Here is a 72,089-nt window from a genome sequence, read left to right as displayed (position 1 = left end):
ATTGAATTTTAACTAAGTTGTTTTCATTCTATTAAACACGTTTGAAATAAATTAGGGTTAATTTATTTAGCTATGACATACAGAAGCCTGATATATATATATATATATATATATATATATATATATATATATATATATATATATATATATATATATATATATATATATATATTACAAAATCTGTTTTCATTAAGAGAAAACAAAAATGTTTCATAAATACTAAAACTAGCTATTAAATTAATTTTTATGTATTTATGTATATTTAAATATTCCACACATTTTTTTCAAGAAAAAAAATCAATTAAAAAATAATAAATCATTTTAAAGTACAAGAATTAAATTCTTTTCAGTCAAACAATCAAATTTTTGCGAATACAAAAAAATTAGTAACCTTATATTTTAATATGTTTATTTATATTTTGATAATAAATATAAATATAATTATTTTATATTTATATATGTATTTATATAAAAAATTAATGATACAAGACTCGTATATAATTATTTTTATTTGAAGTTAATAACTAATAAATTATTAAATAATTTAATATATTTAACTAAATTACTATCTAATAATTATCGTCTTTAATTTTACACAAAAATACATATGTAAGAAATTTTATTTGACTAATTGGTGTGAATGAAATTATAAAAAATATTTAAAAAAATAAAAATCAGTCTAAATTAACTCAAAAATTTTGTTATGTATTCCATAATTATTATTAAAATAAATAAATAATTTAAATATAATAAATACATAATTATATGTAGGGATGTTCATGGTCCGGTTCGGTCCGGCCCGCCTTCGAACTTTTGAGACTAATTTGGTGTAATTTTACCGAGTCTAGGGTCGAGAAAGGGTCTCAAAAATAGACCGATCATTATTACGGGTCAGGTCCGGGCCATAGGTCGGGTCATCCGAACTCGGTCCGGTGATCCAGTCATCATACACAATTAATATTTTGTATTATTAGTGATAAATGATGCATATTTTTATGTGAAATTTAAGTATTGTAAACTTTAATATTTTGTGTTATTAGTCATTATAAGACTATAAGTTAATGTTTTATGCTTAAAATGCATAAGACTTTAGACTAATGCATAATATTGTGTTATTTGTATTGATTTAAATATTTAGTGTTATTAGACAATATTAGTATTAATTGTGGCTATGCTTTAATTTTAGGGAAGAGTTAGTTCTTGTTATATTTTTTCAAGTGAATTTTATCATGTCCAATAATGGTTGGAGTCTTAGAAATTTGGATATTTTCACATGCTAACTTACAAGAAAGTAATGTTAACGGCCCAGTTTTCACCCGATTTTTACCCGGTATAATCATGGTCCGAAAGTGTGTAGATTTTATCGGGTTTAGGGTCGGATTCGGATTTAACAAATAGACTCAATATATATTTCGAATCAGGTCTAAGTTACATCAAACCCAATTTCATCTGACCTATGAACACTCCTATGAACACTCCTAATTATATGTATAATTATTAATTCTAAGTTAAATAAAATAATTTTATATTATTCCTCGCATAGTTACTCGAAATTATCATGGTAAATTACGCAAAAAAAAACTAAATGAGGATGAATATTATACCAATATCTTAAAATAGAATAGGCTAATTCTACGGTGCTTATGAGTTTTTACTTAAATTTTGTCTAACTTATTTTTTGTAGTAAGTTTTGATTTTTTAAAATTATTTATTTTTATATCTTTTAAATTAAATAATAACTTTTAACCCTTTTTAGTAAATAAGCACCACCTTTTAGGCACTATAGCATTTACCGAATAGGCCAATTTACGTGCATCTCCTAAAATAATTCTATGTAAATCGAATCAACTAAGTTCAATTTGCGTTTTTTCAATGTAAATCGAATTAATTGGATTTGATTTACTATCTATGCTATATCAACTAGATTCGATTTACTACTGATATAAATTATTAACATTTACTTCTTTTAAATTAATAATATTAATTTTAAAACATAAATGTCAATAAAAAATACATTCATTTGAATTAAAATAAAATATAAAAAAAATAAATAAAAATAAAAAATCAACTTTTGTATTTTAGTCCAAACCCTAGAAAATATACACTTTTATAAATTTATAAATATAAAATGGAACATTAAATAATTTCTAAAAGATTATTAAAAATTATCATTTGACTAATTAACCTCTAAAAAAAGTGTAGAATATGGTATAAGAGTTAAAAGTTAAATTATTCAGAGCCAGAGATAACAGATATTTATACAATATATAATGACCAACTATATTTATACAGTATGTATTTTGAAAAATAATTAAAATACTTTATTAAATCAAGTATAAATTTATGCCTTTAATGACGTTACTTCTAACTTAAACTTAGATTTTTCAAAGCATACAATTATCAAAGCATAAATTTTATACTTAATTTTACAAATTAAATGATAATTTAATTGATATATTATTTTAATTATTTCTAATATTACATATTGTATAAATATAGTTAGTCATTATATATTGTATAACTATCTGTTACTTTTGACTTTGAAAAATTCAAGTTTTAATTCTTATATCACTTTGGGAGACTATATTTTATATTAATTTTTATAATATTATAAGTTTCAGTAATAATTTTTTAGATGCTAATGAATCAAATGATAATTTTTAAATAATTTTTTTAGAAATTGTTTAATATTTTCTTTTACATTTATAATTTATAAAAACGTAGATTTTCTTGAATTTGAACTAAAAAACAAATTTGAATTCAGAAAAGCTCTGCATACAAGTCCTAATGGCTTGTATGCTTTACAAGTTCATTAACCAATAAACCATCAAAACGCGCTGCAACCCTACATCCAATACACGCGCTATATAACTACCAAATTTAAAAGATTTGTTTCCTTTCTTCATTCTTCTTCTCGTTCTTCTTCTTCTGGTTCTTCTTCTTCTCGTTCTTCTCTCCTTATTTCTAGATTTGTTTCGTTCTTCGTTCTTCTCCTCGTTCTTCTTCTTCTTCTCGTTCTTTTTCTTCTCGTTCTTCTTCTTCTTCTTCTCGTTTTTGTTTACTGAAATCAAAGTTTGGATTCGTTTTGAAGATAATGGTTGATTCAACGTCAGATTCTCAGCTGAATTAGGGTGAAGTGGATTATGAATTTGAATCTAACGAAGTTCCTGAGGTTTGATTTACATACGTTTACTCTGAATTTTATTGTAGTAATTTGTATAGCATTGTGTAGCTGAATAATTCGTGAACATTGACTGTGAGACTAACGCATAAACATAAATCTGTGGATTGAATGTAATGTATTAGTTTTGATTGATTATCTGGAATTTATAGCAGACGTTCGGGTGTAGATCAGAACTTTTTTGGGTGTATTTGTTTCGGTAGTGTGAGTGTATTTACATTTATGGCTTTTTCTGTTGTTTTAGCTGAGTTGTTGTCGTTCGGGTGTATTATATCAGACATGATTGGGTGTGTTTTTTGTTTTTTGTTTACAACTTATGGCTTTTATTTTCATTTTAGTTGAGTTGGTGTCGTTCGGGTGTATTATATTTGCAATAGTTGGGTGTATTTATAGTTTTTGACATGGTGTATTCTGCAGCCTCTCTCTGTTGTTGATGACCAGTTTATTCCGAAGGTTGGAATGACCTTTACCACCCTTGAAGATGCTGGAAAATTTTACAGGAACTACGCCAAGGTTGCAGGTTTTTCTACAAGAGTTCGGAGCACAAATAGGAAGGGAAACGAGATTAAGAATCAATTGATTACATGTAGCAGAGAGGGAAAATGGAAATCTAAAATATCTCTGACCGAGAAGACGAATCCGACAGCCGGTTTAAACTGTCCTGCAAGAATTTATATACACACATTGAAGGATGTCGGTGCTTGAATCATTTCAAAGGTTGTGCTGGATCATTCACACCCCTGCTGTCCAAGTAAAGCAGAGATGCTCAAACAGCACAGGGAACTAAGCATGTCCATTCGTCGTACAATAGAGAATAACGAGGAGGCTGGTATCAGACCAAGCAAAACCTACCAATCATTTGTTGCGGCTGCCGGGGGTCACCGTGAGTTAAATTTTATCAAAAAGAACGTGAGGAATTACATTACCAGGGAAGTGCGGAATGTTTCCGAACAAGAAGATGCAAAGGAATTCGGGAAATATTTGTTAAGAATGAAAGAGAAGAATCAGAATTTCTTTTTTGAGCTTGAACTCGAGGAGGATCATTCGATTAAGCTGGCTTTTTGGGCCGATGCAAGAAGTAGAGCTGCCTTTGAGTATTTCGGAGACGTCATTTCATTTGACACCACCTGCAATACAAACAGGTAACAAACTGCCCTGTTTATGATGCTAAATTAATGTATTTTTATGAATCCGCAGCAGAGTTGTATATTGGCTGTTTTTTGGGTGTATAGGAAGCATGTGTTGGGGTGTACCTAATGATTTTGCATTCTGCACTATGGTAATTTATTTCAGGTATAATTTGGTCTGTGGTTCTTTTGTCGGGGTGAATCACCACGGTCAGTCAACACTTCTCAGATGCTCTTTGATGAAAAACGAAGAAATTGAATCATTCAAATGGTTATTTCAATGTTGGCTTCGTTGCATGGGAGGAAACGCTCCGAAAGGGTTTCTCACCGATCAATGCGCATCAATGAAAATGGCTTTAAAGGCCTGTATGCCAACAACAATTCACCGTTGGTGTATTTGGCACATCATGAAGAAGATTCCAAGCAAATTAAACGGGTACAAGGGACATGCAGATATTGAACAAGAAATGAGCCAACTTGTTTGGAACTCTCATAGCAAAGACTCATTCGATAGGAATTGGAATGATTTTCTGTTGAATTTTGGTCTTGTGGACAACAAGTGGCTTTCAGGTAATGTTTGTTTAAAATCTGTAGCAGAGGTGTAACTTGCATGTTTTTTCGGGTGTATTTATAATCTGTGTTTGGGTGTATTCTGCAGATCTGTATGAAGACCATCATATATGGGTTCCTATCTATCTGGATCACCACTTCTGGGCAGGGATGAGAAGCACACAAAGGAGCGAGAGCATGCATTCATTTTTTAACAAGTTTATCACCCGGAACAGCTTGCTTATTCAGTTCGTCAAACAATACGATAATTGTCTCAAAAGCAGGGAGCAAGCAGAGAGAGAATCAGATGCTGCAGATTTTCATACGGTCATACCGTGTGCAACCAAATCCTCCATTAAAGCTCAGTTTCAAGATGTGTACACTCATCAAAAGTTTAGGGAAGTCCAAGCGCAATTCAGAGGAAAGGCAAATTGCATCACCAGATTAACGAATTCCGCTCTAGACTATTCAGTATACGAAGTTTGAGAACAAGTTTCCAGCTCAATATTCAGCAAGTTTGTGGTTACATACGACTCAGTTGCAGCCGAGATAAAATGCCAATGCTTATTATTCGAGTCGAGAGGGATAACTCTTTGGATATTCCAGCCAATATCAAGGACATGTTATGAATTATCAGTTTACGGTACCAGCAGCAGGGGATAACTCTTTGGGTGTATATTTTTACAGAATATGGGTGTAAAAGCACTGTTTCTCTTGGGTGTATTTTTGTGAATTCACATTTTACATTTTAAGTGTTTAGGGTTTAGGGTTTTAGTCTCAAAGCATCATGGGGGGATAGATTTCAGGGTGTATATTCAACTTTATTTGGGTTTAAAAAATCGCAGGTTATGGATGTATATTTTATTTGATGTTTTTCTTCATATTTTAGTACCTGTAATTCATACATTTTGAATACAGCACAGACAGTTTGGATGTATATTTTATGCAATCTTTGGTGTATATTAAACTCCCGTTGGGTATAAAATTTATAATCTGTGTTTAGATCTGCCTTGATGTTTTTCTTCATATTTAACCACCTGTAATACAGCTTTTGAATACAGCACAGACAGTTTAACAGAACATATAGTTTAACTATGGAAAAAAATTTCATTGAATAGAAGTTGTTTATAAATGGCAATTTTTTTACAGCATTTGTTCAATTTACAAACTAGCTAGCATTTGGATTACACATTTTCTATATCAATAGAATTTATCTGACAAAACGGACTCAATAGTATGGAGGATGGCTTCGACAGTCTTATTGCATTACTCGCTCTAATTGTTTCATCTCTCTCTTTATTCATTTCATTGAATAGTATCCGCGAAGCATACTCCACTCTATAGTGGTCCACCTCGTCCTACAATTAAAAAGTATATTCTGTTTAAACAGCAATATTAATTCAGTAAAGTAATACAGAGTTATATAGTTTTAAAGACAGTTACCTATTTCCAATTATCCCATTCATACTTCCCCTTTTTAATGTTTTCTGGCTCAATTAACTTAAGCCACTTCATAACGTAGATAGCGCAGTCATATCTGAAAATGAAGAAAATAAATTACAAATCTCATTTAGGAAAGTTTAATGTTCAGAGTCAGAAATTTATACGTTGATTTTTGGCATGATATCTTAACATATGATGCTTTAATTTCCTTCTCCTTCTCGCCTTTCTTCAGAGGTTCCCCGCCAACATATGCTCTCATTCTTGAAATTACATATCCCTTAAATACCAAAACAAATCAGTAATACACCCGAATGAAATACACCCAAATGAATGCAAACAATGATTATTTAGAACATACTAAAGATATAAAATACACCCAAATGAATGCACAAGATACAACCAACTGAATAAACAACATACACCCAACTTGATTAACAAAATACACCCAAATGGTACCACAAAATACACCCAAAGGAGAACATAGAGCCAACTTACAGTGAATTTATTAAGCTGCTTTCTCTAATCGCTTGGAGCTTTCTTGTGTAGCGGGTCAAGTATATGAAATCTCCGCTTTCTTGTATCAATCACCCATAACAACCAATGGTCCGCGTGGCAAACAGGTGCAAAAATCTGAAGGATTGCCATATTTCAACAGTGTGTTATTTTATTTGGCATATAAGTAAAGAACGGTACTAACAAATTTTACAAATAAAAACTTACATATGAATGCGAAGTTAATTTTTTTGCATCTATGAAGGGAATAAAACTTGGGTAGTCTTCCATCCTGAATTCTTTATTGGTTTTAGGTGATATGAATTTCCCGTTTGGATGCTTCGAAATGGCCATGTTCTGCAACAATCGTGAAACAACAAATGAAATACTGAAAATACACCCAAGTGAATACTATAAATACACCCAAATGACTACACAACTTACACCCAACTGAACTTAAAAAATACACCCAAATGAATACAAAAAATACACCCAAAATTTGTAGAAGTAACACTTACCACAATATCGGGGGGGAGACAGTATACTTGTTTTTGAAACCTTTTATCATTTGTCTGGTTGAGGATGAGGCACATGGCAGATACAATCTAGAAATATATGCCGAAATCAATTTATATTAATAAACATTGCAGTAAACTTTGGTGTAAAAATATTAATGTTATTCTAATATTACCTCAGCTTCTATAAAAGTTGCTGCCTGGAGTGATGCAATGTGCATTTTTGTCAAAATGTATTTATATTGGGCCATCAGAGTGCACATGTTTTCATACTCGTTAGTTCTACCATCTGCGTATGTCTTCACTCGCGTCCCCCAGATGTAGCACTTCTGTTTCATATCATCCGTATTCAGATTTATTTCTGCAGGAGTTTCAAACCTCCCAGAACTTTCTCCCACAGTCTCCCTTTGAATTTGTGGACTTTTACTTTCTTCTTTCGCTGCATTTCTTGCTATTTTTTGTACCAAATTATCTAATTGTTCTAGCAAATTTGCAGCTTTTGGAGATTTTGCCCTTTCTGCCTCCTACGTTGACGCTCCCTCCTGCATTGATGCTTCTTCTTGGCTTGAATCAGTGAGGCCAAGGCTGAATGATGGCATCTGATCTGTTCTAGGAGCATACGATGTTGTCTGTGCCATCATCAATAGGGCAGCAGCGTCTTCTGCAGCTGGATAACTGCGTCATCATGTATAACGTATTACAAGAATAAGAATATACAGATGATAAGCAAAGATTGATTTTAGTCTGATGAACTTACATTTTAGTTGGAGCTGGGGGAAGCGTGGGTGTGCTTTCTTGAAGTTGTTGGGGGGTTCAGGAGTGCTGCACAGTTACACACAAATTAATCATGGCGTAAAAAAAACTATTCAGGAACAATATACACCCAAACTGTTAGCATATATACACCCGAACTGTAACCCAATATACACCCAAACTCTAAACAAATAATACTATTTCTTACATTTTTGTAGTTTTCCTTCAATTTGTAGCAGAGGGGTTGGTTCAAAATCTATCTCAGGTGTTTCTTCAAATTCCGGCACAGTGGCTGTTTGGGACACTGGCACAAAAACTTGAATCGGAACTCTAAACAAGAAGAAAAATGAAAGGTTAACAATGCCTTTGAAAATAATAAGGTTATAAGGTTGAAATATTCTTGAAAAACTCACATTGCAAGTGCTTCCGACAGTGTCCGTTCCTTCATAACTATCATATTCAAATCAGCCGGCTCACTGGCTGACTGTTGAACCGGACTCAACCTAAAATACACCAAAAAAAAGTCAATAAATACACCCGAACAATTCAAAAAGAAGACAGGCTTTGTTTTTTGAAAACTTACATACTTGCAGTTTTTGCTTTTTTTTCCTCCCTTTTTTTTCTCGAATAAAATAATAAAGGACTTTTTTTCTAAAAAAATATATACAGAATTAGAAGTAGAAGGTAATAGAAGAACAAAAGTAACAATTATTTGAAAGAGAAATTACATACTCTCTGCCGGGTTGTTTACACTACTTTGTTCTGTGCATCCTTGAGAGGAAGGATCATCACTTCCCAAGTTCACATCCGGTATTCTAAACAGATTTCATGCTACTCAGACAAAATATGATACAGGTATAAAATAGACCCAAATGAATGCACAAGCTACAACCAACAGAATGGACAATATACACCTAACACAACAAACGAAATACACCCAACACCCAACTTAATAAACAACATACACCCAACTTGATCAACAAAATACACCCAAATCATGATAACAAGATTTTATTAAATAAAGCTTCTTACGTTTCAGAGGAGACTTAGCGACCTTCTGTCGATCGCAGGTCAGCTTCGTTCTGCCTGCGAAACAAGAAACAATTATTAGCAAAGAAAACACACTAAAATCTGAAATATACACCCCAACAAGACATACCCCTCTGCTGCAGATTTTTCATCGATTCCCCTTAATAATTCATCTAGATCTTCACTTCCTATTTCATATCTCTCACTACATTCATAAAAGAAGATGTTAACAAAAATAATTATGATGATAGACGGTAATATAGCTTACGAGGTACTGTGCTTACGAGGTACTGTACCCATCATTGTATTGATCTTCTTCAGGAGATGAATGCTCAACAACAACCTTTTTCTTTTTGGATTGTGTTTTGGGTGGAAAAAATAAGTATGAATCAGAAATAAAAAATTAATTTTATCACAGAATATTATCCAAAGAAGTGCTTACTTTTTTGGTGTTCTTTGTGTCTTTTTCTTTTTCTTTTGCTTCTCCACCGGTGATGATTCTTCGCTTCTATAAGTTAATAAGAGACACTTCAGTTAATACACGAAATCTTTATAATGAGCCCAAAAGAAAGGAGTAATAATTTCAGAACATTACTCATCACTTGATTCAGATTCTGAATCAGAATCAGAATCCTCTTGACTCTTCTTTCTTTCTCTGGAGTCCATTCTGGAAGGCAAACAATTATTATTTAGAACATACTAAAGATATAAAATACACCCAAATGAATGCACAAGATACAACCAACTGGATCGAAAATATACACCCAACATAATAAACAATATACACCCAACTTGATAAACAAAATACACCCAAATGGTTCCACAAAATACACCCAAGTCGACGAAGAAATTACACCCAATTATGGTACTTACTTTTTTTCTTTTTTGCTGGGTTGTTTTCTTGGTGAATCCTCTGAGTCTTCTTGAGTCTCAGACTCAGAGGTAGAACTATCACTGTCAGTTGTTTCTGTCTCCGAAGACGATGTTGAACCCGCCTTTCTTTTTTTGTTTTTTTATTTCTTTTTTTCTTTTTTCTCTATTTTTTTCATTTTCTCTCTTGTTTCTGCCATCTTTACAATCCCCTGAAACATTAGATATTTTAGTTAGCAGCATTTAGGTAAATAAAATACACCCAACATATTACGTTCACTTACCAAAATTTTCTCTGTTTCTGCACTCATTATTTCGACCAACTGCTCCTTACTCCAGTTGGCAATCCAGGCTTTTGGCGGTCTTTCAGCCCTCTTCTTGCCCTTGTTTTTAGAAAGATGAAAGTAAATTATCATCAGGGCAAAGAGGCAGCCATCAATTGCCTTCTTCTTTTTCTCCTTGTAGTCGGTTATGCCCTTGACCATAAAGGTTAAAACATGCCCCCCCCCAATTTTGCTCCGTTATGCTGTCCATCTCAAAAATTGGGGCCAGGTGCATAGGCGAGATTTTGTTTATTGTCGTTGGTAAAAGGAACGCCATATGTATATAGAGGATGAAAATCCTCTTGAACATTAGGCGTTCCTCTTCATTACCAACGCCAATATCCATCATCTCACATGTAAGACTTTTGAGGGTCTTACCCTGAAATCTTCTAAAAATTACTTTGTCATCCTCAGAAAGTTTCTTATAATTGACTTTCTGAGGAAATAGATCTCCTACAAAAAGGAAAATAACAAAGTATCAAAGTCGGTTCAAATACACCCAAGCATCAACTTAAATATACCCAAGCATCAGTTAATATACACCTATAGTTTTTAGCGAGTTACCTGTTGCATTGATGTCAAGCGCATCACCTATTTTTCTTGGTGTTATTTTAAAAGAACCGTATCCCGTTTTCAGCCTGTTCTCCCCTAGATTGAAGTTGTTAGCCAGCTCCCTTAACACTTGGTGATGCACCCTTAGTGGTGGGATGTGCATCAAGCCACCGAATCCCAAATTCCTCACAATTGTTTTTTTTTCCTCACTCATGTTTCTGAATTTATCACTTAAGAGATGTGTTGCACACTTAAGGTCTTTTGTTTGCTGTAAATAAAAATAAAATTATAGTCAGATATAATTCTATTATATAAAACTGATTTCATGTAAAACATATATTTGTTCTTACATTTCTTCCAGGTTGGTTTCTCGCTGCCATTTTCTCTGAAATGAAAAATACACCAAAAAATATCAGTAAGATACACCCATATATATGAGTCAGATACACCCATTGATAACAGTAAGATACACCCATAGATATGAATCAGATACACCCAACAATTTATGTCATATGCACCTAACAAGTTACTCCATATACACCCACTAAATTATGCAATATACACCCAAGAACAACCAATATTACAAGGACAAGAAATATCAGAATAGTTGCAACAGTTGATTATATTACACTATATCAGTTCAGAAATTTACATCCAACAAATTATGCCATATACACCCAACAAATTACGCAATATACTCCTAAAAATCAGTTACGAGAAGAACTAGAACAAGAAGATCAGTAAAGCGTAGAATAACTAAGAAGAACAGTAAAACCTAGAACCAAGAAGAACATTAAAACGTAGAACAAGAACAATATTAAAAACAGTAAAATGAGAGATAGAATAAGAATAACAATAAAACCTAGAAGAACGTAGAAGAACAGTAAAACCTAGTTCTTCGATTTCAAAATGTGAAAAATCTACAATATGAGTAAAATAGTATCGTACCTTGAGTAATATTTCTTCGTTTTCTCTTGAAATTGTTGATCGAGAGTTCTATCTTTTGTTGATGGTTTCTACTAATCTCTGTGACAAGTTCTATCTTTTCGGTTTGGAATGTTGCTCGAAGTTTGAAGGTTTGTGTTTTGTTCGAAGGAGAAGTGGAAGAGTGCGCCATAACGAGCGCCTTTTGCGAAGCGTAATGGTTGAGTTACGCGCGTGTGCGCATGTCTTTATCTTGGGCTGGGCCAATTTGTAACACTTGTAGGCCTTTTTTGCTTGTATGTGTAGCAGTCCCCATTTGAATTTCTATTCTTATTTATTGTAAATTTTTATATTTTATTTAAATTCAAATGGAGAGTATTTTTTTATTGATATTTATGTTTTAAAATTAATAAAAAATTAACTTAAAAAAAGTAAATATCAATAATTTATATTCGTAGTGAATCAAATAAACTAGATTTAATTTATATGTATATATTACAAATATAATAAATCGTAATTCAATTTACTATTGATAGGATATATACAGTAAATCAAATTTAATTGATTTAATTTATATTTAAAAAACATATACTAAATTTAGTTAATTCGATTTACACAAAAATATTTTAAAACATATATATAATCTATTTTATTTTAAAATATGAGTATAATATTGATCTTCATTTCGTTTGTTTGTGTGATTTACCCAAATTATCATGGTTGTGGAGATAAATTCAAAGTGAAACAATAGGATTTCATGGATTAGTTAAAAATGGTGGTCCCTACATAACCGAGCACACGACGCAACTATGGTGTCTTGTGCTGCAAAAGACACATACTCATAGAGGACATCGCCAGATTCAACTTAGTTTGTCACGCGCCTGGCTGGTATGCCATCTCCGCCCCCTTCAACCCTTCTCTTTTTCTTCTTATACTTCACTCTCTTCTCTCTTCAATCCACTCTCTGTGTGTCACTCGTTTCTTTTTCTCTTCTTCTTTCTGTCTTTGTTGCTCTTCTTCATGGCTCCAGCAGCTTTGGAGGCTCAATCTCAACAAAAGGAAGAGACTGTGGCTCATAACAGCGTCTTGAGCAGTAGCAGTGTCAATGACACTACACACAGATCGAAGGTTTCTGTTATTGGTAGTGGCAACTGGGGCAGTGTTGCTTCTAAGCTCATTGCCTCCAACACCTTCAGGCTGAACTCATTCCATGGTCATTTTTCTATCCTTTCTTCTTTTTTATTCCCATTTGTTTTTGAGTGTTTTTAAAAAATGCTATATTTGTCCAAAAAATCAGTCATCAAATCATGTAATATTGTATAAATATATACCTTATTTAATTTATTTTCAATATATATTTTATATTTTAATATATACTTTAGTTTTGGACATGCAAGCATCTATCTAGAAAAAAGTTGACTAGGTTCGTTGTTCATCAATTGTTCTTGTGCAAGTGAGTTTTATAAATGATAGGTACAATGATGTTGGATTGATGAAAAAATTGTGGCCAAAGAAGGCTAGGAATGTATAATACAAAGACAATCTATAAGTAGTGATTTTTCTTTTTCCTTTTTTTTAAAAAAAAATATTTGCTGAAACTTAAGTCATCATATATATATTGGTAACAAACTGAATTTCCTTTAGAATAATGAGTTTATTCATTTGATGGATCATCTGATAAACTCAGATGAAGTAAGGATGTGGGTGTATGAGGAGACATTACAAAGTGGTGAGAAACTCACTGATGCCATCAACCGAACCAATGTAAGGACTAGATAGCCATGCTTTATTGCTTTCCATTTTCATTGCCATTATGTGTCCAAATATTTTTCAATATATTTTTCATTTGGCAGGAAAATGTCAAATATCTCCCTGGAATCAAGCTTGGCAATAATGTTGTTGCAGATCCAGATCTTGAAAATACTGGTACCAATTGTTTCTTTTCTTTTAGTATCAATTTCAGTAATTTATATCAAATTTAGAACATATAAAATAAGAATCTTAGTCCAGAAGAATCTACTCTTTCTTTGTGAGTAGAAAACTAAATACTAGATTCTATAAGCAATTAACCATTTAAAATTGTCAGTGAAGTACTAAAATTACCCACAAAAGATCATGTTATAGACAATTATTAGCCAGTCACTTTGCTATTCTGGGCAAATTTTTTGTTCACTGGCTGCTAAGCACAGGACACAGAGACAACGACACAAAGATAAATGTTTGACAAGTGAGACATAGACACGAATATTGTCCCGAGACACTGAATTAGTGTATTATGTGTCTTTCTTGTCAAGAAGAACACAGAGACACTAGTAAGAAAAATAACTTACTTTTTTCTTTTAATCTTTTCATTATTCCTATCAATTTTTCATAATTATATTTTTTACCATTTTATTTTTCTTCCGAGATTTTGTGTGATGAAGAGAATGAAAGTAAATTACACTTTTCATAATTTGTTCTATATTATATTTAGTTTATCACTAAATAAAATACAAAAACACTAATTTTTGTGTCTTTGTCTTTTGTGTTTTGTTCTATTTTCAAAACAAATCACAGCCTGATGGATAAGGACATAATGTTTTGTTAGTAATTTCAATACTACACTCTAATCTTGTGCACTGAGTGGGTAAATCATGCAGTGAGGGATGCGAACATGTTAGTCTTCGTGACTCCACATCAATTTATGGAAGGAATATGCAAAAGGCTTGTTGGCAAAATAAGAGCAGATGCTGAGGCTATTTCTCTTGTCAAAGGGATGGAGGTGAAGATGGAAGGCCCATGTATGATCTCTAGTCTCATATCTCAGATACTCGGAATCAGTTGTTCTGTTTTAATGGGGGCCAACATAGCAAATGAGGTAGTTAGAAATTTTCTGATTTTTAATTTTTATTATTTTTACAGTAACAAAAGATTCTTCATGGCATCTTTCACTGCCTTAATTAAAACTGTCTCGAAATTATTACTGTTGTACAGATAGCTGTAGAGAAGTTTAGTGAAGCAACTGTTGGATACCGGCAGAACAGAGACGTTGCCGAGAGATGGGTTCAGTTGTTTTATACTCCATATTTCATTGTCACAGCTGTAAGTACAGCATTATCTCATAATTGATGATGAACAATTTGGTGAAAATTTTATCACAAGTAATTCTAGATGAAATTGAGGAATTTGCCTAGTGTAATAAATAATACAAAGATATATTGTCATGACAATTTTATATGATCCTTAGTACTTTATTGTAGCTCGCAAAACATTCAGATATTCGGTGTTTATGATTTTTTTATGTATATAAAAATTAGGTCCAGGATGTTGAAGGAGTTGAACTGTGTGGAACACTGAAAAATGTTGTGGCCTTAGCAGCAGGTTTGTTTGTACAGTACCTGAAGTTTTATCCCTTCCTTTCTCATGAAGTGATTGATTTAAGAATTATACGCATATGAACAGGTTTTGTTGATGGCCTGGAGATGGGAAACAATACGAAAGTAGGTTTACAGGATTTTATGTTGAGGCTTCTTTTACATATAAAGAATATTCATCCTGTGTTTTTATTTTTGGTTTATCTACATTGTGTCTAGGCTGCAATCATGCGACTTGGTCTTAGAGAGATGAAGGCATTTTCGAAGTTGTTGTTTCCATCTGTTAAGGACAGCACATTTTTCGAGAGCTGTGGTGTGGCGGACCTTATCACAACTTGCTGTAAGGAAGTTAATTAACTTTAATTAATCTAGCTTTCATTTGCTTGCTTTTATTAAAACCATGTTGGTTATGGCAGTGGGTGGTCGAAACAGGAAAGTTGCTGAGGCTTATGCAAAGAATGGGGGAAGGAGGTTAGTTTCCTATTTCTTTTTCTTGGTCCTTGATTCTATTAAAAGAAACGGAAAATGGATTGATCTAGTGTTTCTTGTTTCCGTTCTATTCTCTGCAGGTCTTTCGATGAGCTCGAAGCAGAGATGCTGCAAGGCCAGAAATTGCAGGTACAAACATGAAATGCACTTTAGCCTATAGTATAATCATAGACTAAGCATCTTTGGATGAATAATACATACAATGGCCAGTGCTAATTTATTGAATTCCAGAATCAAATATTGAAAATGTTAATATCGATATTTCTTAAGCTGATAGGAAAAGGAAATAGTTATATTTTAATGCGTTCCCTCACGCGGGAGCCTCTTTTAAGTCTGATGTCATGTCATGAAATTACTTCTCCGAAAAGAAAAAGCTTAAGCTCATAAAAGAAGCAAATGAATGGTTATATCTCTAATAATAGGAAAAGTTAGTCTCTTATCATTTTTGACTAACATTTGGCCAATTCTAAACACTAAAGACTAAGACTAAATTCTAAACCCCTAAACTTTTAAACTTTAAATTATAATAGTACAAAAATAAAGTGTTGAGTAATATTGATAAAAAGTCTTGATCCGCTAGCATTTCTCGTATAAAAACACTCCAAGAACTAGCAGAGGCTTTTTGTGTTCTTTATATCTGTCCTTATTTATCTTACTTTCTTGTATTTAGGGTGTTTCAACTGCAAGAGAGGTTTATGAGGTTCTCAGCCACCGCGGATGGCTAGAATTGTTTCCTCTCTTCGCAACCGTTCATGAGATAAGCAGTGGCTTACTTCCACCATCAGCCATAGTTGAGTACAGTGAGAAGCAAGTCAGGTCCTTTTGATTCAAGGTGCTCCAACAGAGTGTTTGTTACATTGTCTAAGTAATATAGATTACCGTTACAGCAGGTTACAGTTACAGTCCCAAGAATATACAAACGCCATGCTTTCATCGTACATGAACCGTGGAAAGCATTGGAGAGTTCGTTGCTTCATCATCGTTCTCGCGCCAACAACGAGGTTGTCCATGGCTGGAGGTCAGGACATTTATGGAATATTGAAAGCCATGGAAGTTAACATCTAGAAAAAATTCTTTTTAAGCTATGTTCTTCCACTGCAAGTAATTCATTCACAAAAGAGACTAGATTAAAATAAAAAAGTAAATTGAAAATTTATCTGTTGACTGGGTTTTCCCAATTTTCGAGAGCTATTAGCTGATTTATTTGTTTAAAATCAAGATTGATGATTACTGCAAATCTTATATCTGTTGTTCTACATTACTTGTTGGAGCACTAACTCAAAAGAAAAGCTGTTACACTATTATTGTTATACAAAATTACAAAAATGCTATTTGTATAGCAATTAAAATCAGTTATTATATATTCTTGTATAAATATATGCATTTTTATGTATTTTATATTTTAATATATATTTTATACTAGTAATTGATTTTAGTAGTTGATTTTAGGGACAAGTTATTTAATTAAATTATTTGGAATCCAAAGTTACCATAATGCAACTTTTTAGTATTGGAGACGTATTTGCAATATTGACATATTTATAGAAATTGCTACAGGATATAGTGATTTTAAAATTGAACGTATGTAGCGATTCATGTAGGATTGCGTGATGACAAGAAATCACTATAGCATGTAGCTGTTTCTAAAGAAAATGGATTATGAAGAAAATGCGAGAGACTATAGCGGTTTCTGAGCTGAGATGGTGGTTTCTAAAGAAAATGGATTACGAAGGAAATGCGAGAGACTATAGCGGCGGTTTCTGAGTTGAGATGGTGGTTTCTACTGTCTCTCATGGTTTTTTCATAATTCGGTAGCGGTTTCTGGTCATCATGCAATCCTACGTAAATTGTCTCCAGTATTAAAAAATTGTACTCTGGTAATTTTAGATTTTAAATGATTTAATTAATTTGTTATTAAACTACTCTTCCACCTCAATTCATGATAACAATAAAAAAATTCTTGTGGTCCACAAATTCAATCCAACGAAATACATAAATTCAATTATAATTTTAGTCTTTGTTATTTTATTTTATCTTATCTTTAGTTGTTCTTATCTTATCTTTATTTGTTTTTATCTTTTTTAAGTCAATGCTTTATGTATATTTAGTTTTACCTTCATAATTCAATTCAATTCAATCAATCAACAATTAATAAAAATTTCTTCATCTTTTCTTATTCTTATTCCTTCATAATTTTATCACTTGTCTTAGTATACATTTAATATAGTTTAATATTATGGATGAGACGAGGTTAGTATCTTCCAGACTTCCACTATTCACTTGGATAGAAATATTTTGTCCATATTCATTGTATAAACAGATAAACTACATATTTTCTCTTAGTTTTCAATAAATGTTGCTGCCTAGTTGTTGATGATTATTGGAACTATCATTTGTTGGTTGGCATGATGCATGATTTTGACAAAATTTTTAAAGACGGCCACTATTTGATATGGCCTTTTTATATTTTCTTTCACATTACAAGAATTGGCCTAAGGGTCATGGCATCGATAATCAATCTTATAAATGGTTCGACTATTCGTTAAAAGTCCATTGTTCTCTCCTCCATTCATAAATTTCGACCACTTTTAATTTTGACTAAAAATCGTCACTAAAATGTAAAAATAAAAACATCTATAACAATTATACCAACGATTATATCATGAGTAATATTGATTAATAATATTTAAATATTATAGTTGTGATGTTTGTTATTAATAATTAATAATATTTAATTATTTAATTTTATCTAAGCCTCCCACAGAGATTTGGTAGCATATTTTTCGTCGACTTTTGTCATGTTTTCCTCAAATTGGTTCTAGTATACATGGAAAAATACAAAAGTCTTAAAGAAACAATGATACATAAATAATGTCTAATTTGAAAACCATGAAAACTAAATTTACATGGATACCCTCAAAGCGTCGATTAACCCATTTGCTACGAGTCCTTTCTCATGTGAACCCGCTCAGAGCTCGCTTTTTCAGACATGACAACATAGTGATTGGCACGTATTTTATATTTAAAAATTATAGATGCAAGAATAATATCAGAAAAGAAGATATTTAACTATTGGTGATGTATTATGTAGCATTTTCTTTGACGTGCCATCATATGCTCTGGAGACCTTAGAGTGCAATGACTCTCTCATGCCCTTGGCCCTTGACCTTTGTCTCTCGGTAATCTTTTGGGCTGCGTGAAGATGTCATCACGAATTCAATCAGTTCAAGCTCTCTTGCATTGTTGTAGATATATGCAAAAGAATCAAGATTTTTAAGGTGAAGAAGTTCATAAAATAGTAAAGTAAGGAGTTTAATTATTTTTAAATTAAGATAGTAAAATATATATTGTATAAAAATTATAAAATTAATTCTGATTAATCTTTTACTTTACCAACTATTTTATTTTTAGAAGATTCAAATTAACAGAGGTTGAATCTTGGCCTCTTTTTACTTTGCTTGAGTAATCTTAAAACTGAATGGAATTTTTGGATTCTGTATTGGTTCTATAGAAAAGTATATTATTTTTGTTTTGTCTTTTGTCGAAATAAGAGCCAAAACAGAGATATGTGTAAGGCAAAAAGTTGTGAAGCCTATTTGAATAGAATAAGAGATTATTTTATTTTGTCTTCTAACGTAAAAAACTAAAAACAGAGAATAAAAAGAAAAGTGACACAGCTATATATCTTAATTCAACTACTCAGTGCAATGTAGTATACATTTAGTCTCCATCACAATCATGACAGAATTTTACAATTTTTTAACAATATTACATTCACCAATTTTTCTAAAATTCTAACCAATCATATATGAGATCAATCCAGTTTCTAATCCAAACCATATTTGACTAGAAACTCATCCTAACCTTCAACAATAAAGTGTTCACCTAACATGCAAGGAAATCTCTTCAGGATCATGACAACAATACAGAAAAATTTACAAAGAATTTTTGAGATAAATATAGGCTTCTCTCAAAGTCTAACTCTCTTGCCTTTTTTCACTAAATGACTTTTTCTTACATACCTCACTGTAATGCCTTTTTATATTTTACCATTGAAAACAAAAAAAAAAGACTAAACTGAGAAAATAGAATATTCAATAAGAACCATGAAAGAGAAGAATAGTAATAGCTCTGTAAGTTATGGCCAAACGTTGTGCTCTCACTCCTTACTCTAATCATTGGCCGTTTACCTCTTTAATAGAGGAGTGAAACTTCCAAAGTTTGAAACTTTGTTTCAATACGTTAGACTTCTTTTCCTAAAAAATCAGTAGCAGCAGTAGCATTGCAGAAGAGAGATAGAGTAGAGGTAGTGACTGAATCATACATGCATTCATACCTTCTATCTTCTTTTTCATCCTTTTTCAAATTGCTTCTTGAATCTGAATCCCTCATTTTTTCTGACTTCAAGTTTGATTGTTGAACGTTGATTAAAAACAGAATTTTATCATTTTTAACTTCTTCAACTTTACACTTCTGTGCATGCAAGGAGAAAATTTTTTCACCAAGATTCAATAAAGCATAAATGTGAAAATACGTCTCTGATGATGCTTCGAAGTTGATGTTTGTTTTTAGTCTTAACTTCTTTGGCTTCCTTCTTTTTTGATTGAATTAGTAACCTACTTTTGATTTTTTTTTTTGTCCTAACTCAGTTTTTTTTTCTCTTTTTTTTTTTCTAAAAAATCACATGGTGATAGAAAAGAAAAAAGAGAGATAAGAGAGTTTTAGTTCAGTGGTGTGATATTTTGGTATAGGTGCAACTAGAATTCCATTCTTTGCAACCAATTTGAAAGAATGGACTTGAATCAATTGTTGGACCTTGTACTTATATTTGGAATAGACTTAACTTTTTTTTCCTTGTTTTAGTTAGATTGTTTGCTTTTATTTTTAATGAGCATTAATCACTCATTCTTTGAATTAAACATAATGATACAGTGCTCTGTTTATACTGAATTAATGTTGAACTTTATTAGTTTGTTGGGTCTGTTTTCTTGTTTTTTGAGTAGTGTGATTAAATTAATTTTTTACACATTAAATAAACTAATCATACACATAATTAAAATTTTAATCTAATACTAATATTTAACCATCATCTATAATATATTGTTAGTTCTTTAAACTCAATCAACTGAAAACATCTTGGGGAATTTGCAACATATATAACAACAACAAAAAACACGATAATAACATTATAAAAAATTTAAATTATTAAATATTGAGAAATTACACATAAATATCATTTTTTTAAATAGCCCACCAAAAGTCTCATACATGACTCAAAGCCAGGCTAAATCTCAAGATGAACCGTCGATAGTAGTTTTTACTATCTGTGAGCAACGTAATCCTCTTCTTAGCTTTGCATGGAAAATACCAACTATTTCTTAAACACATTGTATATAACACTACAGGTTGTAACATGCAAATTAAATTGAAGAGGAACAAAATGAAACTTATCAGTATTAATCGGTTAAAGGTCAACTCTTTTAGACAATTGGTGGTGGATACTATAGACTCTTTAGATGTTGTTGGGCCTACCTAATTACCTATGTAGTTGTCCAAGGTTGACATTGTGACTAAGATTAAGGCTAAGGCTGTGATGTAAAAGGATCAGCGGATCCATGTAGTCCATCTATGATTGTCTACCATGTACTGTGTGCAAGCAGGAGCCATGTGTTGGTATCATGGTGATTAGGAGCGTACATTAAAAAAATTAAAATGTAGTTAACCAATTAAAAAATCATAATCATATTTTAGTTAATTAATTTAATAAAATAATTATAAAATTATATTTATATTTTTTAAAATTAATTTGCCAAAACTAAATTTTAAAAAAATAATTTTTAATCGGTTAACTAAAATTAAAACTAAATTTTAAAAAAAATTCAATTTTAATTTTTTAGATTAAAAATTTAATTTTAAAAATAGTTCTTTTAGAAAAGAAATTTTTTTATCCAAAAACTGATTTTATTTTTTCATAATCAATTTTTCTATTCAAAAAATAATTATTTTTAAAAATTGATTTTTATTTTTATAACCGATTAAAAATTAATTTTTAAGTTTTATAATTGATTAATAACTAATTTTATCATATAAAACTAATTTAGTTAATTAATTAAGATTGGCATGGGAAGGAATTGCAACTGCAATCGATGGAAGAAAGAGAAAGTGCAAAAAAGGAGTAGTAGCAGTTGCTATTAGCTTCATATCTCATAATCTCATATGATTAAGAAGTCACAAATATAATCTCAAAATTTCAATAATTCACTATTAACGGTTTTTCGTTATAAGAAAAAAGGCTTGTCGATACATTTTTTATCACGTTTTTAAAGTGTGCCAAAAAATGATCAAAGACTATGCTTTTACGAAGGTAGCCACTGATTTGTGATTTGATCACGTTTTTTTTTGTCACACTTAAAAACTGTGGCCATAAAAAAAATTGGCACGCCTTTTCGTAGGTGACCACTTATTTAAAATTTGGCCACGCTTTTTTTGCTACGCTTAAAAAGCGTGGCTAATTTATCTTTTAATAGTCACCTTTTTAAAGCGTGCACCATATAAAAACGTGTCGATAAAGTTTTCTCCCCCAAAATTTAATTTTCGTATTTATTTAGGCACCTTGTAAAAACGTACCAATAGAGGTTCCCCAAAAATTTCCTTTTTTTAACCTAGCAGAAGTGATAACCACGCTCATTCATACACTTCACTTTTATTCCCAAATTCACTTTAACCCTAGTTAGAAACCATCGCACTACCCAGCTTGCCTTCATCTGACCCTCACACCCAGCCCTCTCTCCGTCGCACCCTAGTTGTTTCTCAACGGTCTCTCGCACCATCAACGCTGCTCCGTCCACGTACCCAGGAATCGGCCCTGCTTTGTCCACGCACCCTCGTTGGATTCAGAATCCTCCATCGGCGTTGCTCCGTCCACGCACCCAAGAATCGGCGAGGAGAAGAGGAAGAGGAAAACTGGAGAAGCCCTCCACTGATTCCGCAATCGAAACTTCGGAGAAGAAGATGAAGTACCACGAGTCAATTGAAAAGGCCAAAGGCTCTGACTTGGCAATTGAAAAGAACGATGAGAAGAAGAAGAAGAAAAAGAAGAAGAGAGAGGAAGAAGAAGAGAGGGGAGCTTGATAAGGAATGGGAGGAGAGGAAGTACAGTGTGATGGTGGATGAAGAAAAAGAAGCGTCTTTGTTGGAGAACGGAAAAGTTCGGAACAAGAGGAAGTTACTGCATAACCCTGCTGATATAATGGTATCGAAGGAAGGGTTTGATGATGAGGAGAAGCTCTTGAGAACGGTATTCGTTGGGAATTTGCCTCTCAAGGTGAAGAAGAAGACCCTGTTCAAAGAGTTCAAGAAGTTCAGTGAGGTTGAATCCGTGAGGATTCGTTCTGTTCCGATACAAGATGTAGGTTTTTTTATTTTTTGGGTGCTCTTTCAAGATTTAAATGATTTTTTTTAATCCTTTTTCAATTTAGAATCTGAGTTAACGTTGTACTATTTTATATTGAACAGACTCAAAAGCCTAAAAAGGGTGCTATCCTTGCGAAGAAAATCAATGATGCTGCTGATAGGTATTCGAGCTGAACTAAACTGAATAATTTACCAAGCTGCAACTTCAATTGCAATATTGTATTGGTACTCTCTAGTCCTTTCCTTTAAGTTGATATGTCAAAATGCAGTTAACTATTCCAATGCTTATGTGTTGCAAAAAGCAATATAGCATATAAAATCAATCATATAAGTGTAGTTATGGTAAGTTTTTTTTTCTTTTTTAAATTATTCTCATGATAAAATTATTGATACATTATTCAACATAGCATAACTGAATTGTTTGCTTTTATAATGCTCTTGGATATGATCTAACTGTTCTTTTATTCAACTAGTGTAACTTAGGCTTCTAAGTCTAACCACAAGCTAGATCTAAATCTGAAATTTCCATTTGTGACAAAGTCGATGAAAGAAGAGGTATGGTCTACTCTTGCTTGCCGTAAATGTCCCATATCTTTACTTACATACATGGAATACCGCCTCATTGAGCTTTTCCAAATCCTAAAGGAACAAAGAGACAATTTTTGCATTCAAGTTATTGCTTTTGCTACACGTGGGAATGCAGAGTCTTTGAACTGCAATATGCAGCCTCTTTGGCATTGAACAAGTAGGTACTTAAATGAGTTGACTCTTGTGGAATAATGTCTATAGCATATTGGTGTGCATCAAAATTATTCTCTTCCTATTGGTATATGCACTTTCTTCTTTCTTATTTTATATTTTGTCTTAATAATAAAAATACAAATATAAATGCTCACACACACTATGATTTAAAATTATATATGAATTTTGCAAGGTTTTATTAGGAAAATTAGAAAAGAACAATAGGTTATTGAATAAACTTATAGCCACGCTTAAAAAGGGAGGCCATATTGTATAGTTGAGTCAACAACCACGCTTGAAAAACGTGGCAATAACCGAAAAAAGCCCCTATTGGCACGCTTATTAAACGTAACAATAACTTTTTCTATCAACACGCTTCAAAAGCGTAGCCATATCTTCACATATCGACACCTTTTTGAAGGGTAGACAAAGCTAAACTAATGGGCACGCTTTAAAAGCGTGGCAATATATCCACTTTTTGGCACGCTTTTAAAGCGTAGTTATAGGTTAACACCTATGTCCACGCTCTTAAGCGTAGCAAGAGATATAAGCGTGGCAAAAAAGAAAGCGTGCCAATAGATCCACAAAAGCATGGTGATAGAGCAACCGGCACGCTGGCGGATGTGACCCTTTCAAAAGAGTACCGATAGCTCAAAAAGCGTGGCGCTTTTTAGCACTTTTCGGCACGCTTTAAAAGTGTGGGAGAAAGCTTATTTTCTTGTAGTGTTCTCAGATTCTAAAGTGTCAGAATAACTATTCAAGTAATTTATTGCAAACTAGATGTATATAAGAACCCAAAAAAATATATTAATGCTAAAATACCTCATAACGTAAATCTGAGTTAAGCACCCCTTCAAGAATAAAGTAAGTTTGAATCCTAACACCAGGTCTGGAACAGTTGCCCCCAAAACGTGTGGGTAAGTTTGTTTAGTCTTCATGCTGATTAAATTCGATTCTTCGTGATTTGGGAGATCGTGAATCTCGCGTAGAAAAACAAAACGTTATTTTGTTTTAAAGACTTTTCAACTTCTTGGTGAGCCATTTTGATGTTTTAATTTTATTAACTTTGGATATCTATTTTGTTGATCTCGGGACTGATCAGTCTCCCAAATAACCATTTTGTCGAGTTCCGTTTAACGTTTTGGATTTACTCGCAAAAACAAAGTATAACTTTACTCAAATGGAGAATGCTTACAAGGTGAGGACCATGTTAAAACCTCTTGCTGCTTTCGTTGTGATATGCTTCTGGAAGTCCTCATTCATCAGGTCGTTAGTTAAGCACAGGCTAGCCACCGAGTCAGTCAATCCGTCTATGATTAGGTATTCGTCGTTGAATCTATCGATATATTTTCTAATAGACTCATCTAGGTGTTGAGTAATGCCTAGAGGCGGATCAGGTGCTTTGCTTTGGCTATACAGGTGGTGAATTATGCTAGGAATTTTCGGGAAATGTCGCCGAAGCATGAGATCAAGCCATTCAGGAGCGTGTTGAACCACTTGATAGCTAGGCTAACTAGGGTTATCAGAAAGGCCCGTCATCGAACAGCATTCACCACTCCTTCTAGGTTCATCCTATCCTCAAAGGCCGTTATGTGTTCTTGGAGATCTTTGGTGCCGTCGTATTTCATGTCGGTTGGCTTATCGAACCCTTTTGGTAACCTTATTTTCAGGACTTTCCTGGTAAATAGGGTTGCTCTCATTACCATGCATTCATGTCGCCTTTTCTTGGAATCTCTTTGGTGTCTTTTTTCATGATCCTCTCAATCGGAATCTCAGGATCAACTATGATACCTACGCCTTTGGTGACATCAATCCGAGGTTCTTGTCCTGTGTTCCCTTCTGGAGGCAGTTCGAGAGATCGATTCACTCGTGTCCTCTGGTTGGTAGCATTCGTTTGTGGAGATCTTACCTTTTAAGATTTAAACTCAGTGGCAAAGTTCCTAGATTATGCGCCATGCGATTTGTATCTTCTCCTAGGCTGTCGAATGACCTGCTTCTGTTAGACTCGTGATCTTCTTTTTGAGACCGATGTCTCGGTTGAGTACACATCGCATGAATATGGACCACACTGGCCACCATTCCGGTCTTGGGGGATTGATGAACGAATTTTTGACGGTTTAGAATTTCACTAATAGAATCTCGTTGTAAAGTATAGTTTCTAAACCAAACAATAATCCTTTTATACAAAAAATTGTTTGTCACTAGTACAAACCCCTAAATTTATAAACCGAAGTATTCAAACCTCGGGTCGTTCTCCCTAGGAATTGTAATGAAGTGTCTTGTTATTGGTTTGAGTTGTTTTGGGGTTTTGGATAAGAGACATGAAAGTAAATGACAATGAAAATAAACTAACAACTATGAAAGGCTTTTGGCAAGGTATGAGAACTAGAAGTTCTATCCTAGTTATCCTTCTCAATTGTGATGAGAATTGTTCATTGCTACCACTTAGTTAACCCTTACTAAATAAAGGAAAGTCAAGTGGATGAATTGACTTGAGCCACAAGTCCTAGCCAACTCCCAAGGAAAGACTAGCTTTAGTGCACTCCAAACCAATTAGCAATCTCTCCAATTATCAATCAACAAAGGAATTAGATAACTCAAGTGTCACTAATTACTCTACCTAGGCCAAGAGGAACAAAATCTACACTATATCTAGAAGAGGCATTTCAACAAACACATAAAAGGCAATAAAAGTAAACAACATAAATTGCAAGAATTAAAGAGAGATCTAACTACAAAGGCAAGAGATCAACAATAGAAAAGCAAAGAAGAACAATTATTATGAATTACCTCTTATTGAATTGAAAGAAAATGGAAGGAACAATACTAGATCTACAACAAAATGTAAGAACATCATAAAGAAAATTACAACAAAAGAATAGAGAAAGATGAATGTAGCAACAAAGAATTGAAAGGTAGAAGTAGAAGAAAGCAAAGATTAAAACCTATATCTAAGAACTAATCCTAATCCTAATCCTAATTCTAGAGAGAAATGAGAGCTTCTCTCTCTAGAAACTACTCTAAACTAATCCTAATGAGTGTGTAATGAATGGAATCCCTTTTCTCTTCAATCCTTGGCTTTAAATAGCATCTTTGGCGTCAAAGTTGGTTGGGATTGGGCCCAACAACCCTTTAGAATTCGCTGGTCACGTTTTCATTAAAAAATCATAAACCAGCACCGACGTGTATGCGCACAGCACGCGTACGCGTCCATGGGGTGATTCGCAGGTGCGCGCAAGCGCCAGGTGCGCGCGCGTCCATGGGCGAGTTCAACTTCTTTGACTTTTCATGATTTCTCCATTTTGCATGCTTTCCTCTTCACTCCTTTGATCCATTCCTAGCCTTTTCAATCTGAAATCACTAACAAACATATCAAGGCATCTAGTGGAATCAAAGGGAGATTAAAACCATCAAATTAAGGGTTTAAAAGCATGTTTTCACATCTAAGCACAAATAAGGAGACAATCACAAAACCATGCTATTTCAATGGATAAATGAGGGTAAAAGGTATTAAAATCTCTTAAAATCAATGCAAGATAAACCGTCAAAATGGGGTTTATCAGGGATCACTGTGGTTCTGAGGCTCAGGCTGATTAGGCTATCAATGAGGGTTAGTTTTGGGTTTTGGTTGGGTTACTTTTCATGGACGTCTGACATGCTATTAGGATCTTGATGGTCTCAACAGACAGCACCAATATTCAATCGGTACCTGAAGACCTGAAAGTTCAAAGAGTTCTTGTTTAGGTGAAGAGGGATTGTGCGTCTGTCGGTCTGGCAGGAATGTTCAAGGTAAAATCTTCAGAGTGGGGGTGGTATCTGCAAAGACATTTCGACGCCCCAAGTCAGAGAGGTAGGGATTAGGTGTTAGGATAGATTGATCATACATGGGGGAGTGATAAGACTCAGTTTTATATAGGCTTTACCGGGTTATCTTATCTTTGTGGGAAGGGGTCCCAATTCATATAATTTTGGAAGGTGGTTAGGAGGTCAAGATGGTCCGAGACCATTAGGATGGCGGGGATGCTTTTCGGCTGGTTGTGTTGGTCCCGTTAAGAATCCGGACGCCAAGTCCAAAACATATTCATACACAACTATTATCTTAGTAATATGACTTATTAGTGATCAAGCATAACTTGAGATGTTTTAGACAAGAATATTTAAGATTCTCAAATTACTTTGATTGATCTGGGTTATTTTGATATCTGAAAAAATGTCAAGAATATCTAAGTTTGTTAGGTCACTTTATTTAAACTAAGTCATGCTTAACCTAACAAGTGGCACAGATAAATCATGTTTTGATACGTGGAACTACCGTCTCTATCAACATGGAGCATGCCATTGTCTGACACGTCATTACTCTCACACATGTCGTTAAATCATATTGTTACACGTCGCATAAATTTTTTTTTAATAAAGAGTGAAATTGGAAGAAAAGTAAATATTACAACTAATTTTTTTTAAGAGAGTGTGTATGACCGCTTTTTAATTTCAATATGGAGGTAAAGTTTGGGTTGGACGCGGTTATGGAGAAGGGGGTGCTTGACCTGTGTGTGATGTCAGCAAACCACAAATCGAACCATGCGTTTTCTATCTACCTTCTCAGACGGTTTGAGTTGTAGTTGAGAAAACAGACTGTGCGTGTTGTGACTCCCCAGTCACGTGTCACGCGCAGATGACTCCCCCCAATGGTGCCCTTTTACCCAACATTACCCCATGTTGAACCCATACCCACCATCCGTTTTCACTTTCATCTTTTCTTCAAAGAACAACCACTACTTCTTCTTCTTCTTCCTTTCTCCACTGGTTCTTGGTTTGCATGGTGGAAGTATGCTTAAAATGCCAAAGAATAAAAAATTTAGAGATGTTGATCGTCCTGAACTTCATATCATACATTATCTCAGTCATCTAAAATATGTAAGTTTTTTTTTAAATTTTTTTAATATTTTATAATTAAAATCATTATTGTTAGGAAGTTAATTATTATTATTGTTGTTAGAACTTGAGTAAGAATTTTTATTATTGGTTTTACGTGATTATAGTATTTTTTTGGAATTTTTTAATATTTTATAATTATAATTGTTATTGTTAGGAAGTTAATTATTATTATTGTTGTTAGAATTGAATTTAGGAATGTAAATGATTATTATTATTTTTACCTGATTATGTTATTTTTTTTGAAAATTTTTTTAGTTTTTTATAATTATAATTATTATTGTTGGAAAGTTAATTATTATTATTATTATTGTTGTTAGAAATTGAATTTAGGAATGTAAATGATTATTATTATTTTTACCTGATTATGTTATTTTTTTATTGGAATTTTTTTAGTTTTTTATAATTATAATTATTATTGTTAGGAAGTTAATTATTATTATTGTTGTTAGATGGAATATAAACAGAACAATTATTATTTTTTAAAAAAATTAGGAATATATGTAAAAGTAATAGTTAGAATATTTCTTTAAATGTAGTTAGAATATTTTTTGTAATAATTTTTAAAGTTATAATTTTTAAAGTTATAATTAGTTAAATAAATTTTATAATTAATTTTAGAGATTATGGTTTTAGATATTATAACATTTTTTTGTGTTACCGTGAATAAATAAACAACTAATCTAGAATTGTTAAGTAAATAGGAGCATTATTAGTTTAATAAGAATTGGAATTATGTATTAGTTGTTATTGTTAATAGTTAGTTATGAATAATTTTTAGGATTATTAAGTTAATTTATAAGTTAAAATTATTTGTTTTAATTGGATTTAGTAAGATAATTTATGATAGTCATGTGGTTTCAATTAATATGTTGTTGAGTTAGTTGTGCAGATTTTTTACTAATGGGAGTTAATAAATTGGCGGGTTAGTACATGGTAACTACTAAATGTTGTAATTAGAAAAAAGCTTAGTACGAGTTTGATATTTTAGTTGCTCTAGTAGTAAATTAGTAAATGTTAACGAGTTGACTAATAATAATTTGTTTATGTTTTTGTAGAGTTTAATGATGTTGACATGTGATCACCCAATCCCTCCGAATCGGTACAATAAAAGGGTGGAGGAGCACTTACAATTAACTGGTTTTTTCATGCATCTCAGATTGGGGTAGTCCAATGTCAGAAAATACTGGTGAATGCTCTAATCGAAAGGTGGCACCCAGACATACATACCTTTCGCCTTCCAATTGGTGAATGTGCTGTGACGCTTGAAGATATGGCAATAATTCTTGGTCTTCCGACGGACGGTCTTTCAGTCACAAAGATGACAATGAGTAGTTTTGAAGCCCTGGAGGCGGAGTGTTTACACCAATTTGGAGTTGCAGCAAGTAAGTCGGCATGTAGAGGAAGCTGCATAAAACTGACCTGGCTGCGGGATCTGAAAGAAAACTTACAATTGACTGATGAAAATAGTATACAGAGGTACGTGAAGTGCCACATTATGTTTTTGATCGGAACGATCTTGTTTGGGGACAAGTCTGGCGCAGGTGTGCATTAAAAGTATCTACCACTGTTTCATGATTTTGGGAGTATTGGACAGTACAATTTAGGATCGGGATGCCTAGCACATCTATACAGGGCATTATATAGGGCATCTCGTATGACTGTAAGGAGATCGATGGTCCGCTAACGCTTCTTCTTGGTTGGGCTTGGATCCGCCTGTCATATCTAGTGCCGCTTCCTAGGAAACCCCACAGTTTTTTGCTTACAAACATGTAGTATCTTACAATCACCCCGTATCTTATTATTTAAAATCCAATTGTGTTAATGAAATAAGTCATATTAGGTGGCATAATTGGGAGCGTGGAGATCGTCGCTATAGATATCTTACGCTTGCTCACTTTAGGAAGGCCTTCGATGATCTTCAGGAAGGCCAGGTGTGTTTTCATTAAAGAAGAATTTGTTTCGGGTTTAGTGTTAGTGTTAATCTTATTGTTATTGTTGTTGTTCTTGTCATTGTGATTGTGAAGTAGATTGTAATCATGAGTTTACTTTATCTTTCCCAGTTTGTGTGTGTTGCTTATGCTGTCGATCGCGTGGATCCGGACATAATTCCTCCAGACATCTACATGCACTCGGTCTGTTGGAGCGCTACGGTGTCGTTGGTCAGTTTTGAATGCATTGAGTGGCATGCAACTGATAGGTATAGGCGACAGTTCGGTTTTGTTCAGGGAGTTCCTTATTAGGAACTGAATCTAGACAAGGCACACGGAGAAGTCCTGACTGGTCCTAAGAATCTTAACTGGGCCACGGCCATGACTCATTCATTTTGGGTGATGTAGTGGACAAATAGGTATAATCACGTTTTTACTGAGCTTTTCATGCCTTCACAGCATCCCTTGGATACTTACAAGTACTGGTACCGGGCAAAATTTGGGGACCGTTTGAACTTGTCAAATCTTGTGGTTCAAGAGAATGATGAGGATAATCAGGATATGGATGTTGACAATCAAGAGCAGGAGCCACAGTCACCTCCACCACCCCCTCCACCTCCAAATCTACTTCCATAAGAACAACCTATGTCCCATCGTACCCAATACATCAGCAGTATTGGGATATGCCACAGTTTGACACAGGAGAAGGAGTTTCTTTTAGCCAGTTGCTTGGTTTTATGGCTGCAGATGCAGGACAATCACAATATGCCCAGCAGCCTTATTCCTTTATTGCGGGTAGGTATTCCTTGGATGCGATGTATTCGTGCTGCACTTCATTCGGTGCTTCTGAAAGGTTTGTGTCTGTTGACTCTAGTAGGACTGATGGTGGTCGTGGGATTCTTAATAGTCAAAACCCTAATCATGTTTTAATGGGTATAATTGAAGAAAATGCTAACACACCTGAACAAGAGCCTGATGGGTATCTAGTAGATGAACCAGACGACGAGGATGAGGACGAGGAGGATGAAATAAAGGAGTCCGACGAGTATGAAGAATCCCGTAATGATGGTATTATATTTTATATATTGCTTTACTTGTTTAATGGGTTGGTTATATTGTGATTCAGTTGACTATATGGTATACTTGGTTGGTTTGTAGAACTTATTATTATACTACTATGGTATCTTTGCTAGTTTGATTACTTTATGTACTTGTTTAATTAAATTGTATACAGGTGAGGCACGTACTTCAGATGAGGTAGGGAAATGTTACAATCTCAGGGTTGATCTGCCACGTCGTAGCGCTAGTCGGTACACTCCTTCCATGTTCAAAAATGCCGCTAAGAAATGCAAGAACTTGTGAAGGATGTAAAGTGGACAATGAGAAAGTAGTTGTTGTGTAGTTAACATTTTGTATTTATCAGTAAATTTCTTTATGTATTAATTAACTGTTTCAAGTTTTTTATGTATTAATTAGCTATTTTATGTATAATTACTATCTATCTCATGGACTAGTTGCTATAGTTATAATGTTTCAGATATCATAACATAATGTTTCAATATCATATTATGGAGGAATGTTTCAATAATACATAAATTCGCATTTGTCACAGGGTAGATTGTCATAGGTTACAAAGTTTCAAATATCACAAGTATGAATCTACTGAGCATCTCCGTCGGTATTTGCACCAGCTGTCTGACGGCATCTACTACGACTGTGTCCCTCAATCCCACATTGCGTACATCGCTTGGGACAACGTAACATTCGCGTATCCATCTCATTCAAGAAGTGCATCATCCTGGGGCGACATTTGGTAACGCATTTGAGGAACGAATTTGGTATGAATCGAGGCCCATTGTAAGCGGGCCATGTAGTAGGATTCTCCAGTGGCCTAAACCTAGCTCGGTACACCCGCTAAAATTGGTCCATCTTATACACATCATAAACATAGGCTTGCCAATCCAGTCGTTGATTTGCACAATATACAAACACATATTGACAAGGAATCCGGTCCACCTGGAACTCTCCACAGTCACATCTTTGTCGACGGAGGTCGACGGCATATTCCAGTCCATTTGGCATCTCACGCACCTCAAAGACCTCATTCTGCTGGTCGAAACAACTGACCTGGATGTTTCTTGTTGCTAGCTGGTTTGCATGCAACTTTGAGGTCACGAGCTCAGAAAAAACATGCCCAGCATTAATCCGTGCTTCTGCCTCAGCTCTTTTTCGGGTGAACAACTCGTTAAGCCTGTAGAATGTTGCCTTGACAAGAGCAGTGATGGGAAGATTGCGTGCACCCTTCAACATTGAGTTGATGCGCTCCACTAGGTTCATCGTCATGTGACCCCATCGGTAGCCATCATCAAATGCCAACGCATACTTTTTGTGGAAAATTCGGTTTAACCAGTTAGTGTAAGTCTCGTCCCGTTCTCGTAAAACGCTGGTAACGCACTTCGTACTCGCGTACTGTCTGCGAATAACCTTTACGATAATAAAAAACAATCGCAAAAAAATGGATTACAAGCACTTGTTCAAGGTAACTCTGTTAGCAACGAACTTAGAATTACTCAACGTTACCTATTTTGACAACCAGTTTTTGTAGGTACGGTGCCTTGAACTTTCTCAGAAAATTCGACTCTATATACCTTATACAAAACATGTGGAAAGCTCTGGGAGGTGACTAAAGTCCGTTACTGCGTGCAACAGTTGCATTGATAGATTCGTATCGGTTGGATATCAGCCCCACACCATCCCGAGTGACAACATGTTACCGCAGGTTACTGAGGAAAAAGTGCCACGCATCAGAAGTCTCTCCCTCCACAATAGCAAATGCAATTGGGATGATATTGTTGCTACCATTCTGTGAAACTGCCACTAACAGACAACCCTTATACTTTCCATACAAGTGAGTCCCATCCACTTGGACCATTGGCTTAAAATGTCTGAATGCTCTAATACAGAGATAATAACTCCAAAATACTCGATGCACCCGAATAACAGTCACCAAGTCATCGCCTTGATATGCAGGCATAGTCTCAAAATTAACGACAACTGATGGCTCCTTATGACACATGGCCTCAAACCATATAGAAAATGCTTCGTACGATGCTTTCCAACCTCCGTATATTTTTTCCATTGCCTTTTGCTTAGACAACCATGCTTTTCGATAATTGACAGTGTAGTTGAACTTCGATTGCACTTCTGCAATAACTGATTTTACCTTTAACGAGGGGTTAGCCTCGACCAATGGCTTGATGGCTTCTGCAATTGTGATCGAATCTAACTTAGAATGATCCTGAGAAATGGTGGCTCTGGTACAGGTGTGACTGCCATTATACCTCCTTATAACCCAACAGTACTTCCTGCTGATCATGCTAACCCTGACAGGCCAATCACACCCTGACCCATACTATATACACTTGGCATAAAATGTCAACGGCTCTGACTCATACACCTGGTAGTCTACACTTCTTCGGATGGTATACTCTTTCATTGCCTTAATAACAGCTTCCCTGAAACTGAATTCCATCCCAACGGCAAATTCACCATCTGCGATAATAGGAATTTCTGCGGCGAAGGCAGCCGAACAGAAGATACTTAATAAACGAATATTTAATAATCGAAACTAGAAGTAAATCAACGCTCACAGCATCAATTATGATATAAATAAATTGTACATCTGGTCATTATCTCATTCTAAACAAAATAACAACATAAACTCATAATTAAATATTCATTAATAAATACTACTTTTTTTAAAACTAAATCAATAACTAACTAACAACATTATTACCTTAAACTTAACTAAATAAACCGATAAACAAATGCTAGTTGAGTATATTTTCACACTTCACTTAACTATTTGGTCCATCGATCAATCTAAATTATTACAAGCTTCTAATCCTATTTATAAATATACGCAACCACGTACCTGCACTCATATTCTGAAAACTCCAGAACATGGATGGCATCCAAATCCAAAACTCGCATGAAAGATAGCTCCTCAAACGGTACTTCGTTTGCGAGTGCATTTTTCACGTCCGTCACATTTGGAGCCATGATGCCGTCACCTTGATCTTAATCGTCGTCTGGACCAACAACTTCGTAATTGCTTTTGAACTCTTCTTCACTGTCACTATTGTAATCTTTGCGTACAATATTCCGGTCGACCTCAAATTGTTCGAACTCAATGTACAACTCGATGAATGAGATTTGAGCACGACTTTCAATATACATTGAAAACATCTCTTGCAAACTAGCTTCGTCCGTTACATATTTGACTTGAAATTGGATGAATCTACTAAATACCGGTATGAGATATCTGTATAAAATACAAGATACTTTTCTTGACATCTCAGAATATATCTTCTCACAGATCACACCTTTGAGCTCTTCAAATGAGATTATGAAGGGAATAACAACATCTAACGAATTTTCACAAATGAATTTTACTCCTTCAGATGTTTCTAAAAAAATCTGATCAAAATAATATATTTTTAAAAGAACTCTATCATCCATTTCTCTCACTCCACTAAATAACAACAGAAACTACACTACCAGATTTTTGGGCTACATACCAAGACGGAGAAAAACAAAAATAGAGGAAACCAGAGGAAGAAGCCGAGCAAGATGAAGAAAAAGACGAGATTTGAGACTCTTCTACGAGTTGAACACTTTTATATATACAATACCCTTAAACCGGACCCAACGATTAGGAGAGCTGATTCAAATTAAATTTAAAAAATAAAACTCGGACCGTGCGACTTCATTTTAGTATTTATACAAAAATTCATATATATATACTAAACGCACGGTCCGATTTGCATGCTGTGAAATTCAAATTTCATCAATTGTCAAATCGGATCCTACGAGTTGTTGGCCAATTTTTTCAAAACAAAGAACTCGGACCATGCGAGTTCTATCCCTCTGCCAATCACATAAAGTTGTCCCATCATTTGGTCTAGCACGCCCTATTTTCATATCTAAACACATTACACTCATGAGTTCCATAACAAAAAAATTGAGCCATGTATAACATGATATACTATAAAAATTGCAATCTTCACTTTTTATTGAAAAATAGCATTTTTCATCATTACATGACTATGCTCTCTTTCCATTTTTAGTAAAATTTGTGGAATGAGTAAATATCTTTTAAAGAATAAAATGACAAATAAATCTCTAAAAATTTATATTTTAAATAAATTAGTCTTTAAAAAAATACCAATAAAATGTTTTAAAATAACAAATGTGAACAAGTAGTTTAAATTCAGATTTTTTACTCTAATTATAGAGACTAATTTAAAAATAGTGTATCCACATTTATTATTTTAAAAAATTTTATTGATACTCTTTTTTAGAGGCTAATCTATTTAAAATATAAATTTTTTAAAATTTAATTATCATTTTATTTTTTAAGAGTTGAATGAAACAAAAAAACCTTAGAACACATGTTTGAAATTTGAACTACTAATTTGACTTTATTGAACCTAAAATTTTAGGTGGCTTGCTACTAAGATGGGACTTATGAGTTGACCTATAAAATGAGTACGATGTAATGCTTATTTGTTTTATAGATAATTGAGTATTTGGTGTAATGATATTAAATTGTTGATTTCACTACCCGACTTAGGATTAAAAAGTCATATGAAATAGTTATATTGTGATTAAATTCTTATTTTAATCTATAAGATTCATGTCATTATTCGTGTTGGTTCCTAAAATTTAAAATTATTTATATTAGTCTTTTAGATTTAAATTTGGACACTAATGTGATTCCTCAACTTTTTTCGACGATGACTAAACAAACAGAATATTGAGATGGTACCTTTTTCTATTACGCTAGAAGATGAGTAAATGACGTTGTTTATCCTTGACACTCAAACAAGTTAAAAATGTCGTCCAAGTAGACACTACTGATAGTGGAGCCTCAAAAGTCTGACTTGTTTAAGAGAGTTGTTTACTTGGATGACGTTTCTGACTTATTTAGGTCCTAAGGATAAACGACATCATTTACTCATCATCCAGTGTGGTAGGAAAAGTGCCATCTCAACACTTCATTTGTCTAGTTATCATCGGAAAGAGTCGAGAGATTATTTAAGTGTGAGTTGGGTTTCCACCATTGGTAATTATTTAAAATACGGATTTTAGTCCATCCCCTTTGATGTTTTAAACACCAAATCCCTTGTCAATCCTTTCATCAAAGGATCTGCAAGATTTTGTTCTAACCTTATAAAATTTATAGATATAACTCCATTACCAATAAGGTTTTTAACTTAGCTATGTCTTATTCCAATGTACCTAGATATTTCATTATAGACTTGGCTATAAGCCTTTGATAATGTTTTTTGGCTATCACAATGTATAGAGATTGGTGCCATTAGTTTTGGCCAAACTGAAATTTCATGTAATAAATCTCTAAGCCATTCAACTTCCTTATTTGTTGCTGCCAAAGCAACAAATTCTGCAGCCATGGGAGAGTTCGTTATGCAAGTTTGTTTCTTGGATCTCCAAGAAACAGCACCCCCACCAAGGATAAAGATCCAACCACTTGTTGATGCATAATCCTCTGTATAGCTTATCCAACTGGCATCTGTATATCCTTCTAAGACAGAAGATTCACCACTATACAACAAAGTATAGTTTATTGTTCCTTTTAAATATTTTAATATTTTTCAGACAGCATGCCAATGGTCTTTACTTGGATTGCTTGTATACCTACTTAAACGACCTACAACATATGCTATATCTGGTCTAGTACAGGTCATAGCATACATTAAGCATCCAATTATTTTTGCATACTCAATTTGTGAAACAGATGAACCTGTATTAGGTACTAATTTAATACTTGGATCAAAAAGAGTACTTACCGAATATCTTTCAAACTCATCAAACTTTTTTAATATTTTTTATATATAATGAGATTGAGATAATCCTAAATTGTGACTATCTCTAACAATTTTAATTCCTAAATTATATCTGCAGTTTCCATATCTTTCATATCAAAATTACTAGACAAAAATATTTAATTTTTTCTACCTCTTCTAAATCAGTACAAAAATATCATCAACATATAAACAAATCATAACACCTTTACCATTTTTAACTTTACTATACACACATTTATCAGATTCTTTTATTTTATATCCATTAGCACGAAGCTTGTTTCAGTCCATATAAAGACTTAACTAATTTACACACTTTATTTTCTTGACCAGCAACTATAAATCCTTCAGGTTGCTTTATATACACCTCTTCGTCTAGTTCACCATTTAAGAAAGCTGTTTTAACATCCAATTGGTGAATGACAAAATTAAAGATTGAAGCAAGTGCTATAAGCACTCTAATTGTAGCAATTCTTGCTACTGATGCATATGTATCAAAGTAATCAAATTTTTCTTTTTGTGCAAAACTCCTTAAAAACTAACCGTGCTTTGAACTTATCAACAGTTCCATCTACTTTTATTTTCTTTTTGAAAGTCCATTTAGAACCAATTGCTTTTGACCCACGAGGAAGATCCACTAATTTCTAAGTGTTATTTCTCATTATTGAGTCCATCTCATCCTGTATTGCTTCTTTCTAAAAATCTGAATTTTGAGACCTTATAGCCTCTTCATAGGTTTCAGGATCACCTTCCATATGAAGGCATATCGGTGTAATGCTATCTATTGATTCTCCTGTCCCTTCCACAAGGAACATAAAGAAATCTGGTCCATAAGTCTTTGCTTTTCTTATTCTTTTGCTTTCTCTAGGTTCAATATTTTCAGTGGGCTTATTTTTTACATTTTCTTCTATTTCTAAGTGAATTTTACTTTCAGGTCTTGGAGTTAAATTAAATCTATCCTCTAAGAAAATTGCATCTCTTGATTCAATAACTGTATTAGCAGAGTATGATTCATTAGATTCAATAACTACAAATCTATAAACTTTACTGTTCTCAGCATATCCTAAAAAAATACATTCTATACCTCTTTCTCCTGATTTCTTTCTTTTAGATTTAAAAACTTTTACTATTGCTCTACAGCCCTAAACTTTAAGATATTTAAGATTAGACTTTTTATTCTTCCAAAGTTCATATGGAGTTACTTTATTTCTTTTATTAGGAATTCTATTTAAAATATAACAGGCAGTTAACATAGCCTCACCCCAATAACCTTTTGTTAGATTAGAATAAGATAGCATAGCATTAACCATTTCTTCCAGCACTCTATTTTTTCTTTCAACAATACCATTCTATTAGGGGATAGTGAATCAAATAGCGCAATTCTTTAAGGCGTGTGTTACACACACTTTCCTTTAGGCTTAATTTGCCCCCACCAATGTACAATGGTGTGAAAAATGGGTTACTGACAAATTTTCTGTAGGATACAATGAAGAGCACTTGACTTGTTTATGCACTCACACGGTCAAACCTTACACTAAATGATAATTTACGGAATAATATTCTCTATTCTTCTTTTTGCGCATAAAGAAAGTGTTGAGATGGATTAAATTGCAATAATGAAAATGAGGGATATTTATAGATACGGAGTACATGCAACATGCAGCTACGTACGTACTCAACAGACACAACTTTTCAAATAGTTACAACCTTTCAATAGATATAACTATTCAAATAGTTGCAACCTTTTAACAGGCATAACTTTTGAATAAGTCACAATTCTACGAAGAAATGTAACTCTTTACACATATTTTAAAAATATATCTCACAATTCTTAACATATATTTCTGAATTAGGTTTAGAAATAGTATATATTATTCATTATTAAAACAAAAAATATTTTAAATACTTTAAATAATTAAAAAAAGACATTACAAATAATTAAAAACTTAATTTATATTTTAATATCAATAAAATACTAAATTATCATTTTAATTTATCTAAAAAATACTTTATATTTTATATATATGTCCTATTTTCGTGTCTTATAAAAATTTTAAATTCGTATGGCCGTATATCAAGTGTCGTATCATGTTTCGTATTCGTATCAGTAGTTGTGCATTATAGCTTTCAAAAACATAAGTTTAGAAGAAAAAATAGTATTAAAAAATATTAAAAATAAATAATGTGATTATCAAAATATAATAATCTAAGTTACTATTTCTATAAAAAAATATAAATTAATTTAAAAAATATAAAAATTGAATATATGATATTAAATTATCTAAATAAAAATATTAGTGAGAAAATTTAAATCCATTACATTACTAAAAATAATTACATATAAAGTCACAAGTATGCACACACATATACATAAAACTAAATTAGATTAAATTTTTTATGCTATTAAAATTAGAATACATTAAGTAAATTATTTATTAATAGGAATATATTTTATATATTATATTCACTAATTTATTTTAAATACATATTTTAAAAGTATTGGAGAAACAAATTTATATTATTTATGTTATATCTTTTATAATAAGAATAAAATTTAGAATTTTATGCCAAACAAACTGATATATAAATAATTTTTTTTAAATTAATTTTAGTTAAAAATAATGTTAAAACACATATTTTTTATTAAAACTTTTAATTTTAATATAACACTTTTAATATTTTATTTTTTGCCCTTCTTTTAAAGATGTTTGAATCCAGTTTGACCGTGACATCACAATAAGAACAACAACTTGAAAATAACTATTATGAGTAGGAATTATTACATGATTCTCTCGAATATTTATTCTTTGTGATTTTTCACTCCCACCAAAATGACAATTTTTAAAAAATCTAACATTTTCAGATTCAATTATTCTTGTACTATTAATTAGAATAATAAAATATGTACCTTTTTTGTTTATCCGAATAGCCGATGAAATAATCACTATCTAATTGTTTTTCTATTTCATTAATGAATATTTTAAGAACATTCACAGATTGAGACTTTTCATGCAAAAGATATAAATAACAATATCGATAGAAATCGTTAATAAAAGTGATAAAATATTTTTCACCACAAATATCAGTGTGTATTAAATCAAGTAGTTAACTGCTTCTTGTGTCTAGATTCTTTGAAATAGTTTTGATTTGCTTTTCTTTAATACAATCTACATACACATCCTAATAAAAAAAAAGTCTAATTTAAGTAAAATTTCATTTTTATTAACCTTAAAATCTTTTATTTGGATATATGACCCAACTTTTTATGCCACCACAAGAAAGTAGAATTTTAATAAGTGTATCACTTTTACTATTAGTACTGTGTTCAATATTAAATAGGTATTCAGCAAAGCTAATATTAAAATTGAAATGAAATTATATAAACTGATGAGCGGATAATTTATACGCTTTTTAGCATTGTTTTTACATAATTTTTAGTGCGTTTTAGTTACTTTTTATTACATTTTTATTAGTTTTATGCAAAATTCACATTTCTGGACTTTACTATGAGTTTGTGTGTTTTTTTGTAATTTCATGTATTTTATGGCTGAAATTGAGGGACTTAAGTAAAAGTCTTATTCAGAGGCTGAGAAAGACTGCAGATGCTGTTGGATTCTGACCCTCCTGCACTCGAAGTGTATTTTCTGGAGCTACAGAAGTCCAATTGGCGCGCTCTTAATTGTGTTAGAAAGTAGACATCTTGGCCTTTCCAGCAATGTATAATAGTCCATATTTTTCTCGACATTTGATGGCCCAAACTGATGTTCAAACGCCCACCAAAGATCCTTTTATGGCGTAAAATGTCGGAACTCGCACCAGAGCTGGAGTTAAACACCCAAACTGGCATCCAAGCTGGCGTTTAACTCCAGAAAAGGCCTATGCACGTGAAAGCTTCAAAGCTCAGCCCAAACACACACTAAGTGGGCCCCGGAAGTGTATTTCTGCACTATCTGCACTTAGTCACTTATTTTCTGTAAACCCTAGTAACTAGTTTAGTATAAATAGCACTTTTTACTATTGTATTAGGGGGCTTATGCCATTTTTCACATTTGGGGAGGCTGGCCATTCGGCCATGCCTAGACCTTTTTCTCTTATGTATTTTCTAACTGTGGAGTTTCAACACCTCATAGATTAAGGTGCAGAGCTATGCTGTTCTTCATGAATTAATGCAAGTATTATTGTTTTTCTTTCAATTCATGCTTACTTCTTCTCCAAGATATACTCTCGTACTTAATTCAGTTGAGTCAGAATGAAGGGGTGACCCGTGACAATCACCCACTATCTTCGTTACTCGCTTAGCCAAGATCCGCGTGCCTGACAACCACAAGTGGTTTACATGATGTTCAACGTAGTCATTGGACGATAGCCGGAGTATAGTCTCTTGGGTCTCTGATCCACGGACCGAGTCCGCGAGGTTAGAACTTCCATGGTATAGGCTAGAATCAATTGGCAGCATTCCTGAGATCCGGAAAGTCTAAACTTTGTCGGTGGTATTCCGAGTAGGATCTGGGAAGGGATAACTGTGACGAGTTTCAAACTTGCGAATGTTGGGTGCAGTGACAGTGTGCAAAAGGATAGAGGGATCCTATTCCGATACAAGTGAGAACCGACAGATGATTAGCCATGCGGTAGCTGTGCCAGGTATTTTTCATCCGAGACGAGAAATCCGACAGTTGATTAGCCGTACAAAAACCGTACTTGGACCATTTTCACTGAGAGGATGGATCGTAGCCATTGACAACGGTGATCCACCAACATACAGCTTGCCATGGAAGGGAGCATGCATGATCGGATGAAGACAATAGTTAAGCAGAGGTTCAGAAGCAACAAAGCATCTCTAAACGCTTATTTGAAATTCCCACCAATGAATTACATAAGTACCTTTATTTTAATTTACATCTTATTTATCTTTCAATTATCAAAACTCATAACCAATTGAATCCGCCTGACTAAGATTTACAGGATGACCATAGCTTGTTTCAAGCCGGCAATCTCTGTAGGATCGACCCTTACTCGCGTAAGGTTTTTTTACTTGGACAACTCAGTGCACTTGCTGGTTAGTTATACCGGAGCTGTGAAAAGTGTGATCACAATTTTGTTCACCAAGTTTTTGGCACCGTTGCCGAAGATTGTTCAAGTTTAGACAACTGACGGTTCATCTTGTTGCTTAGATTGGGTAATTTTATTTTATGTTTAATCTTTTTATTTTTATTTTCAAAAAATACAAAAAAAGTAATAAAATCAAAAAACCAAAAAAATTTTGTGTTTCTTGTTTGAGTCTAGTGTCAAATTTTAAGTTTGGTGTCTTGCATGTCTTTTTTTTTCTTAAAAATTTTCAAAAATATGTTCTTGATGTTCATCATGATCTTCAAAGTGTTCTTGGTGTTCATCTTGACATTCAAAGTGTTCTTTTATGCATTATTAGTTTTGATCTTAAATTTTTATGTTTTGAATCATTTTGTTGTTTTTCTCTCTCCTCATTAAAATTAAAAAAAATATATATCTTTTCAAGTAAATAATACAGAGAAATGAAGGTTCATAATATAAGGCAGAGAAATCACAGAGAAAAAGAGCTTACTGGCGTTAAAACGCCAGTAAAGAGGCACTTTGGGCGTTAAACGCCAGAATGGCTATCATTTTGGGCGTTTAACGCCAGTCATTCTGGGCGTTAAACGCTAGAATGGGCAGCTAACGCCAGAAATGGCAGCATTCTGGGTGTTCAAAAAAAGCCCAATAAAGAATGATTCCTGGCGTTTAACGCCAGTCAGGGTACCTGGCTAGGCGTTAAACGCCTAAAGAGGCAGCCAAGTGGGCGTTAAACGCCAGAGTGGATAGCATTCTGGGCGTTTAACGCCAGAATAACATAAGGGAGGTAATTTTGTTTCCAATTCGATTTTTTTTCAAATTTTCATGTTTTAATTCATAACTTTTTGCATCAAACATATTTTAAACATTCATCTTTCAATTTTTTTTAATGTTTTTCGAAAATTTTTAAAATTAATTTTTCAAAATCTTTTTTATTTCTTAATTTTATTTCATAATTTTTGAAATCATTGCTAACAATTAATATTTTGATTCAAAAATTTCAAGTTTGTTAATTTCTTGTTAAGAAAGGTTCAATCTTTAAATTCTAGAATCATATCTTTTAGTTTCTTATTAGTCAAGTCCTCAACTTTAATTTTAAAAATCAAATCTTTTTAATTTCTTTTTTCAATTCTATTTCAAAATAAATTTCAATCATAGCATTTTAAAATTTTAATTTCAAAATCTTTTTCTAACATCTTATCTTTTCAAAATTATTTTCAAATCTTTTTCAACTAACTACTTGACTTGTTTGTTTTAATTTTAAAGGAGCTACTATTTCTTGTCTTTTTCAAAACCACCTAACTACTTTTCCACTTCCAATTTTCAAAAATCACTAAACACTTTTTCAAAAATCTTTTTAATTAACTAATTATTTTAGTTTTTAATTTTCTTCTATTTCTTTTTCAAATTTTCGAAACTAACTAAATTAATTAAATAAAAATAAAAATATTTTTCTTTTCCCTCTTTTAAAATTCGAATACTCTCTCTCTCATCTCTTTCTATTTATTTGCTAACACTTCTCTTCTACTCATAATTCGAACCCTTCTCTCTTCTCTCTATTCGAATTACTCATCTCATCTCTCTTCTCACTCTTCTATTCTACTTTTTCTCTGACACCTTAAGAAATCTCTATACTGTGACATAGAGGATTCAACTGCTCCCTTTGTTCTCTTCTTTTTCATATAAGCAGAAACATGGATAAAAACATTCTTGTTGAAGCTGATTCTGAACCTGAAAGGACTCTGAAGAGGAAGCTAAGAGAAGCTAAAGCACAACACTCCAGAGAGGACCTTACAGAAAATCTCAAAAAAGAAGCAAACATGGCTGCCGAACCCAACAACAATGCTAGAGATGCTTGGTGACTATACTGCACCAACTTCCAACTTCTATGGAAAAAGCATCTCAATTCCTGCCATTGGAGCAAACAACTTTGAGCTTAAGCCTCAATTAGTTTCTCTAATGCAGTAGAATTGCAAGTTTCATGGACTTCCATCGGAAGATCCTCATCAGTTCTTAGCTGAATTCTTGCTGATCTGTGATACTGTTAAGACCAATGGGGTTGATGCCGAGGTCTACAGACTTATGCTTTTCTCCTTTGCTGTAAGAGACAGAGCTAGGATATGACTAGACTCACAACCTAGAGAAAGCCTAAACTCTTGGGACAAGTTGGTCAGTGCTTTCTTGACCAAATTCTTTCCACCTCAAAAGACGAGCAAGCTTAGAGTGGAAGTCCAAACCTTCAGACAGAAGGAAGGTGAACCTCTCTATGAAGCTTAGGAAAGATACAAGCAATTAACCAAAAGGTGTCCTTCTGACATGCTTCCAGAATGGAGCATCATATGTATATTCTATGATGGTCTGTCTGAATTGTCCAAGATGTCATTGGACCATTCTGCTGGTGGATCTCTTCATCTGAAAACAACTACAGAAGCCCGGAAACTCATTGAGATGGTTGCAAATAACCAGTTCATGTACACTTCTGAAAGAAATCCTGTGAATAATGGGATGACTCAAAAGAAAGGAGTTCTTGAAATTGATACTCTAAATGCTATATTGGCTCAGAACAAGATATTGACTCAGCAAGTCAATATGATTTCTCAGAATCTGACTGGATTGCAAGCTGCATCCGACAGTACTAAAGAAGCCTCCTCTGAAGGAGAAGCTTATGACCCTGAGAATCCTGCAATGGAAGATGTGAATTACATAAGAGAACCCTACGGAAACACCTATATTCCTTCATGAAGGAATCATCCATATTTCTCATGGAATGATCAACAGAAGCCTCAACAAGGCTTCAATAACAATAATGGTGGGAGAAATAGGTTTGGCATTAGCAAGCCTTTTCCATCATCTTCTCAGCAACAGACAGAGAATTCTGAGCAGAGCCCCTCTGGCTTAGCAAACATAGTGTCTGCTCTATCTAAGGCCACTCTCAGTTTTATGACTGAAACAAGGTCCTCCATCAAAAATTTAGAGGCATTAGTGGGTCAGCTAAGTAAAAGAGTTACTGAAACTCCTCCTAGTACTCTTTCAAGCAATACAAAAGAGAATCCAAAGAGAGAGTGCAAGGCCATCAATATAACCAAAATGGCCGAACCTACAGAGGAGGAAGAGGCAGTGATCTCCAGTGAGGAAGACCTCATTGGACGTCCACTGACCACTAAGAAGTTCCCTAATGGGAACCAAAGGAATCTGAGGCTCATACCAAGACCATAGAGATTCCACTGAACTTACTATTGCCATTCATGAGCTCTGATGAGTATTCTTCCTCTGAAGAAGATGAAGATATTGTTGAAGAGAAAGTTGCTTGGTATCTAGGAGCAATCATGAAGCTGAATGCCAAGTTATTTGGTAATGAGACTTGGGAGGATGAACCTCCATTGCTCATCAATGAACTGAATGCCTTGGTTCAGCTGAAAATACCTCAGAAGAAACCAGATCCCGGAAGGTTCTTAATACATTGTACTATAGGCACCATGACCTTTGAGAAGGCTCTGTGTGACCTGAGGTTAGGTATAAACCTCATGCCACTCTCTGTAATGGAGAAACTAAGAATCTTTGAGGTATAAGCTGCAAGAATATCACTAGAGATGGCAGATAAATCAATGAAACAGGCTTATGGACTTGTAGAGGATGTCTTAGTGAAGGTTGAAGACCTCTACATCCCTACTGACTTTATAATCCTAGACACCAGGAAGGATGAGGATGAATCAATCATTCTTGGAAGACCTTTCTTAGCCACAACAAGAGTTGTGATTGATGTGGACAGAAGAGAGTTAGTCCTGCAATTGAATGAGGACTACCTTGTGTTTAAGGCTCAAAGATCTTCCTCTGTAACCATGGAGAGGAAGCATGAAAAGCTTCTCTCAATACAGAGTCAAGCAGATCCCCCATACTCAAACTCTAAATTTGGTGTTGGGAGGCCACAATCATGCTCTGAGCATCTATGAAGCTCTGTAAGAGCTTCCTGTCAAGCTATTGACATTAAAGAAGCGCTTATTGAGAGGCAACCCAATCTTATTTATCTATGTTAATTACTTTTTTATTTTATTTTCCAGTGTTAGTCTATGTTTTCTTTAGGTTGATGATTATGTAGAGTTACAAAAATAGCTGTAGAATTAAAGTGAAATAAAAAACAGCATAAAAATAGCACACCCTAGAGGGCAGGCTTACTAGCATTTAAACGCCAGTAAGGATAGTAAAATGGGCATTTAACGCCTAGTCTGGCAGCATTCTGGGTGTTAAACGCCAGAAATGGCACACAGACAGGCGTTTAACGCCAGAAAAAGGTGTCTGGTGTCTGGCTTGTGTTAAACACCAAAAGGGGCATCAGCCTGGGGTTTAATGCCAGAAAAGGCAGCAGAGCTGGCGTTAAATGCTAGAAATGGCACAGAGAGGGCGTTTAAAAGCCAGAAAGGTACAGGGATGTGAAATCTTTGACACCTCAGGATCTGTGGACCTCATAGGATCCCTACCTACTCCAACTCACTCTCTTTCCTCTTTACACCTTTCCATAACACTCTTCCCCAAACATCATTCACCTATCAAATCATACCCTCTTCCCCATAATCTCTCCATCACTCACATCCATCCACTATTTTCCAAAAAACCCATCATAAAACCTTACCTACCTCACCATTCAAATTTTAAACACTTCCCTCCCAAACCCACCCATTCTCACACGGATCGCCCCTCTCTCTCTCTCTTACCCTATAAATATCCTCCCCACTCCTTCATTTTCACACATCATAACCACCTAAAATCCCCCTTGGCCGAACCACTCACCCCCTTCTATCTCCTTCGTTTCTTCTTCTTCTCCTCCTTTCTTTCTTCTTTTGCTTGAGGACGAGCAAATTTTTTAAGTTTGATGTGGAAAAAGCTCTGTTTTTTGTTTTTTCTATAACCATTAAGGGCACCTAAGGCCGGAGAAACCTTTAGGAAGAGGAAAGGAAAGGCAGTTGCTTCCAACTCTGAGTCATGGGAGATAGAGAGATTCATCTCAAAAAGCCCATCACTAGAAAGAGGATGGAGCAAACAAGAGAGCCCACTCATGGACCTCAACAAGAGCATGAGGAAGTCCCTCATCAAGAAATTCCTGAGATGCCTCAAGGGATGCATTTTCCTCCATACAACTATTGGGAGCAACTCAACACCTCTTTAGGAGAATTGAGTTCCAACATGGAGCAACTAAAAGTGGAGCACCAAGAGCACTCCATCACCCTCCATGAAATTAGAGAGGACCAAAAGGCCATGAGAGAGGAGCAACAAAGGTAAGGAAGAGACATAGAGGAGCTCAAGAACTCCATTGGTTCTTCAAGAGGAAGAAGAAGAAACCATCACTAAGGTGGACCCGTTCTTTAATCTCCTTGTTTATTTTCTCTTCTGTTTTCGGTTTTTATGCTTTATGTTTTGACTATGTTTGTATCTTTATTACATGATCATTAGTGTTTAGTGTCTATGTCTTAAAGCTATGAATGTTCATGAATCTTTCACCTTTCTTAAATAAAAAATGTTTCTATTTGCAAAAGAACAAGAAGTACATGAATTTTGAAATTTATCTTGAAAATAGTTTAATTATTTTGATGTTGTGGCAATACTTTTTGTTTTCTGAATGAATGCTTGAACAATGCATATTTTTTGATAGTGAATTTTATGAATGTTAAAATTGTTGGCTCTTGAAAGAATAATGAAAAAAGAGAAATGTTATTGATAATCTAAAAAATCATAAAATTGATTCTTGAAGCAAGAAAAAGCAGTGAAAAACACAAAGTTTGCGGAAAAAAATGGCGAAAAATAAAGAAAAAGAAAGAAAAAGAAAAAGCAAGCAGAAAAAGCCAATAGCCCTTTAAACCAAAAGGCAAGGGTAAAAAGGATCCAAGGCTTTGAGCATTAATGGATAGGAGGGTCCAAAGGAATAAAATCCTGGCCTAAGCGGCTAATTCAAGCTGTCCCTAACCATGTGCTTGTGTTATGAATGTCCAAGTGAAAAGCTTGAGACTAAGTGGTTAAAGTCGTGATCCAAAGCAAAAAGATTGTGCTTAAGAACTCTGAACACCTCTAACTGGAGACTCTAGGAGTCACAATCTGAAAAGGTTCACCCAGTTTTGTGTCTGTGGCATTTATGTATCCGGTGGTAATATTGGAAAACAAGATGCTTAGGGTCATGGCCAAGACTCATAAGTAGCTGTGTTCAAGAATCAACAAACTAAACTAGGAGAGTCAATAACACTATCTGAATTCTGAGTTCCTATGGATGCCAATCATTCTGAACTTCAAAGGATAAAGTGAGATGCCAAAACTGTTCAGAAGCAAAAAGTTACTAGTCTCGCTCATCTAATTAGAACTAAGCTTCATTGATATTTTGAAATTTATTGTATATTTCCTTCTGTTTATCCTATTTTGTTTTTGGTTGCTTGGGGACAAGCAACAATTTAAGTTTGGTGTTGTAATGAGCGGATAATTCATACGCTTTTTGGCATTGTTTTTACATAGTTTTTAGTATGTTTTAGTTACTTTTTATTACATTTTTATTAGTTTTATGAAAAATTCACATTTCTGGACTTTACTATGAGTTTGTGTGTTTTTCTGTAATTTCAGGTATTTTCTGGCTGAAATTGAGGGACCTGAGCAAAAGTCTGATTCAAAGGCTGAGAAAGGACTGCAGATGCTGTTGGATTCTAACTCTTCTGCACTCGAAGTGGATTTTACGGAGCTACAGAAGCCCAATTGGTGCGCTCCCAATTGGGTTGGAAATTAGACATCTTGGACTTTCCAGCAATGTATAATACTTTGCCCGAGATTTGATGGCCCAAACTGATGTTCAAATGCCCACCAGAGACCATTTTCTGGCGTAAAATGCTGAAACTGGCACCGGAGTTGGAGTTAAACGCCCAAACTGGCATCCAAGCTGGTGTTTAACTCCAGAAAAGGCCTATGCACGTGAAAGCTTCAAAGCTCAGTCCAAACACACACCAAGTGGGCCCCGGAAGTGGATTTCTGCACTATCTGTACTTAGTCACTTATTTTCTGTAAACCCTAGTAACTAGTTTAGTATAAATAGCACTTTTTACTATTGTATTAGGGGGCTTATGCCATTTTTCACATTTGGGGAGGCTGGCCATTCGGTCATGCCTAGACCTTTTTCTCTTATGTATTTTCTAACGGTAGAGTTTTTACACCTCATAGATTAAGGTGCGGAGCTCTGCTGTTCTTCATGAATTAATGCAAGTAATATTGTTTCTCTTTCAATTCACGCTTACTTCTTCTCCAAGATATACTCTCGTACTTAATTCAGTTAAGTCAGAATGAAGAGGTGACCCATGACAATCACCCACTATCTTCGTTACTCGCTTAGCCAAGATCCGCGTGCCTAACAACCACAAGCGGTCTACATGATGTTCAACGTAGTCATTGGACAACAGTCGGAGTATAGTCTCTTGGGTCTCTGATCCACGGACCGAGTCCACGAGGTTAGAACCTTCGTGGTATAGGCTAGAATCAATTGGCAGCATTCCTGAGATCTGGAAAGTCTAAACCTTGTCTGTGGTATTCCGAGTAGGATCTGGGAAGGGATGACTGTGACGAGCTTCAAACTCGCGAATGTTGGGCGCAGTGACAGTGTGCAAAAGGATAGAGAGATCCTATTTCGACACAAGTGAGAATCGACAGATGATTAGCCGTGCGGTAGCTGTGCCTGGTATTTTTCATCCAAGACGAGAAATCCGACAATTGATTAGCCGTACAGAAACCGTACTTGGACCATTTTCACTGAGAGGACGGATGGTAGCCATTGACAATAGTGATCCACCAACATACAGCTTGCCATGGAAGGGAGCACGCATGATTGGATGAAGACAATAGTTAAGCAGAGGTTCAGAAGCAACAAAGCATCTCCAAACGCTTATCTGAAATTCCCACCAATGAATTACATAAGTACCGTTATTTTAATTTACATCTTATTTATCATTCAATTATCAAAACTCATAACCAATTGAATGTGCCTGACTAAGATTTACAGGATGACCATAGCTTGCTTCAAGCCGGCAATCTCTGTGGGATCGACCCTTACTCGCGTAAAGTTTTATTACTTGGACGACTCAGTGCACTTGCTGATTAGTTGTACCAGAGTTGTGAAAAGTGTGATCACAATTTCGTGCACCATAAACCATTTACTAAAATACCATAATCATAATAGTAAACAGGTTTATACAATGAAAAAACACCATGTTCAATCTTAAAGTTAAAATTTATATTGTCCAAATTCGAAACATAACCTAAATTCCTAACACATTCAGACACATAAAGACACTTTTCTAGATCTAAATAGAAATTACTGTCCAGAATCAATCTATACGTCCCAATTTCTTCAATTCATGTCTTCATTCTATTCCCCATATATAAGAGTTTTGCAATTTCTCTTATGAATTAGATCGAAAGGATTCCCTGCATAATATGTGACACATGAGTAATTGCACCAGATTCTAACCACCAGGTATTATTAAGCAGTTCAACAAGATTTGATTCGAAACTTGTTGAAACATAAGAAATACTTTTTTTCGAACTATTTCTTTCTTTTTGGATAATTTTTTTTTTATATGTCTAGTCTTGTTATAGAAAAAAAATATTTCAGTACATTTTTCTTTTGGACATTACCGTCATGAACCTTTAATGAAGATGGTCCTTCTTATTCTTTTTACCCAACTTATCTTTATTGCTACTAGATCCAATTTAAAATGTGAGATAGAGAGAGTGATCTTTTATTTTCTTTAATCTCCCTTCTTTTTAAATCAATATGGTCTTAATCTCTTGAAAATTTTATTTTTCTTTAAAAGTGTTATAATTTACTAAAAATTGAATAAAATAAGGAGGAAGTGAGTTCATGATAAATTGAACTAAAAAAGACTCACTCACATTTTTATCTATTGATTTTAATTTTGCTATTAGATTAAAAATTTCAGTCACATATCATGAATGAATTGTGACCTTCAAATTTTTTAGTTGTTAGTTTTATCATAAGGTTGTTCACAATGGACTTGTCAATTATGTTTAATTGAGAATATTTTTTAACTTTTAGCTATGAAATTTTTGATATTGTCTGTCTTAGGCATAATTAATAAGCATAATTAAGTCTATTAAACTTGACAATTCCATTATTATATGAACCAAACAAATTCATGAAATTGCAAATATAATACAAACTCGCACATTAACATTTTGAATAATCAAATAATATATTATTTAGAATCAGATAAAATATTTAAAATACATCAATGTTCTAAACATACAATAATACAATAATAGTAATTAATTTAATTAACTTAATTTAATTTACTTATTAGATATACATTAACTAAAAATATTTAATATTTTTGGATATTTAAATATTTTTAATACTCTACATATATATACACCAAAAATTTTGTCAATTTAATATAAGAACAATTAATCTATCTTTGAGTGTGATCTTTAAATGTCTTATAGCAATAAGCCCAATATATTTTTACATTATCAAATATGACCACTTGAATGGTTAACAAATCTATTCTAAATTCACGAAAAGAATTGCACTGTTAGAACATTTTTGGTTCTACTTCAGAAATTAGTAGGTTATGAATGCACCACGCTTCCATTGCTTTTAATGATTTTTGTGTTATGGACAATTAGACATATAATACTCTAATCAACTGAGTTATTAGACAATTTTTAATATTTTTATATATTTTTCTCTTTTTTCTTTCTTTCCTTTTACATTCTCAGTATAGAAAAAAAAATAAAAAACTGTTATTTTTGTTAGAGATTTTTTGTCGCGTATCTTTTTTAAAAATTATAATTTTTATATTTTTGTTCTGAAGAGAAAGGGGGAAATATTTTTTATTATTATTATTTAAAACTTTTTATCATATTTAACTTACTATAATTTAAATTAGTTTTATTAATTATATAAACTATATTATTATTTTAATAAAATAATTTAGAGATTATGATTTTAAAAATAGAAAGTAAATATTTCCTGTTATTTCATAAAAAAATAGAAGTTATTAACAATGGATACTATCATTGCTAGAAATGTGTAGAAATATTTTTTTTAAATACATTAAAAATTGTAAATATTTAGTAAATGTAAGCATACTTTCAAGGAACCTTTTTTGAGAGTACAAGTTAAAGTAGTATATATAGATAGATGTGATTAATTTTTTACAAGAAATAAGTAATAAATGAAAAATAATAGAGTATATTTGTGATCAATTACTAACATAAATATATAGATAACTGTATTTATAAATATAAAGATAATATATTTAATAAATAATAATACTTAATATTTTGCTATTTTATTATTAGTGACTTATTTTCACATATAAGTTATCTTTTACTCTATCAATACAATGAAAATAAGGAAATAAAAATTAATATTTGCAATTTATATTCTATAATAAATTGACATAAATTATTATTATTATGAATTTTGATATATTAAAATAAAAATGGATATTAAATTACAAAATTTGCATTTACTTTTTTCCCTGGCCATTACACTTGTACACCTGTAAAAGAGAGAAAAACAAATGAGACACTAACATAATGAAAACGTGAGTAGATAGCATAGAACAGTTATAGAACATTTATTATTTATGTGCGGGAAAAAAGAGGCGTGATGTGGGCCACGCACAGACGCTCGATGGAAACAGAAAGGAAAGGGGGACACCATGAAACTACTAGGCAGAAAAACGTGGAAGAAACAATGATTTTTATATTAATTTTATTTTGGATATTTGGGTTGATTGAGTTATCCACTCATTCAATTTGAGATTTTAATTTGGTTTTGCCCATATAATAATTCATTGATTAGCACATAAATTTTTGTGAATTAGTCATCAACTTGTCAAATTAAAAATTATAGTACACAATCAAAGTTTTATTTTAAATTTGTCTATTTTATGTTCTAATGGCACATATTAAATTTATAAATTAAATTTTTTTATTAAAATTATAAAATTTAAATTTTAATGTAGTTATTTTATATATTAAATAAAAATATTTAATAATAATAAATTTATCGTACATTATATATCGTAAAGACACATTTTTCAACAGGAGAGATAAACATAATGCAAAACAATTAAGAAAATACTATATAAATATATAAAAATATTTTAATATTATTAATCAAATTATATAATAAAACAATTTACAATTATATTTTAATTAAATTACACAGTTAATCTTTATATTTTTACTGAAATTATAAATTAGTCTCTCTATTTAAAAAATTTGTAATTAAATCATTGTATAAAATATAATTTTGTAATTAGGTTCCTAATGACATTTACCGTAAAAAAATGCACATTTATCATAATATCCCCTTCTTCTATTATTCCTTTTTTTTCCTTTTTTTTTTCTTCCTTCTTTCACTTTTTCTACAAATTAACATAAAAATAGTAGTTTAATTTACTACAATCATATAAAAACAGCAACAAATCAACATATTATAATCCAATAACCGAATAGTTAAAAAAATAAAAACAATTCTGATAATATAAAAGCAGAACCCAGGAGGAGGAGAGGGACTCGTGAGCATAGATGCGGTGGATCCGGCATAGCAACGATGAGCCGAGGTGAAAGACAAAGAACGCTGGGGTGGGTACTGTTTTGAAAAGTGAATCAGACCAACACACTCAAAAAAAATCCGACCCAGACAAGATCCATCCCCAACACAACCATCACAACCCAGTTCATCGTTTCGTCGCGCCTCTTCTACTGTGTGCCATGGTTGCCGCTTGTGAGGCGCCGTATTCTTTAAGTTGCAAAGCAATTCGTTGGTGGTTTCTTAGTTAGATTAAATCCCTTAGCTTAGAGAATTTGACGAACAAGAGGATGAAGATAGAGAAGGATAATGGATGTTCTCTCAGAAAACAAAAGAAGGTTTCTATGGCCAAGAACATCGTTAACCGTTACAACAACGATGCAATTTTTCAGCCTCTCCACGGTAGCATCTCTGGTCGTGTCTCTTTGTCTCCTGTTGTCACTAATTTCTGTTTCTGACCAAACACAAAAATCACTAATGTCATGTGTTTTTTAGAAGAGTTTTTGTTCCATGGCGAGGCCTGCGAAGCCATAAATATCTTTCGACAAAGCCATCTACAGTTGTTCGAGTTCTGAGGAGGAGGAGCAGGTCAACCAGCAGCTCAATGAAGAGGAGGAGGAGGAGGAACTTGAGGTGGTGGCAGGTGGACGGTGGAGGGTGGACAGTGGAGGGATGGAGGGTTGGGTTTGGTGATAATGTAATGGCAAAACGCAGGACGGTGGACGGTGGAGTGGGGTGAAAGGTGAGGTGTTATTTTAGAAAATGAAAAAGTGAGAGTGAGAGAGCTAGGGAGGGGTGGGATGGATTTAGATAGCTTAGGGAGTTTTCAGTTATTTTCAAATGGTTAAATTATACAGTTGGTTCCTATACTTTTACTAATAAAATTGCAAATTAGTCCCTACTGTCAAACACGTGCAACTCACATGTTTAAAATAGCGAATATGCTAACGAATATTCTGTTAAATCAAACATTGTTTGAACGGTGGGAACTAAATTACAAAATTTAATTTTTTTTAGGGACCTAATTATAAACTTTTAAAATGTAGGAACCAATTTGCAATTTCAGTAAAAATATAGAAATCAACTGTATAATTTAACTTTACATTTTTCTCGTCGTTTTTTGTAACATGAAAAATAAATTATCTTTTTATTAAATTATTTATTTCTTATCTAAATGCAATGTTAAATATGTGTTTATTTAGGTGATTACTTCTACAAAAACATCTTTATATGAAGATGATATTGTAATTTGTTAAATAATTTAATATATTTTATTAAATATATTTAATTAAATCATATAACAATTTACAATATTATTTTTATATAAAAATATTTTTATGAATGTAACCACTATTTGTTTATACGGAAAAAAAATTCTTCTACCAATATAGTTGCTATAAGAAAGAACAAAGATATTTCCTGGGAAAAAAAAAGACTACTATTCAATTTAATATTTTAAGAATTAATCATCAAAATAATATGTAGTAAAAATTCTCTAATTTATTATTTAATGTGCCAAAAATAGAGTAAAAAATAAAAGCTCAAAAACATATAAAATTAGGGTTAGTGAATTGACTAATTAAACGGTGTCAAAAAATTCATATAATTATTTGTTTATTTTTTATTGATTCAATTTATTATATAATTTATTTTATTTATTTATCTTATTATTAGATCAAATTAGTGGATAATTTTATTTTTGTAGGACATCAAACTTTATTATAAAGTTAATTTTTTTAAAACAAAATTTAATAAATTCATTTTTATTTTAATGTAAAATAAATACAATATTATAATAGAGGCATACATAAAAAATCATATATTTATGGATATAAACACAGAAAAAATTTACGTTTTTCTCTTTATTATTTATTTTATATACACAGATCAGGAGTTCATTAAGAATGTATCTCATGTCTAAAAAAAACAAGATAAGTAAAAACGTGATGAAAGTGTATCCCATGTGCAAATGGGATAAGACATGAAATCTGCACTGAATATACCTTGTTTGTAGTGAGGATATGATACCGCAAACGAAATACATTAAATGGAGATTCTAAATATATCGTGTTGGAATGAGTTGCAGTTCCTCATTTTGTCATTTATGTGTTTTCGAAATTTTTTTATAATATTTGGAGAGATTTGGAGTGTTTGGAAAGTTTTGTGTGTGGGTGTATGATTATACTCCAAGATATAACCTATCACCTGGAATTGCGTACAAACGAGCATCCAATTGATGGGTGCTTGATAGATATCCAAACCTACCATCAGCATCCGACATGAGATTGGGTAGAAGAGCTATTGAGAACCATGCCAACCCAGTAGCACGAGGCCAGGAAGAAAGTCTTTGGCATTAAAATGACATTATTAAGACAAAGGATGCAAGATATTTCTACTGATGCTAATCATCACACGTAGCCGTAGCCCGAGGCTACATCATTATGTTGATTTGGGGGTATTTGATGACGATCAACTCCAACAGCCTTGTTCATCTTCAGTGGCTTCCCTGCTAGCGACTTTAACATTTGCAGGAGGTTGTCTTGGGGGTTAGTTGTGTTGGCGTGCATGTATACATCCCTCAGCAGTGCGGCTGATCGGGATACCGCATACATAGTTGGATGCCTCCCTCTGGTTTTGAGTTGGACATACCACAATTTTCTACCTGGGGATCTACAAACTAAGATATCCTAACATTTTTCTCTAACTCCCCCCTCCAGCGGCTCAAGCTCCTCCACACTAAAAACACATGATCTTTTGATCACAGTATATAACTTACATCTTCAGTAGTAATTTCCTACTCTTTTCCACAGTTATAAGGAGACGATGTGAAAACCGTTGCCCACCTGCATGTTGGGCTTGTGCCTATTAACCATTTTAAATCCACAGTGGTTATAACCTTTCATAAGTGGCCTAGACAGTCATCGCAATTGGCAAGTATCTAGTTTTCTTCAATATATATTGATGCACTCAGATAGATTGGTGGCTATATGACTATGGCTATGATCTCACTGTAGTGTTGCAACCAAATGTCCTCCCTAAAGCGATTTTTACCCTCAACCAAAACATTCTACTTAAAATGATCATGTACTGTTCTCGACTAACTTTGATTTGGTGATCACACCACATTTATAAGCTACCATGTTTCTTCGGCATACTTAAAATGGGCCATGAAGTTTTATGCCATGTGACAGATATAGTATGCTACTAAGCACTCGGTGGACGCCATCCATTTTCTTCGGCATTGAGAGCGGCACAGATAGCTTTTGACTGGTCAGAGATTACAAATAGGTCCTTTTGTGAGGTGACATGCCACCTCAGATTTCTAAAATGAATGCTCATGAATCAGTCAATTTGAACTCTACGATTGCAAATGCAATAGAAAAAATGTTCGAGTTACCATCTTGTACAATAGCCATGAGCAAAACAACCCCATACTTCCCATACAGACAAGTTTCGTCGATAGAAGCAAATGACTAGTAGTACTTGAGTGCCTCAATGCATTGTAGGAATGCTAAAAAAATCTTATCATACTAACTTGAATCCTGGTCAAGCAAATCACCCTCATAGTACGGAACAACCTAGATATCGGTAATCGTTCTTGGGAGGCACTGTTGCAGGGCTTGCAAAAGTTTAGGGACCTTGTTATATGATTCTTCCTAATCATCATATGTCATCACAATTGCCTTCTATTTTCCTAACCACACTTTTCGATAAGAAGGCTTGAAGTGATAAATATATTGCACAATACTTTGCAGTACCAGAATGAATACTTAAAAGTTGACTTAGATGATAGGCATGATGACTCCACTTATCACCGTGTTATCTAGCTAGACATGGTCTATAGACTTCGTTAGTGTTACACAAGTATGAGGTCCACCAAACTTACGAACCTCCCTAAAGTACAACATCATTACAAACATAGAATTTAATCATAAATATCTAAAATATAATTGAGAAAAAAAGAGCGACTAATCACTTACCAGATTTGGATCCTCTAAATTTTAAATTTCACTTTAGAGGGTAAAGTGTGATCTCTCACCATTTATTTCATAGGTGGGACTAAGAGAAAATATGAGAGAGAAACCATTCAAGGGTGAGAGATCATACTTTACCCTCTAGAGTAAAAATTTAAAATTTAGAGGATCCAAATTCATCACTTACCAATAGCCAAGATTTTGTCTCATGCGTATGTTCCAAGGACACCTAGCTGAACTCAGCTTGCATCAACAATAGTATTTCGGATAATTGGACTTAATAACCCAGTACTCCACAACCTACCAAATATTATAATTTTTCATCCCATATACACGGCTTTCCTACTCCTAAATCAGTGGCCCCACCCTAAACTCAACATTCCATCCAAGTTGTAATCATCTCATACTCCACCAATCCCCCAAAGTGGATCCTCTTCCATTGTACCAAGGTTCAGTGTGTAATAGTGACTAGACACACTAGATAGGCTCATCAGAAAAAATAGTGCAGGTAGCAAAAAATTATATCTTAACGGAATATCTACTACAAACTTGTCATCCTTAGAGCTATCAAAGTACTCTTCAATCTCAACGATATATTTCTCATCTGACTTAGAGTCTTCCTCCATATGTTCGCTTGGTGTCATATAATGCAGTGGAGATACAACAATTGGTAGTTCTAATGTTGCAGATGTAGATGGACTGGCTCCATCACTACCACTCTCATAAACCTCAACATAGAGCTCCACAACATGTTGTGCTAAGATTCTCCCAAAAAAGCTTGAATTTAAATAATTGATTTGCCAAAATTGCGAGTAACCTATACCCAGTCCTCCTAACCTCCTTTCGACCCCAGAACTCCCATCTTCGTTAATATCAAATTCTTTAGTGCCTTAAGAGTATCGATTTGAAGAGTTCGAAATAATATGGGATTGGAAGATTCAAACACAATTTCTTCGTTAATATATCTAATATAACCATTTTCATAAACGCTCACAACAATATACTCGCTACTAGACATGTTGAGAGAATATAAGAAGAGAATTGAAATGAGATTTGTAAGGCAATAAACATAAATAAGCTCTTTATATAGCTGAAACTTTTTGTCTTGTACTTATCATGCGTGTACAGCTAACAGAATATTTAAATACATATCTTAATCTCTGTAAGTACGAGATAAAAATAAACGTATTATGTCTTTAATAAAAATGAGATATGAGCGTATGATAATTGAAAACATATTCTGTTTACATACATGATACGTTATTAAATTTTTTAATATATCTCCTCCTCATTAAAGACGAGATATATTGTTAAAAAAATCATTTTTGTGTGTACGAAATATGTAAGACCATGGATAAATATAAATTTTTAACGAAAAATTAGCAAAAAAGACTGTTAATAAAAGCTAATTAATAAAGAAGAACAATTATATCATTATTATTATTATTAAAAAGAATTTATTTAAATAAAATTTATAAAGAACGATTAGCGTATTGTTTTAAAAGGACAATAACGCTATTAGTCAATTTCTAATGATATTTTAAATATCAAACAATTTTTTAGTTTCAGTTCATTATTCATCTTATTTTTTCTGTAATTTTAATTTTAAATTTTTCTTCACAAGAAAGGCATCACATATCAAACTCAATCAAGGATAATTCAAAGAATAACCATAACAAAATCCCAAGGCAAAATGAATTTGTATAAGAAAAATTATTCCAAGAGACTCTAAACTAGGCCGTCGCCGCAAAAGTCTGCTTTGTTAATTGGTGATTTTTCTTTTTTTTTCTCAATAAATTCCTTTAATTGATCCTTTATTTTTAAGTATAAATAGCATTAGAGAGTTAGATGAGTAATATTTAGATATTATAACATTGATAAAAGAATATAAAAAATTTAGTTATTGAATTTAGGGATGTGGGAATTAAAAAATTTTGAATTAATGTTCTTAATTTTTTTGATATTTTTTTATTGTTATAGATTGGTTAAGGATATTATTGTCTATTTAAAATTATTATTTAATTTTTTTTTTTAAATTTATTTAAATTGATCTTTTAAAACAATTTGGATGTAATTAGTCTTTTTTTAATAGTTATCTCTTGTTAGTCAGAAATTAATTTAGTTATGGATATAATAATGGTGATAAATTTGAATATGTATGTATGGTGAGTTGTTCACAAATGTAGATCTGCGTTGTTCAGTGACCTGCAAAACGTAGGTAATGTTTTGCAGGCGATAAAAACAAAAATCTGAAGCTGCTGTAAAACACAGGTTGCGATTGGGTTGGGAAGAAAACCAGGTTGCGAAACGTGGCTTGCATGCTGAGAGGAGCAGGTTTTGACCAGCATTGGGCAAGGCAAAATACAGGTTGCATTTGTCAGTCTTGCAGAGCCAAACAGAGGTGACGTTTTGCAGTGTTCCTAACTGCATGCGCGACACGTGTTATGGAGGGTGTTCATTTGGGTCCTTAAAAGCCAAAATACAGATAGCTAGGGGAGCAAATTAAAGTAAAAAAACGAAGTAAGCTACGCTGAGAAAGAGTTGAACCTGAGTGGGGAAGCTAGAGTGAAGAGGATTAAGAGTGAAGAAAGAAAGTGTGAGAGAAGAAGAAGCATACGGTGCAACTAGGGTTGGAAGTGAACCGAGCTGAGTTGAGCTAGATCAAGCTCAAGTTCGGCTCACAAAAATTGAGCTTGGCTCACGGCTCAACTCATTAACAATTGAGCCTATTTCTTAAGCTCAAGCTCGACTCACCGAAAGCTCACGAGCTGGCTCGAGCTCACGAGCTGGCTCAAATAATAGAAACATAAATACATAATCTATAATTCTATATCAATAAATTATAACTTATATATTTTAAAAAATATTTAAAAAGATAAATTTTATATATTATTATCTATCAATAAATTATACATTTTTATTTATGTCCTACATCAAAATTATGTGTAACAAATAAATATAAAAATTTTAAATAATTAAGATATATATATATATATATATATATATATATATATATATATATATATATATATATATATATATATATATATAATCGAGTTAGCTCACAAGCTAATGAGCTGAGCTTATCCAAACTCAAGCTCGGCTTATTTAATTTATGAGCTCAATTTCAAGCTCAAACTTGACTCACTAGCTCACGAGCTTAGCTTATTGAGCTATTAATGAGTCGAGCTCGAGCTAGCTTATGAGCTGGCTTGACTCACTTCCAGCCCTAAGTGCAAGAAGGAAAAATAGTGCTACCAAACCGGAAGAACATATTATTGAGTATTTGGTTCATCCTTAATGAATAAATAATTTTTTAAATATTTAAAGATGAATATATATATTTATTCGAATTTTATTTATTTATGTTGTAATTAGTTGTATTGTGGTTATTAATATTATTAATACTAATATTATATTATTATTTATTTCTCATTACGATTTAATATTTTTATTACTGTTATATTATTATTATTATCAGTGACGTTATTATTATTATTATTATTATTATTATTATTATTATTATTATTATTATTATTATTATTATTATTATTATTATTATCTAGTAGTGAGTATTATAATGAGAATAATTTATTAATATTTTTTAATAATAATACTGTGTAATAATAATAATACTGTTTAGCAAACGGTTTTTTTACAATGTTTAATTAAAAAAATTATTATTTTTTAATAATTTTTTAATATTTTTTAATAATAAGTAATATTGTTTATTAATAAAATACCGTTTAAGATAATAATAATATAATTAATGGTTATTATTATTGTTATTATTGTTATATTATATTTAAGTAATTATTATTATGATTAGTATATTATAATACTGGTTATAACGGTGAGAATAAGTTATTTTTATAATAGTAGTGTTTAGGACAATAATAATAAATTATTGTTATTTTCTAATAATAAATAAATAAATAATACTGTTAATTAAATAAATGTTAATTATTTTTTAATAATTTATTAATGTTTTTTTATTAATATAATAATAAAATACTATTTAGGATAATGACAAAAATAATAATAATAATAATGATAATAATAAGTTGTTATGCATTTTTTAATAATACAAAATTAATAGTTAATATATTTTTTGAATAAATTATTAACTGATATTATATAGAATTTAAATATTTTTTTGCAGGTTATCAGGAATTTATTGTCCAGAAAACTTGATCCGCCAAATACCTTTAAGGAGGTAGCTGCAGCGGTATTGGCATTAACTAGGTTTCAACTTGTTTCGTGAGTAAGCGAAATGAGAGGTCATTCTGCACTGTTGAGTGCCTTGGAGGAACCCTGGAGGCTGGAGACTCACACATTTCATCTTCCGGTCGGTGAAGTGACAGTGATGCTGGAAGATGTGAGCTATATTTTTGGTCTCCCGATCAATGGGGAGGCCCTTACGGGTAGATCAGACAGCAGTCACCAGTTTTTGGTGGAGAACTGCATTGCGTGTTTTGGTCAGGAGCCTGGTCCACAAGATCACGTTTTGGGGAAGGTTAATATTGCATGGGTCTGGTGGTGCAGAGACCCTAAAATGCACACTGGTGGCAAAATTGAATTAATAATCATAACATACCGATATTCGCATACACAGAAAATTCTGGGGCGTGGCTTCGAGATCTAGAGTCCGCATAAAAGACGGAACACCAAAGGGGTGCTGGCTTACAATCGCCTCCGCTTCATTTTGTACCGTCGGATTGCATGCCAAGTCTCCGTCATCGTTTTCGTCGTCAACTTCGTAGTTGGCTTCGAACTCCTCTTCACCGTCGTTGTTATCTTCCTCCTAATCTATATCCCTGAGCTCATCAATATTGACCTCCTTGCCAACTGTGTCCAGCCCTGACTGCTGTTCGAACTCCACGTACAACTCTATCATCGGCACGTGAAAATCGGATTTGTTGATAAATATAGAACTTCTGTTGCATACTTGCGTCGTCAGTGATGAACATTATTTGAAACTGTATCAGTCCATCAAATACTTGTACAGGATTCCTGTATAAAATATTGCTCACCCTTTTCGAAATATAACTTTGTATGTTATCACAAAGACCGTTTTGCAACTCTACAAAATTCATGGTGCATGAAATAACAAATGAAAACGGATATTCACAAACAAAAGTTACTCCTTCGTGTGTGTTGGGTATAATCTCTCCATTATAATATACTCGCAAATTTGTAACACCTTCCATAATTTCAACCTTACCTAACTCGACGTTTTTGACACAGAAAACTGTCAAAAAAAAAGCTCACAACTCTAACACATATGGAAGAGCGAGGAATAAGAGAAGGAGTGAAGTGAGGGACTCCAAATAAACTCCGGATCATATATAGGCAACAAGCTGGATTAAAATATTTTTTTTTCAAAAAAACGCAACTTATATTTTATGATTTCCAAAACAAAGTTTCTGACATCTGAAAAATGCAGGTTGCGTTTTGCGCCCTTCAAAAATAAAATTTGACAGCCCAAAAAACGTAAGCTGCATTTATTGTTTTAAAAAAAAAGTTTTGTTCATCCATAAAACGCAGATGCATTTGAGCCAAAAAATTTAAAAAAAATTAAAAACTTTAAATTTTTAAAACTTTGTTAGTTTAAACAAAAAAAATAAACTATTGAAATTTGTAAAACGTAATTTACGTTTTATTCGGATATCATACCAGTAAAATTTCTTTCCATTCTTCCATTTCATTGCACTTCACATTTCTTGTTTCCATATAGAAAAAAATCAGCCCTTGTTAGTGGTCTTTGGGATTAATTTTCCCAATTTTTAAACTCGTATCTATATCTATAAATATTGAATTCATTTTTTATTTAAAAATCCAATATATATACATATATATAATTTTTTTCTAAATATTAATGGAGCAAGTGTCCCTCAACTATATTAATAGATTCATCCCTAAGTTTAGTATAAAAGAATTTTATCAAAATATATTTATTTTCGTGCATGTTAGAAAATTAAATAAACTCATTTTCTTTAGATAGGCATGTAAATCCAATAATTTAATTAAATAATAATAATATAAAATATTTTATACTATTAATATATTAAATTTAAGTTTTAATTAGCTTGTGATTGTTATTTTTTCATTTCCACCTAAATGTTAAATTTAATAGATATCTCAAACACACATTAGTCTATGTGTGCAAAGAAAAATACTCTTTTTTAAAACGTGTATGTTGTTGGCATTTTGTATTTTATTTATTTGATTGATATGTATGTGTCTATTAAATTGTAAAAAACATTAATGTTCATAGTTTTTTTTTTCTTTTTCACATCTACTTCATTATTATTAAATTAATTGTAAATTTCATATAATATTTTATTTATTTTGATTTTTTTAAATTAAAAAATATATGAAATATATACCAGATTAATTATAGAGTTATCGTTACTCTGTAATAGTAAAATTTAGGTTTAATTATTTTGTGAGTCTTTATAATTTTATTGAATTTTTAATTAAATTTTTATATTTTTATTTTTAATTAAATTTTTATACCATATTAGATTTTGTAATTAAGTTTCTGTCATAACAAAAATATTAGAATTAACGAAATATTTTATTAAATAAAATAAATATATTTAACATTTGATTAAATATTTTTTATAATTAATTTTAATAATTTTTATTATGATAAAAATTTAATTATAAAATTTAATATAATATAAAAATTTAATTAAAAAATATAAAAATTTAATTAAAAATTTAATAAAGTTATAAAAACTTAGAAAATAATTAAACCTAAAATCTAATATAACAAGAGGATAAGACTTAAGACATTGCCACGAAACAACAGGGTTAGGTCGATGCCAATCTCCAACCTCCTTCCCTCCACATGTGCGACAAAACAAAAGACATGCATTTTCGTCGTCGGTGACCCTAATTTCTCCTCATGTATCACGTTTCGTTATAATGGAATATAATCTCTGACTATTTCAAAGTGTAAACTAATCTTTTTTATTATCTTTTTAATTCTTAAATAAAAAATTAATTTTTTATTTTTAAATATTTTTAAAATATAACATATATATTTATTTTATTTTATATTTAAAGTATTAAAAAGATAATTATAAATATAAATTAAAATTTTCAATCATTATTCTTAACGTAATTTCGTCTACTCCCAATTGGTAGTATATATTCTTTTCAAGTGTATTCTTTTTATTCCTTTTTAAGTGAATCAATTACTAAGTTAAGAATACAAATGTATACAAGTTTTGAAAAATAATAACAATAGTAGTTTCTTCTCCAGAAATTATTTTTAATATAGAGTTGAAGATAATATTTTGGTTAAATATTAATATTTAAAGTGTATTATAATATTATAAAAATATAAAAAAACTTAGCCTTCATTCTCTTCTCTTAACAAAGAAATTTTTGAATTTTTTATTTTTTTAATATTTTCTAAAAATATTATGCATATCAAATTTTTATTTATTTAAATATTAAAAAGGTAGATGATTAAAAGATAAATTAAGACATTAAAAACGCGTTCCATTGAAGAAATTAATACACTTAAAAAACGCGTTTAAGTGTATTAAAAACGCATATTACTCTTTTTGCATTAATTTTCCAAATTACCCTCCTGTATTATTTTAACTTTTATGATTTTTTTTTTTTTCACGAGGGAAAAATCACTCTGCTTATAAGAAGATCCCTCTTAGAAACAAGAGCACATGAAAAAGAAAAGAACTTGCCTTCAGTAAAAAATGATGGAATAATGCACACAAATACTTGAAATTTTCTGAACTAAATCAATCTCGGGTAACAATAAAAAACTAATTTTCTTTTCTGGTTTGGTCCAGGACATTGGACCTAACTGATGAAAACAATAGATACAGATTTATATTATAAATATATATATATGTATAAAGGCCCCCAATAACCGGCAAAAGGACTATAATCATGTAGTTAGGAGGAGCTTTTGGCTGTCCAAGTCTCTCAGTATAACCTAAATTCACCATGAGCTATGCCACTATGAGTTAAGGTCAAAGTGTTTGGAGGACTGATCTTCAGGTACAACCCCTGAACTGCCTTCCTCGTGCTTCGAATTCGGGCTGTTTACCGGGTAAGGTTCGCCGCCGGAACTGCTACCCTCAGGCTTGGGATTTGGGTTGTTTACTTGGTAAGGTCCTCTAGCAATGACCCTGGCAACAATTCAAAGCACAACTTATAAGACTCACTCATCTCATAGTTGATTTGTACATTTGATGATGATTAATGGAAACCAATTTCACTCTATAAAATTGCTAATTTATAGAGGGGTAAAAAAATAATTTGATTATTTAACCCAAAAATAAATATGGTAAATATAAATCTAATTCCTAAAAGTTACCTTTCTTTTCTCTTCTCAAGGAATTTTACAAGTGAAGCTCTCCTTGGATACCTCATATCTACTTATACAGAAGTTGGAACCCATATTAGTGTCTCAACACAGAGAACATGATTGAGAAAAAATAAAGGTGTGTTTGGTTTGCGTTCTCATTTTCAGTTTTCACTTTTAGCATCTCGTGAAGGAAAAAGAGAAAATTTTGAAAATAAAAACGCGAACCAAACAAAGCCTAAATGTTGGCTGTTCAGTTTCTTTATTCATACCGGAACCAACAGCTTGCTTTCCTGGCCTAGGAGTTTCAGAGGCATTATTTGTCTGCGGCACTTTGTCTTTACTCAAATTTTCAGTCGCAACCGAAGCACTGGGCTGGCTTTGTTCGACAATGGAACTGTTCGAGGCTAACTTGGTGGCTAACTCCATTACCTCTGTGGCCTTGTCTGGTGGAAAGGCATCAAATACCAACATTTTTCCGGAATAGAATATAGTCAATTGTGGAGTTTCAGGTTCCAATGACCTACAATAAGAGGACAGAAGAATTCTTTTAAGACCATGATGCTTAGAAGTTAGAACTAAAATAGGTACATGATCAAATTGGGGAGAGGTAATAGTCATGCTCCTAATTTTTCATTGAGTAGCCATCTGAACAAAGTGGGTATGAAAATTTATCACACTGTGCCTTCCTTCCATTTTGAGCTTGTTTTTTTCACAGATAAAAAACTTTGATATCCATCAAATTTTTATCCCTCCTCCTTTCGTTGGAACCAATTCTCATCAAATTTTTTTCTCTAATTTCATAGCGCTTGGACTTTAGGAGTCAAGCTCATGAACCCAACAGATCTAGCAAGCTAGGTATAAAAATGTAGTGAGTTTCTTTTTTCCCCTTGAAAACCTTCAGAAAAGAAAATATCAACTTATCACCATTTTTCACCTAAATATCATTTCGCCACTCTTTGAAATGGCATCTAGATAATTTCATAGAGCTCAAGCTATGAGAGGTAACTGATCATTCTCAGATTCGACGGAGAATAAACCTACTTTTTGCTTCTTCTTTATTTCCAATTATCATATTTGCTAAAGAACAAAAATCGCAGAAATTAAAATTTTCCACACACACCTAATATTAGACTTCTTGATGCAGGGATTTTCCACAAGCTGGGGAAGGGAATCCATAGCCGCAGAATTTAGTCTCAAAGCTCCATCTGAATTATGAATACTGGCTAGAAAATCCTTGGTACCTACTGAATTTCAGGGGGAAAAAATTAAAAATCCATTACAGTAAGCTCATGAGCAAATTTTAAAGCCAATTTCAGAAACTTTTTTATTTTTTTATTTTTCCTTTTTTAGAATCATACAAGTAACAACATCAATCAGTTAGGTAAGAAGGTAAAAAGTGCAGCGGGAAATTTGACGAATTATATCTTTCTATAAATCAAATTGTATCTGTCTTCCTCCAATTCTCAACCTTAATATAAACAAATATATACCAAAGCACCAATTAAATAATTTGACCAGGAAAAAAATTAATTAAATAGAAGTGTCTGAGCAAAAATAAAGTCGGTGTGTACTTCATCACTGAAAAATATTGCAAGGATAAAAATAAAAAAAATTTGAAAAAAAAAAAGAACCAAAAGCAAAAAAAAATTTCGTACCTCTAGGCTCCATTTTAGAACCAACTCCGAGAGTGGAAGCTCCAGAAGTACGCTTCTCCTTCAAGAACTGGCTCAAGAGGCTGCAAGTCTGAGAAAAATTGGACTTCTCCGGTGCCTTGCCGGACCTCCGGCCATCGGCCACCGCATCAGGGAAATTTGACATTTTTTCAAGAGAATTTGTTGGATGATTGCGTGTGAAATTATATCGATCTATTTGATTTTTTCAATTGGTAGACTCTATTCTGTTCATGATTAGAAGCTTGGGAGGGTGAACAAGGGAGAGAATATGGAAGAGTCTTGCAGTTTCAGGAGCATGTTCGTTGAATCTGCTTTGGTCTGAGAAGGAGGGGGAAGACCATGTGGTCTTTATCTTTCTGATTAATTATTATTTTGGAAAAATTCCAATTCTTTTTTATTCAAAACATTTTAATATTATTTTTGGTTTGAAGCACGTGTTTTTTGTGTGGCAAAAAAGAAGAAGGAACGCGAATCTGTTACCTCAAACTCTCACGCCTCTAAATTGGCTAGTGGAAAGTCCCACGAATACAGAAAAATAAATAGAAACAAGTAAGAGTGGCCTTTAGAATACCGACTACAGGCCGTTGCGTAGCGTTAATGGAGGAGGAAAAATCACGGATGATTTATTTCTTTGGGGCCCATTTGGTACACTGTTGAGGACACCAATATGAATGCCATTTTTAAAGAATAAATTGATATTTTTATTCATAAAATTCACAAATTTATTTATAAAAGATGCATGCAAAAGTCAAAAAAATATCTTCTTAATTTTTTATTTAATTATTTTGTTAAGTGTGATATTTTATTATTAATATTTTTTATATTTTTTTGGTTTTATTTAAAGAATATATAACGAAAGATTATACTTAATAGAATAATTAAAAAAATTAAGAAGATTTATTTATCAAAAAATCTAAACAAAATTCATTTTTTAAAAAATTTTTGGCTATTCATAAGGAAAAAAAAAACAAAATTTTTTATTTAATATAAAATTATCAAATTTTAAAATTGAAAAAGTTTTATTTTTCTAATTATACTTATAAAAATGTACTCAAAATAATTTTTTAATACTCTTTTTAAGAATATATATATATATATATATATATATTGGAATTATATGTCCCATTTGTTTTACTAACTCACGTTGCATAACGTTCAACACGTTATTTGTCGATTTCATTATTCTTGTTGTTCGAGTATTATGGATGAATGTTATGCTTATATTCTCTTGCCTGCCTTAAATGTAATTGTTATATAGTTTCATGATTACTTGATGTAATGACATGCTATTTTTATTATTGTTTGTTTCTATTTTCACAATTACATACCCGATAGAATAATTCTTTAAAATTTTTTTAATCAACCTAACTTCCGCAAAGACTCGCATGTATATAAATATACTAAGTAATCAAAATGCCAAATAAGAGAGCTCAGTACTATTCATGTTGTTAACCATCCTATGGCTTAAGCATAAGAAGTTGATGATGAGGTGTTACATTTCACATATTTCTAAAATATATTTTATATTTTAATATATATATTATATAAATAACTAATTTCTTCGTTAAACTTTTATATATTTAGTATAGTTGTTTTTTAACTCATTTTTTTTATGTCGGAATAAATTTTATTTTAAATAAAGAAGAAGAGACAAAAATACACCTGAAAATTTATATGCTAGACACGATTATACTTAAATCATTTAATGAGTCACGCGTAAGGATGGCAATGGAGCAGGTAGGGGCGGGTTTTTGCTCTACCCGACCCCGCTCCGTCTTACAATAACCCGCATAAAACTTTTCCCACTCCTACCTGCGAGAAGTAAATGGTTGAACCCTAACCGCTCTCGCGGGTACCCTCCCCGTCCCTACCTGCCTTTATAATTATTAAATCTAATAAATAAAATAAAATTTCAAAATTTATATAACTATCATCACATACATAACATAAATTAAAGTAAAATTTTAAATATGATACAATATTATCAATTATTTTACTAATTATTTTATATATATTACACATATTATATATTAAAATTATATATTATATATATACCGGGACGGGTAGCACCTAAACCCGACCCCGCCCCGCCTCGCTAAAAACCCCTAAGAAATTTGACTACAACAATGGAAAGTATTTGGACGGGATTGAAGCAGTGGTACTGAAGTCTGGAACAAACTAGAATTCAGACAAATTATTTCTGCGATGTTCTTTGTGGATGGTAGGTTTTCAAATTACGTTGCTTTTTCTTATTGGCTTTAGGGTTTCATCGATTTCTTTTCTTCTATATCCTTTTCAATTATTGTGTCAAATTTTCAAAGTGCTGAACATAGATGTGAGTATTTTGTTTGGCTGGACGAAGTTGAAGGAAAACTAAAAAATGTGGAGATAGAAGTTAAATTTGAAGAAAGGCCATGAAAACAATCACACTAGAAGATGATTGAGCTTACAGAGGGTGTAACAAAGGTGAAAAATGTGCAAAAATTACAAAAGACAATTAATCAAATTAATGAAGAAGTAAAGTGTATTAAGAATATGGTTATAGGTATTTGTTTAAGTTTGGAATTTTGTGTATTATTAATTTTTATGATATATGCTAAAAACTGAGGATTATGTGTAGTCATGTTGAAAGTTGCATTGAATAAATGAAAAAAAGCTCTATTTCATTGTAAATTCTATATTGTAATCTGTGTAACAGAAATCATTGACAAAACAAAGAATTCTAAACCTGTATAATGCAAATTAAGGACAAAACAAGCAATTGTCAACTTTAATGGTACTGACTGTGACTCATAATCAAGTAATTCATTGTCATTGTAATCATCAATAATACCCAAGAACCTATGTCTCTGCTCTATTATAATAACAAAATAGTCATAGTAGTGATATGAATCACTAAATTTTCAAACAAGTCAAAAATACCTAATTAAAATGCAAAGTCACTTCTATATTACATATCACATAGTACCAGAAACCAAAAAGAAAAAAGTGTATCCTCATAAACAAAACAGTCTTATCCAAAAGTTGTTCAAATAGTCTAATAACAAAAAAAAAACATGCGAATAGCCTTCATCCTGAGTCCTATTTCTTAGTTGCAGATCCTTGCATGATCCCACTTCCATTTGAGCCACTTGGACCACCTTGGTTAGTTGGCACAGTTGGACCAGTGGTTCTTTCAGAAACTCCTTTTAAGATCAGTTTTGATCGTCTTGGACCAAGGACAGGTTGTTGTCTTAGACTTGGGATTGGTATGAACTGCTGAAACCTCCCTCTCATAGTTGGGCTTGCAGTATTTAATGTTTTAGTTGATATCACAGGGTTAGATTTGGGTCTTAGAACTATAGCTGCATGATTAGGGTTCTGTTGTTGGGATGCATTAGTTGGAGGGTTCTCTTATGGTGGTGGTGGCTGTGTAGGTTGAGGTTGGTTTTGGTTTTCAGTTGTAGCAGCAGCTTCCATAGTTGCTACCTCATCAGCCATATCATCAAGCTTTCTTTGACAACTCCTACTGTTGTGGCAACTCTACAATATATAAACATGTCTTGGTGTAAATATAACATTATATTTTTTTTCAATATGAATACATAACAGAACACATTTATACCTCACCACAGTAGTTGCAAATAATTATTCCATATCTCCTTTTAAGCTTGTGTGGGTTGGGGTTCGGTCTTGCTTCATTTCTCTCCTTTCTTCTCTTTTTTGTTGGTCTGCCAATAGAGGGTCTTGTAATGAGGAGGCAGTGGGGGATATCCTTCAGTCTTATCCCAAAATTTTTTATTTAGTACAGGGTTGATGTTATGTTGATATGTTGTATTATATGCTGCCATTTTCAACCAGTTATGAATCTGATTTTTAGTCCTACAACCTCTCAGAGCAAGTGCTACACAAGCATGCCTACAAGACAAGCCTGTGAGCTGTC

General features: G+C 32.7%; 3 protein-coding genes across 17 annotated transcripts; 2 read left to right on the top strand and 1 right to left on the bottom strand.

Moving 5' to 3' along the window:
* Nucleotides 1–12,510: 12,510 nt before the first annotated feature.
* Nucleotides 12,511–16,975, top strand: LOC112710485 (glycerol-3-phosphate dehydrogenase [NAD(+)]). Of its 3 annotated transcripts, none has more exons than XM_025762723.3 (12): nucleotides 12,511–12,646; nucleotides 12,789–12,971; nucleotides 13,446–13,522; nucleotides 13,612–13,684; nucleotides 14,398–14,615; nucleotides 14,732–14,839; nucleotides 15,055–15,118; nucleotides 15,200–15,237; nucleotides 15,331–15,451; nucleotides 15,528–15,582; nucleotides 15,681–15,729; nucleotides 16,271–16,975. In XM_025762723.3, exons 3-12 carry the CDS (start codon nucleotides 13,457–13,459, stop codon nucleotides 16,424–16,426), a joined length of 948 nt encoding a protein of 315 aa, XP_025618508.1. In that variant the 5' UTR covers nucleotides 12,511–12,646; nucleotides 12,789–12,971; nucleotides 13,446–13,456; the 3' UTR covers nucleotides 16,427–16,975. The 3 variants fall into 3 exon arrangements, with proteins under 3 accessions (XP_025618508.1, XP_025618507.1, XP_072058678.1); XM_072202577.1 differs by having other exon boundaries at nucleotides 12,561–12,646; nucleotides 12,792–12,971; XM_025762722.2 differs by having other exon boundaries at nucleotides 12,524–12,971.
* Nucleotides 16,976–22,096: 5,121 nt separating this feature from the next.
* On the top strand, nucleotides 22,097–32,202 carry LOC112710484 (uncharacterized). Of its 12 annotated transcripts, XM_072202583.1 has the most exons (8): nucleotides 22,318–23,008; nucleotides 23,116–23,174; nucleotides 23,487–23,568; nucleotides 23,659–23,758; nucleotides 29,745–30,165; nucleotides 30,530–30,620; nucleotides 30,750–31,685; nucleotides 31,852–32,202. In XM_072202583.1, the coding sequence occupies exons 7-8, from the start codon at nucleotides 31,301–31,303 to the stop codon at nucleotides 31,977–31,979; spliced, it is 513 nt and encodes a 170-aa protein (XP_072058684.1). In that variant the 5' UTR covers nucleotides 22,318–23,008; nucleotides 23,116–23,174; nucleotides 23,487–23,568; nucleotides 23,659–23,758; nucleotides 29,745–30,165; nucleotides 30,530–30,620; nucleotides 30,750–31,300; the 3' UTR covers nucleotides 31,980–32,202. The 12 variants fall into 12 exon arrangements, with proteins under 12 accessions (XP_072058686.1, XP_072058687.1, XP_025618506.3 ...); XM_072202579.1 differs by having other exon boundaries at nucleotides 22,229–23,008; nucleotides 23,116–23,238; nucleotides 29,745–30,620; XM_072202580.1 differs by having other exon boundaries at nucleotides 22,287–23,008; nucleotides 23,116–23,238; nucleotides 23,659–23,762; nucleotides 29,745–30,620.
* A 33,697-nt stretch (nucleotides 32,203–65,899) lies between these two features.
* LOC112710481 (jasmonate ZIM domain-containing protein 1) lies at nucleotides 65,900–68,843 on the bottom strand. 2 transcript variants are annotated; one of them, XM_025762715.3, is made up of 5 exons: nucleotides 68,150–68,843; nucleotides 67,615–67,738; nucleotides 66,764–67,014; nucleotides 66,504–66,561; nucleotides 65,900–66,315 (listed from the first exon to the last, which is right to left on the bottom strand). In XM_025762715.3, exons 1-5 carry the CDS (start codon nucleotides 68,310–68,312, stop codon nucleotides 66,144–66,146), a joined length of 768 nt encoding a protein of 255 aa, XP_025618500.1. In that variant the 5' UTR covers nucleotides 68,313–68,843; the 3' UTR covers nucleotides 65,900–66,143. The 2 variants fall into 2 exon arrangements, with proteins under 2 accessions (XP_025618500.1, XP_025618501.1); XM_025762716.3 differs by having other exon boundaries at nucleotides 67,615–67,735; nucleotides 68,150–68,736.
* Nucleotides 68,844–72,089: the final 3,246 nt, after the last annotated feature.

Source organism: Arachis hypogaea, chromosome 9 (genome assembly GCF_003086295.3).
Source record: "Arachis hypogaea cultivar Tifrunner chromosome 9, arahy.Tifrunner.gnm2.J5K5, whole genome shotgun sequence".
Lineage (NCBI taxonomy): Eukaryota > Viridiplantae > Streptophyta > Magnoliopsida > Fabales > Fabaceae > Arachis > Arachis hypogaea.
Note: the sequence above shows the minus strand (reverse complement) of the source record. Positions and strands in the feature narration are given on the sequence as shown.

What these genes read in the sequence shown, in the direction of transcription:
- LOC112710485 (XM_025762722.2), top strand. Translation starts at nt 12,779, where the DNA reads ATGGCTCCAGCAGCTTTGGAGGCTCAATCTCAACAAAAGGAAGAGACT. An exon ending in AGATGGGAAACAATACGAAA is followed by an intron (nt 15,238 to 15,330) that starts GTAGGTTTACAG and finishes CATTGTGTCTAG; the next exon opens with GCTGCAATCATGCGACTTGG. An exon ending in GGACCTTATCACAACTTGCT is followed by an intron (nt 15,452 to 15,527) that starts GTAAGGAAGTTA and finishes TGGTTATGGCAG; the next exon opens with TGGGTGGTCGAAACAGGAAA.
- LOC112710484 (XM_072202579.1), top strand. Translation starts at nt 31,301, where the DNA reads ATGCCACAGTTTGACACAGGAGAAGGAGTTTCTTTTAGCCAGTTGCTT. An exon ending in TGAAGAATCCCGTAATGATG is followed by an intron (nt 31,686 to 31,851) that starts GTATTATATTTT and finishes AATTGTATACAG; the next exon opens with GTGAGGCACGTACTTCAGAT.
- LOC112710481 (XM_025762715.3), bottom strand. Translation starts at nt 68,312, where the DNA reads ATGTCAAATTTCCCTGATGCGGTGGCCGATGGCCGGAGGTCCGGCAAG. An exon ending in TTCTAAAATGGAGCCTAGAG is followed by an intron (nt 67,739 to 68,149) that starts GTACGAAATTTT and finishes CCTGAAATTCAG; the next exon opens with TAGGTACCAAGGATTTTCTA. An exon ending in AAAGCAAGCTGTTGGTTCCG is followed by an intron (nt 66,562 to 66,763) that starts GTATGAATAAAG and finishes CTGTATAAGTAG; the next exon opens with ATATGAGGTATCCAAGGAGA.